At 38.2% G+C, this 72,089-nt stretch overlaps 1 protein-coding gene across 1 annotated transcript; it reads right to left on the bottom strand.

The window, feature by feature from the left end:
* Positions 1–1,810: 1,810 nt before the first annotated feature.
* ALKAL1 (ALK and LTK ligand 1) lies at positions 1,811–38,441 on the bottom strand. The gene is made up of 6 exons (XM_058832871.1): positions 38,270–38,441; positions 37,109–37,425; positions 11,453–11,506; positions 7,579–7,659; positions 5,293–5,369; positions 1,811–2,454 (listed from the first exon to the last, which is right to left on the bottom strand). The coding sequence occupies exons 2-5, from the start codon at positions 37,413–37,415 to the stop codon at positions 5,305–5,307; spliced, it is 507 nt and encodes a 168-aa protein (XP_058688854.1). The 5' UTR covers positions 37,416–37,425; positions 38,270–38,441; the 3' UTR covers positions 1,811–2,454; positions 5,293–5,304.
* Between the last annotated feature and the right edge of the window lie 33,648 nt (positions 38,442–72,089).

Below are 72,089 nucleotides of genomic sequence, written 5' to 3' on the forward strand. Positions count from 1 at the left end.
TAGAATCCCTGCATCTAAAAACTATGATGGACTACAGTGACAAAAAAATGTGCAGAGGGGTGGTTCAGAAAAGTTGGTTTAATTTCCAGCTATTTCGAGTATACTGCGCATCAGAAAGGGGTCAAGCAGAAAGAAGGGAGCCATGCCACTAATGTCTCAAAGAATAATTTGTTTCCAGAAAAAAATAATAAATCTAAGCTATTTGTTCTTCACGAAGAACTATGAGGTTTTATCCTTTTAATCTTTTCATGATTTTTGTTCCCTCATAAATATTTTAGCTTGTCACACTAATCTCTGCTTTGCATCTTTGTAACATCTGTGAATCTCCTCTAAGATAGGGACTTAATCACTTTTCTACTCAATAGAAAGAAGATTTCTTTATTTTTTCAAAGGCAAAGCTCTTGATTTAGCACATTAGATTTGAGCTCAAAAATTTTATTAAATAACCCAAAATAGGTCTTCTCACTGGAATTTAGATATCGCAAAAAGTAACTTCCAGAACTTTCAGAAAAAGAAACCACAAATACTTGAATTCTTGTCAGTCCCTTGAGGAAAGATAGGAGAAACTTTTTTTTTTTTTTTAGGCCAAGAAGCTAGCAAACCAGAGTGGAAATATCAATACGGGACTAAAGACAAATGCAAATGCTTTTCTTGGAGCCTGATTGCCTGTTCTGAGCCTTATCCTTTCTCCTCTGCTGAAGTGTTTTGGCCAATAATCCTTCTATGAAGTATGTTACTCACAGAGCTACAAAAATATCCTTCTAACCATTCAAACCACTGGGATTTTCAGTGTGAATATAGCTTTCAACATGGATTAGAGGGAGTCTTGAAAACTTTGCTCTTAGCAAAATAACATGATTGCAGAAAGTTTGAAAACCAATCCAGTTAATGACAAATACAAAGAGCACAGGAAAACCTTCTAGCTGGGACTACAGATGGGGTAAGTACTTCTGAAAGTTGTGGGTTGCACTGCTTAGAGCATCAGAGGACATTTCTCAGCTTTGGTGTGGTAATACACTGAACATATTGAAAAGGACAAAAGTCCCTTTGGACAACAAGGCAGCTCTTTGGTATTTGATGAGGAATCCCAGGGCAAAGTTTTTCTGCTATTCTGTAGAGGGAAAAGTGTTGGACATAGAAGCTAAGGCAACTCATGAAGCCTACAGTGAGGGAGAGGATAGACATAATGTTTTATCTGAAGGGATTAGCTTGAATGGTCAATTAATCTCAAAAATTGTGATTTGAGCATAGTAATCCATGTGTGTTGTCAATTATTCTGGGTCTGACCATAAAACCCTCACTGGGATACTAGGTTCTTTGTAAAGCAATCACGTGAGCTTGGAATAAAAGAGATGAGATAGCAAAAGATAACAAATGTGACCAATAGGATTTGATTTTAAATAAATAATATGTGGCAGTTGTGCCTTGGAGTCTTCTCAAATATTTAAGACTGATATATCACCAGCCAAATTCATTCATTATGCCCCTTGAATTTATGGTATTATACTTTAAAATATGTTTTGTCTTCTGTTAGACTTTTTTATTACCCCCTTTACATACTTGCAGATGTTTTCTGTTCACACTAGGTACATGTTGCATTTTTGTTTGCACTTTATTTAGCTGAAGAATAAATGGCTGAATAAAATTTACCCCATGAAAATCAAATGCTGTAAAATACTAAACCCAAAAGTTTGAAGTTCTTAGGGTAAGATTATTTCAAGTCCACCAGTAGATTAAATATATTTGTTAGTGTATTTATAAGTGTATTTATATTTAAATAACCCCTCCTGTAAAATAGGGTTTTTTTTATGTTCTTTATTCCACCAAAACTGCATTGCAGTTTTCCAGTCTTTATATTTACATTATTTGCAACTCTTTCCATAAGTGCCGGTACAAATGTAACTGATGAAAATCCAGAATAATCATACAAATGTTCCTGAAAGCAAGGTGCATTTCTGAGCAATTTTTTTTCTGATGCACAATAATATATATGTATATATTAACAAAGCTTCATAATATAAAATATCTTCCATGGCAAGTAAAACTTCCCCACTTACAGCTTATTCAGATTTCAGTTACACAGACTTCTGCATTTCAAGTTAGTGCAAATAATGAGAGTAAGAGCCTGAGCAGAACGATGTAAATACAACGGAACAAGAGAAACAGCAAAATTTTACCAACTCCCTGCATATGGTTATAATATTTAATCAGTATATCATTAGTATTCTCCATATACAATGTATTTAAATAATTGGCTTGTCTGAACTATAGGCAACAAATTTACAAAATAAAATAATGTTTCAAACAAACATGGAATGTCGGACAAATATATGAAAATAAAATGCATCTAGTAACAAAATGTTGTAAATCAAAAAGATAAAAGATGTCTTCTCCATTTTTGAAGATTTCAAGGCACTTTCTTGGCAAATCAGAATTCTCTCCTTGGTAGAAAGTCTGCAAGAGAAAAGGACATGCCATTTTATAACTAGTTTCAAACCAGAGAAGCAGACCGCTTAGTAAAATTCTGTTCATAAACCACATTTTCCTGCGGATTGCATAAATCATAAGATTAACTTCAAGTGCCAGTAGGTCTTGCCCTCCTGTGAACACTACTGAGTTTTGCCATGGCAAATCCTCAGCGTCAATGCCAAGAGGTTTAACACACAGTGGCCTGCGCTGATGCACCTTGCAGTAAGTGTCCCATGCACCTGGACACCTGCAGCTCTACATTCCGGGTTTTCATCAAATGCTTAACTTCCATTTTCAGGGATCTGACTCAGGAAATGAAAACAAACCCACCCAAACCTCTCAGAGCTGTGAGGACAGCGTGTGCCCGGTATCCCGGCCCCGGAGCTACCCCAGCGGCTGCCCGGGGCGTGGCGCCTCTCCATGGTGCTGAAACATCCCTCCAAGGTCTGAGCGACCAGATCCCACGCACGGATGATTGGCTTTCCCCAAGAAAAAGTTCCTTTCGAAGAGGAAAAGACCACATGTTCCCTGTATACCCGGATATTTACAGACGAGGAAGGAAAATATTTGCATAATAGCACTGCAGCTCTTTTTTAATGAGGAAAAGGCAGCCTATTCTAGTGCTGGCAGGAAAAGGCATAAAAATAGCTGTCAGCTCTTCGAGTGAGAGAGCCTCCTTCTTCAAGGCAACCAAGAATCTCCAAGACTCTGTCAGATGTTAAAGTGAAGGCAAATTTTCTTACAGGCAACAGGATCTATGGCCATATCCTATCTACATTAGTAGATCAGATCCCTTGTGTCAAAAGGTGTAGTAGGAAGCTACCAGAGAATCATGTTAGAAATGCAATGTTACTGAGGGATGAACGTATGTAACTCCTTTGTTGCACTCCCTATTAACAGGGAAGCGAGAGCGACTCCTGCCACTCTTCACCCCTCTCAAGAAAATGTTTCCATTCCAAGAATAAGTGGATATCAGTAAACATGAAGATCTGAGGATGTCTTATTTATAATGGAAATTATCCACTGTACTTAGTGGAGGAAAGGGGTGAGGGAGTGCAGAGACAGCTGGGAAGCACTCAGATCATGGCTCTACTTTTTCCTATAATGTTTTCACTATTTTTAACAAAGTAGAGAGAAAGCCAGCCTAGATACAACTTTAAGTGAGTGCAGTGCACACGAGCTGCTAGCAATGCTTACCATTTAAAACCTTCCTTCCCTATTTTTCATGTCTTTGAGTGTATTTTTGGCAGGCAAATTAAAACACCTGGCTTTGCAAATCATAGCAACTTTTGATCCCTTTGTGTTTTAAAGATGGAAATAGGATGAGATAGATGCTTCTGTACCATGGATATGTAGGCAGATCTTTGACTCATTCTCTTGGAAGAGAAAGAAAAAAAAAATTTGGAACACCAGAAATTTATCTGAAAGCCCTGATACATGAATCCAGAGGTATAAATGGATACACATAAAGGAAAAACAGAGACTAAAAAGGTAAAACTTCAGAAAATAAGAGAGTGGTGGGATGTTTGAGAAAGCTAAGATTTAAAAGAGAACACTAAGAAACAAACAGGAATTTAAGTGCCCCCTAAAAAAAATATATATTTTTTAACAGGGCATTCAAAAAAGGATTCCTGCCTTGAGTCATGAAAAGGATATACAGGCAAATTAATGAGATGCCTTGTCAGTCTCTGGTTCATTGTCCTTGGTATATTCAAAACCATCTGCAACACCTGGAAATTGAGAGGCCAAAGAGACTGAAACTAGTTAAGAAGAGAGGAAGAGAACAAAATTATGTCATTTCTTCTCAGAACTGAAATTTTGCCATATTCTTTAAAGCACAGCCACCAAAATGAATCCCACCTCCACTGAGAAATCAAATCAGCTAACACTGACTCATATCCTACTCTTCTTTTCTTATTCTTGATTAGTATGAATTGAAGTCTTGATGCAGGAAGAAGTGACATACAAAACTCCCCCAAGCTCCAAGCTTGCAGTATTTGTCAGGAGGAGGTGGTGAAAGGAAACCATCTTTAAAGAAATTTAAATAAATAAAATTCACTGATTTTATACATTTTAGTAGCTAATAATAACAACCAGAGAGTGTATTTTCAAATTAACCTTTGAAAGTATAATCACCTTATTAATATTCAAACAACAGGAGGAAACAACTCACTTGGAGTTGTTACCTTTATCATTGACAATGCTGTTTAATTAACACATCTGACATGCTATTCATAAACAAGAATAGACTGCTTTCTTCCCCAGACTGTTTAGTGAAACCTTTAACTTTCCACGTCTTTACGTTCCATTTCCTTCTATCACCATGAAGTAGTTATTAACTTTTTAGAAATTCTCAGAAGACAATATGGGAATGAAAAGGGGTCCCAGACATTAATGAAGTGACAGGTTATCTATGAAGATTGCATTGGCAGACCTGAAACCAAGACAATCTGTTTCTTCCATGGATTAATTGCAAAGTCCTCTGCAGAACGGCCTGAAATAAATGTGCTGATGATGTTTTGGGCATTTTTTTTTCACCAAGCAGACTCCTTGAAGTTTTGAACAATAAGAGGCCACCAAGTGCATTATTGTGGACTGCAGTACCATAAGTGACCTGCAGGAAATTACAGTGGGGCCTGTCAGAGGTATTTTTGATTCCATGTATTTCCAGGAGTAGTCAGTTCTGCAATGCCAAAGCTGCATGTTGATACATTCTGATAATACCACATTTTTGTATGCACACCTGATTATAAGGTACACTTGTGAAGTAAACCCCTAGACCATTCAACAAATAAGAAAATGAGTGGGGAAAGTTATACTTACATAGCAAACATCCTAGGACTGTGTACACAAAGGGCTCATTGCTAATCTCGTTAGCAATCTTGCACACCTTTTGTAATCTATAAAACAAAATTACCCACAGTAATAATGAATCGCTGTTGCCAGATACCCTCAAAAAACTGTATAAAATGAAAGGCAAAGTTTGTACTTGAATTTCAGATGCTCTACACAGTGAAACTGTTATCTGATGGAAATTCATGAACTTATGTATGCAAGATGCAATATTAGATTGTACCTTAGCATAATCAGTGCTCTAGAGGAAAAGTACAAGGCAGGAATTGAATTTCTACCAGGTAGTTTCCTACTGGAATGTGGAATACCAGGAATTTAATTCATTAATTGGGAGGATTTTCTAATTATCAGATTATAACAGAGCCAGAAGTCAGGCTGTTTCAAACATTTTATTGTTCCATTTAGTATCAATATTTATTTAGCTCCATATTTTTCATGTTTAAGTACCTCTCCTACTCATCAGACCAAAGATACTAACCTCCCTAACTTCCAATCCCTCTGTCATGTGTCCTTGGTTCAAATGACCACTTGGTTCAAGTGGACCCTGAGTCACTGTCATCCTTTCTGATATTTGCTAACAAGAAATACATAGGTGCTAATTTATTATCTTGCTTGATAAGTATTTTAATAAAACTATATATAAATTGTGCCAAACAGCAAGAACATGATTGCTATCTGGGTTTCAGTTCCTCAGAAAATATTTGTGCATGCCAGAAGGAGAGGAAATAACTCATCCTCAGACATTTTGTGATGACTAAGGTGTCCCTGAAAGAAAATACCAAACCCCTCTAAAGACACAGGGAAAAATCTTGGCTATGATCAGCTTGAGTGATGGATAAGGTGGAGACAAATTTGAAGATTTAGCTCTCCTTTTTAAAACAACATTTCAGGTGAATGTAACTCATTGTCTGCTTTGGGTTTGGTTGACACAAGGGGGAACAAAACTCTGCTATGGATTAAATCACCCTTTTTATTTTACATTTTCCTTTGATAGTTGAACGGAAAAATAAGTTCTTCACACAGTTCAAAAATCACAGTCTTGTTTTTAACTTTAAGAAATGCTATTTAATTAGAAGAAAAATTACATTACTGTGTTTCTTAAGAAATAAAGTGAAACACTCAGGCAATACCATAAAGAGTCTCCAAATAAAGGCATACAATATGCAACATGGTATTTTTGTTGTACAGCATGTAATAGAAATATGTACTGCCTACTCCTCAGTCCACTTAGGAAGCTGTATTTATATCTTTTGAAGACCAGACATGGATTCCTACTTCCAGCTTCTGAGAAGTGTAAAGGCAAAAGGAGATGAGGGCTGCTCTATCCCCTTTCAAACACTAAATCCTCTGAGGTGTCGAGGAGCTCAGAGCTATGGTGAGAGAGCATCTCAGCTGCTCACAAAACAGTGCTTCTAAGTGATGCAGTCAGAAAGTGCCATTGCTCTTTCACATTAAATCCTGGAAAGCTTCCTAAGCACCAAACTTTGTCCACAGTTTGTGCTTACACATCCCTAATGAAATTCACCTTTTCTAATTAAAATACACTATTTATTTTCCACTGACTTTAATTGAATTGTCCGTTGCACTAGAGAATGCTGAAGTAACTTCTATTTAAGGATTTTCCATTTTGGTTTGGGGTTTTTGTTTGCTTTTTTATCCATTTTATCCAAGAACACTTCTATTTTCCAATGTCTCTGACAAAATTATATTCAGGCTGTGTTAAAGCAAAGCTTCTGCAGTCTCAGAGAGGAAGGTTGTTAGATGAGAACTGAAAGGATCAATAACAGAATGATGAATGAAATTATTTTATGTTGTTTAATAATGGGCATATAACAGAACATTATACTCACAAGGTGAAATATACTAAACCCCAAAGATATAACCCTACTATTATGCATTAATAGAAGGTAAAGAATGGTTCAGATTTTATCTTGCACAAGTAAAGCTAAAGAGAGCAGGAAGTAGAAAATGGTTTAACATCTGCCCTCTGCATAAGCATGCCCTACTGATTTTTCTCAGTGTAGTTTTAATTTCATTTATTTCAATATCACTTTGAAGGAACTTCACGATTTTCATCTGACAGCAAGTGCATTAACAGAAAGTCTTAATATATTAAAAGACCTTGGGTATGTTTTGTAATGTTGTGCTAAAGAGCAACTGTTAAAGAAGGACCAGGACACCAAACACTCAAGAGGAAAAGTGTGTTGCTTTCAAACAAGTATCACAGCTATCATTAAAAGGTACTTTGCTACTTACAGGTTGGCGTTGAGCAGTCCCTTGTGTTGTGATACAGTCGATGAAAGTGCTTGCTACACTCTGAGGAAAATGTGACTGGCCCTGTTTAAAAGTAAGGAGGAGTTGACAACAAGTTCTCAGTGTCACTGCTCTGCAGCTTCAATGAATGACAACAACACATAGCATTAAGTTCATCTTTGCTTGGCTAAAACTGCATTTAGTCTTATATGATACCTTAAGCAACTATGATGCAACACAAGTATAATAATGCTGGTGGAATAACAGAAAGAGATTCTGTTTCTGTGCCTTTATGTTCACAATAGAAAAAAAAAGAAAAATGACATGTGAAAACAACAGGCTGATTTAGCCTTGAAATTCCAGTAATTCAAAATTAGCAGTAAAATTTCTTACATGGTGAAAAATAGAATGACAGTTGCAATAGAATTTAGTTTGTTCAATAGTTGTCTGTAGTCTAATGTAGAAGGAATAATGCACCTGGACTGAGGATACTATTTCTAGAGATAAATAAAAGCAACATTTTAAGTAAATATGAGTTTCTAACCCTTGGGAAGAAGAAGTACTTCCATGTACTAATGCTTTTGATTTGCACATAGATGGTTTATAAAATTCTTAATATACGGTGTGGGTGTTGAGGGAAAAAATGACAGCTGAATAACATCTAGGAACCTGATCTCCTGTTAAAATAATCCTAGTAAAAAAAGCATACAGATGTGCAAAATGCAGGATGTGTTTCATCTTTGGCAAGGAAAATCTCTGCATGTCCAGAGCACAGTGTGCTCTTCTCTCCTCTGGATATACAGTGCCATCTGTTTACATTAATATTTGATAAAAAAGGTATCCCTGCTCATGGCCAGGGGGCCAACCCTGATGATCTAGATGATCTTTAAGGTTCCTTACAACCCAAACCATTCTATTTTTCTATGAAAACCTGGCCCAGCTGTAGCAAGTTGCCAAAGACCCCTTCCAAAGTTGCTGATGGCCCAGGAAAGTATTACTGGTGCCATTCAAGTTGAAAAGGAGAGCAAAAATGTATTATTTGTACCACATAACCTGCTTAGCAAGACCATCACTGAAAGCTGGGGATGAGTATCCTCTGGTTTGGAAACATTGACATAAACTGACATTAAGTGAATAAGACTAAATTTAAATCTAAGCTTAGTACGAGGAAGAACCCTGAATAATAATAGCTTGTTTCAAGCAATGCTACAAAATGATCCACATGAAGTAGGATCATTGTTGGCCAACTTTCCTTTCAGAGAAGATAGGAAGCATTTCTAGGAAAAAATACTTGTTTTGTTACTTGAAAAATGGCTTATGAGCCTGGTAAAATATATCAAGCTAATTCTCTCTAGATAGTGAAGCCAAACTGCCATGAACTCCAGAGAAGATTCCTCTCTATGACAGTGAACATACTTGAAGGTTAGATATATTTTACAGTAGTACATGGATTTCAGTAGATTTTTTCAGGCATAAATAAGCTTTTCAACAAACTGGAAGAGCAGCCTTTGTGAGTCTGAACTGGAATATTGTTGCCATTTTTTTTATCTGAATAATTAGGTTCATGGAAAAGTATATAATTTGAAATTATCCGGCATATATGGAGACAACACTGGCTTTTGTCACAAAATAAATTGCATGTCCCTTCAGATAATATATGGTTTTCTAGCTCTCTTCCCTGTCATCAAAAATAGGCTGTTAATTTTATTTGTGCCTTACAAAACACTCTGTCAGCTGGCTTTCCAAGCTAAATTGATAGATTGCTTTATGACTCACAAGATTATTTATGATTTTTCCTATAGTCAAGGACTGTTACATATGGTTCTTATTTGGTTTTAAAATGTGTCTATTATTCCTGGCATATGAGAAGTGTGCAATAATTTTCTTAACCCTGAAACTGTAAAGATAATGTTGATTTCGGTCTATGGATTACAGGATCTAGTAAAGCTATGAAAAATAAAATAAAATAAAATACAAAATAAAATACTACTACAGGAAGAAAACTCCATCACTGAAGATCTTAAGATACATTGAAAAAAAGGAGGGAGGGAGGGAGGGAGGGAGGGAGGGAGGGAGGGAGGGAGGGAGGGAGGGAGGGAGGGAGGGAGGGAGGGAGGGAGGGAGGGAGGGAGGGAGGGAGGGAGGGAGGGAGGGAGGGAGGGAGGGAGGGAGGGAGAGAGGGAGAGAGGGAGAGAGGGAGAGAGGGAGAGAGGGAGAGAGGGAGAGAGGGAGAGAGGGAGAGAGGGAGAGGGGGAGAGAGGGAGAGAGGGAGAGAGGGAGGGAAAGGGAGGGAGGGAAAGGGAGGGAGAGAGAGAGAGAGAGAGAGAGAGAGAGAGAGAGAGAGAGAGAGAGTAGGTAGAAATTCTGAACCATCAAATAGACTTTCAGTATTTTGGAATGATCCTGCTTTCCTTATTCATTCCAGCTAATCTTACTCAAGTAATTTCAGCATTTTTGATGGCAACTACTCATGCAGAAAAGGACTATTATTTTAATGAATGGTTCCAGAGAGAGGCCTTCAAGTTGCTTTTTTTTTCTCTTTTTCTTTTTATGATTTACCACACTCGAAATACCTTCTGTAAAACTCATGGTTGTTTTTCCTTGGTTTTGAGTAATGAAATTCATTCTGTATTCATTACTTAGCTTCCCTACATTCTTATGTTGAGCTTTTTATGGTAGCTGAGGAGTTTCCAAAGCTAAAAATGAGAAGGAAATGGATTAAGTACTAACATAAACAAATCTTTCTTGTCTGTCCTTCCCAAGAGAGGAATATTCAGTATTGCTGTGTTACATAGCATAGCGTAGTTTGAAGCTCTATGTTAATTTCTCATATGGACTGAAAATGGTCAGGCTCACAGTTGCTCTTGTTTACTGCAGGGGTGAAGGGCCAGCTGGCTCTGGCACATTTCCTGTAGATTCCATTGGGTTGCAGCGAGCCGTTGGCAGACAGATCCTTAAAGTTGTACTTATCCCAAAGGTGTGGATACACTACCCCCATGCAAAAGAGACAACAAATGCCTTCCTTTCTTGTCAAGTACTGCTTGAAATTTCCAGCAAAGAGGAAATGCAGAATTATTTCCAATTCTCTTTTTCATGCTCTGATGGCCAGCTATTTCTCTAGCTTTTAGTTTCAATACTTCAAATAACCTTGAAAATCAGCAAGAGATTTGCAGTGTCATACTTTGAGACCTTTTCTGAGATACAGAAAGCTGGAACTGGAGAGCAAAGAATCAGTGCAAGCACCTTGTCATTGGCAACTCGTATTGCATGTATTCAGAGGGTACAATATTTTTCTCTGTAGTTACAATGCAGTCCCAAAGTGAAGTGAATTATACAACTGCACCTCAGTTTTCAAGTATTTGGCTGCAACCATCATAAACTTTCATATTTGAAATAGTAAGTTGTTTTTATTTTTCATTTACACTACTTTAATCCTTCCTTGTTCTATCTGTTTCCATTAATAAAATAAGTATACACACGTAGACATCATGAGACAGATGGAAAAAATCTTCTCTGATTTGCTGAAAACTTACTTGGTCACAAAGGTCTGTTTCTTAAAGATATGTTCAGGCCAATGAGAAGTTCTAAAATTAGTTAATGTGAAAATAAATATGGAAAGTACAATAGGAGGATAAAAGTTAAACAATGACTTTTAAATAATGTTTTTACTTACCACATTATGAAAGTTATTTTTGACCAGATAGTTCAGTTGATTATTCAATGAAAATAGAGTTCTTCAAAAATTTCTGGTTCTAAAATATGCACATTTAACTTCAGAAATGTTAATTTGGTGTTGAGCCTCAAAAATAATTAGTGGTGTGACATTTGTAGCTACTTAGAATATGTACATGTGGGAAAAGACAAGCAGCTGCCTTACCTGTAAAATGTTTTATGAACTTGTCTTTTAGACTGGAATCTCTTGGAAAAATTTCTGAGGAGAGAAGAAAAAAATTATATTTATGTCACCAAGGAATTAAAATAAAAGCTCTGAAAGCATAATATGTCAAGATGTTTGATGTACAGAGACTAAATAGCTTCCCAAATTAACTATAGAATTACTTTTTATAGTTGTGGGGGTGTGGGTATGTAAACAACATTGTGAAGTATTTCAGATAATTCCCAGATGAATACTAAATGGTCATCCTACAATGCACTATGATTTTCTGACACTAATTCAGACATCTTATGTCTGAGTGGGGCTGTAAGTATAGAAATATCACAAATAATATAAATACATGATCATACTTATAATTATGTAAATACCTGAAGAAACAATGTAAAATACTTAGATAACTACAAATTAAATATAATTTTTTTGGGTTTTGAAATAGCAAGTACGTAAAGGGAAAAGTCTCCTACAAATCACCTAAAATAGACATGGGCCGTGCACATTTTCATCGTGGTATTAGTAAAAAAATGGTCCTCCTCTCCTGTGAAAACTGCTGTGAATTTTAAAATATTCCCTTTCCATTTATGGCATCTTTTTCCCCAGAAAGTACAAGAGAGTACTCAGAACATATAAAATAATCACAAAGAGCAGAAAATGGAACAAAAAAGATAAAAGTTCTTATTGCTTTTTTTCCTCTTTTTTTTTTTTTTTTCAATGGCATGCTGCCTCTGGCTGACAGCATAAACTTTTGATGCAAGTAAATATCCTCAGAACTAGTACACCTCCCTCCAGTCTCATGAATTTTCCACTGAAAAAACTATTACAAAATTTTTGGGTACCTGTAGTTATTACTGGAGACAGTAAAAAGCTGCTGTTATGTCAAATTCAAAAAACCTTCCCTGGCAGTTCAGACAAGGAACATGACTAACTTGCACCATAAGGACCTGCAGTTAAATAGATTTATTCACTAAAAATATTTCCTTACATCTGAAGTAGTTTTAAATCTTTGTATTCCTCTACATTTTTTCATTTCCCAATCTGAAATCACATTTAGCTCAGAAGAGAGCTAGTTTCCTTTCATACTACAGGAAGATGTTGGTTATCTGCCAAGATAAATTCTTACCACTGGCTTTAGACTGTTTCTCAGAGGTCACATGGGTGTATTTTTAGGCTGGGATTTTAAGATAAAATGCCCAAGTCTTACTGCAACTCATCAAGGTTAGGAGACCTACTTTACTTAAGATTCCTTAAAAATGTCAGTTTTAACTAATTTATTTTCTTATTGCTGAAGAAATTTCACTCCTTCTATAATAAACTCAGAATTTCACTGATAAGGCATGTCAGGTAATTTAAAATTATAGAGAATGAAGAATATAAAAAGGCAAAGTAGGGAAACAATTGGTGTGAGCTTTGAATGAGATGCCTCAAGTAGACAAGTACTGATGAATAACCACAGCCTAGTGAAGGATAGGCTAGGAACTGACCGTTCTTGCTCGGACATATAACATTTAGATACAGACATTTGCAAAGTACATAGAATTTCCTACGGGAACAGTAACTGCTTTTTGCCCCATAAAATTTTCTATTTTCCCCATAAAATTCTTTAGGAAAAGTCTGTATACAGCCAAAAGCCCACCCCTTAATGCCCAGAAGGTGAAACAGGGAGGACAGATTGATGCTCTGTCAAGGAGCTGTGCATCGCAAGTACAAAATTGCAGCCGTAGCCGTGTTGGGAAGCCTGAGAAGGAGCACTGCAGAGTCTGCTTTCCACGAGTAACCCACATTCGGGGCAGGCTTCAGAGCGGCCCAGCCTCGGCTGCCCCGGCAGGGAAATCTGGGTCAGTCGTGTGTTGAAAAGCAGCCGAGCGGCGCTGCCTGCGTGCCGGCTGCTGTCCCTCCGGGCAGCAATCAGCTTTTCAACATGTGCCCGCCGCTCAGCTTCCTGCAAGCGCTCCTCTGCTTAATAGCCCAGTGCATTGGCTGGGTACAGCACAATCAGTGAGCCCCCAGCCCTGCACAAAAACAATCTGAGCTCATTTGTATAAGAATCACGGGCAGCGCAGGTTTCTGGAACCCTCCTGGCTCTAATGGCAGAGGCAACTCCCCCTGAACTCTGAATTGCCCAACACAAGAACAGTCATTTTCTCCCTTCTTCCAGCAGCATAGCCATGCCCTTCTTTCTGTCTGTACACAAATTCGAGTCTGACGTTTCAAAGGACTTAGCATTTCAATCAAACTAATGAACATTTTCTTTGAATAGAATATGTGTCACTGACTCCTGATCACACCGCCGCCAGAACCAGGATATCAAGTCCATACACACTTCTAGCAACCTCTTCTATAAAGCGGCAAAAAATCACCATGAAAATGTCCCTGAACTAGCTTTTCCTGGCTTCTAACAAATTCTTAGTTGCTCCAGTCATATTTCATGCATTATCTATCACCTATTAAGGTGTCCATTTTCACAATAAAGGCTCATATCCTCACAATGCAAGTTGAATTCCTTTGACATACTAATTCCACAAAAGAAAAGCAGAAGCCTTGATATAATAAGACAGGTTGGTAAAGTATTACTAAAATCAAAACATGTCAAAGTCACACTGGGAAAAACTGAGAAAGAAACAGGAAAATGAAAAACTGTTTTAATTGTGAAACCACATGAACGGGAAATATTGAGTGGAAGGAGCTTATTCAATCCATTCTTGCCCCAAGACCATATTACACAAACTATTAAAAAACAGCCAGTATATATCGTATGTTATATAGCAACATTGGTTTTAATCAGCTGGAGGAATATTTAGACTGTGGCATTCTCATGCCCAGGCTTACAAAGTGTGCACTGCTCAACACGGAGTACACCTGTGTTAAAAGGCACTTGCACTATTGATCCTGTGTTTGTTCTGGGCATAATCTCATAATCATAAAAAAAAACTTAGTTCAAGGATTTCTTATTTACATTAGGACCTCTATGTATATCCTAAGATATTTACTCATCTGGGGCAAAATATTTCCTGTCCTTCCACAGACAGCACTGGCCGTGGGCAACTATTAAATGGTGTTACCATGGATTTGTTGGCTTTTCTGCCTAAAATAGCAGGAATATTTATGGTAAACTCTAGGGACAAATTTAGAGGGTTTTCCAGCTCTGCTTCACAGAGAATGGTTAAGTTTATAAGTTGCAAAGTTGGTTCTAAACCAATCCATACTGTTAGTTTTATCAAGATGTGTCATTTTAGAGATCTCTTGGCTTTAGGCAAGAGGTGACTAGATCTGCCTGCGTTTTATCCCAGCTGGGATAAATGTGACGATGGGGAGAGCTAGCAAGGTCTGAGCTAGGAATCAATAATCAACAGCTGATCCAGCTCTCCTCTCTCAAATTTTGTTATAAACTTTCTGAAGTTGATTTAACCACTGTCGTAAAGCTAATTCCCTCAAAGATTAGTATTTCAGTTATTATTCTGTACCCAGCATCTGACAGGAATGTTTAATTTTTCACTAATGTGGGTGAAATTACAAAAAAAAGGCAGGAGATTAAATAAACCACATCCTGGTCTCAGGTTTGTCTTCAACTTGCAATTTAAGACATAGTTGCTCCACCTTCAATGGGTCTTTTCTGCCACCTTTCTGTGCCTTCAGTTTCTCTGTGTTTTGTCTGTTCAGGCTGCAAAGTTGTGACAGCAGGTGCTGATTTTACCCCGTGTTTGCAGTGTCTCCAGTATCATGTCACCATAATTGTGCCAGGAACATTCATGTCCTAATGGAGTATAAATAAAAAGAACTGTGATTGCAGCCCTGAAATAAGCCAACTCCACACAACAGTTTGTTGACTTGGAACATAAAACCTTGACATGCTCAGGCAGAAAAAAGTCAAGATCAAGCATTTGTTTATGTTCCCAACAGACAACTTTTGTATATTTTTAGTTTATTCAGAGAATTCATGTCAATCAGGCAGCAAAAGTATTCCACTGGTCAAGGCTGGGCCAATCATAAGTGGTGGTAACACCTTTGTGATGACATATTTAAGAAGAAAATAGAAAGAAGTTGTTGTGCAGATGTAACTGCAACCAGAGAAGAGCAGATTGAGAACATTGAGAGGAACAACTCTGCAGACACCCAAGTTCAGTGGAGGAGGAGGAGGAAGGGGAGGTGGTGCTCCATTGTGCTGGAGCTGAGGTTCCTCTGCAGCTGGTGGTGCAGACCATGGTGATGCAGATGTGCCCCTGCAGCCCATGAAAGTCCAGGGAGATGCAGAGATCCACCTGCAGCCCCTGGAGGAGCCCACACCAGAGCAGGTGGGTGCCTGAGGAAGAGGAAGCTGTGAGCCTGTGGGAGGCCTGTGATGGAGCAGGCTCCTGGCAGGGATCTGCAGGCCCATGGAGCAAGAAGCCCATGCTAAAGCAGGTTTCCTGGCAGGACTTGTTACCCCATGGGGACCCACAATGGAGCAGCCTGTCCTTGAAGGACTGCACCCCAGGAAAGAGTGGCCCACGTAGCAGGAGTTTGTGGAGGGCTGTTCCCTGCAGGATGGGCTCCGGTTGGAGAAGTTCATGAAGAATTGTCTCCCGTGGGAGGGATACCCTGCTGTAATAGCAGCAGAAACGACATTCAATGAAATGACCTAATATCCATTCTCTGTCTCCCTCTGCCACTGATGGGGAACAGGTAGATATGAGAAGTGAGGGGTGGGGGAAGGTGTTTTTAAGGTCTTATATTACTTCCCATTGTTCTGCTCTGATTTTGCAAGTAGTAAATACAATTAGTGTCTCTAATTCCAGCCTGTTATGCCCATAATGGTATTTGGTGACTGATCTCTCCTGGTCCTTAACTCATGAACCTTCATTATATTTTCTCTCCCCTGTCCAGTTGCAGAGGGTAGTGATAGAGTGGCACTGGGGGGTGTCTGCCATCCAGTCAGGGTCAACCCACTAAAATTGTGCATTTTCTTGTTTCTATCTGTGAAATGGCAGAAGAAAACTGTCAGCAGTAAGATGCAGCTGAATATTCTGTTATAAACCCAGATGCAGGCTTCCAAAACATTTTGGCATGAAAAGAGAATGTGAGTTTGGGGTTTTTGTTTTGTTTTGTTTTTTAGAAAAAACATTTCATGTCATGCAACTGCTTAGAACTCAGTATGTTTTGGCAGATTTTTAAATAAATGTAACATTTTAAAGGACAAGACTCTCCGAAGTTTCAATTTATACAAAAGTTATATTGGTTCACAGTATCCAAATAAATCTTGCAATGGTTGAAATATCATGCTCCCAAAAATGTCAGCAAAACTATGTCAAGTACTTACACAGGCAAGTCACATTCATTTGGGTGGAGCTTTTCTTAACTATAAATTCTTCACCTGGCCTAGAGATGGCAACTCTTGCCTACTGCAACAATACAAGGTGAAACACTACTAGCAGGATGTTTGCATACTTCCAACAATGTCAAGATGGTTTAGTTAGCACAGAAAATAAAATGTTTGGTGATAAAAGTGATAATAAAATCTATTAAATGTGAATTCATAAAGAATTTATAAGTTCCCAGAAGAATTGAAGCAACAGAGAAGAAATTTAACTGGAACAAGATAATAATACCCAAGTAAAGTGATCTGCTAGGAAGATGAGTTAATAGAATGACATTGAAATGTCAGGATGAAAGTATCTTCAGCATGATTGTCCCAAATATAAGTGAAATCCTAGAAAAACAGTGCTTAAATATATATATATATATATATATATATATATATATATATATATTTATAAACTGAATGTCCCAAAACATCCTTTCTCTCCATTTAATCTACATACATAACTATTCCTACAACTTTTAGAAATAGATGTACTCCCTCAGCTTAAAAAAAAAATAAAAAAAGTTTTGCTCAAAATAGAAAACAGTTCAAAGAGCAAAGATAAGGAATCCTAGTGGAGGAAAAATTGTTGATGTTCATTCGATAAGAGTGTGGTGTGGAGTAAAGCATAGCTGTTATACTTGGGAATCACAGAAAAAATACCCTGTGAATAAATGGAGCAAGAAATGTGTGCTTAGAGCTCTGGCCTGGGCATAACTGCTAGAGGTAGACAGAAACACGTGGTCACCACTGTGGGCAGCTGGCACAGGGAGTCGATCCCAGTCCCTGGCTGGGGCACTTTCCACACCAAGGTTTCACAGTGCTCAGGAGAGCAGCTCCTAGCACAGCCCTCAGCAGCAGATGATGCTAACCATGGCTGAATCAATTAGCCTATCCTTCTTCCTTCAGTACCCCAACCAATTAAAAGGTCTTAATTTCCTCCTTTCATTATTACACTTAGGCTGTGACCAGATTGCACAAAACTCTTACTTCTGGGTGCAGGGTCGGACAAAGTCCTTACCTGAAAAACTGAGGACTTCTAGAAGCTTTGGGTTCATTGGAAATGCTGTATTTTCTATGCTGCTATGCCATTGCTACCAGAAGGATATTAATTTTTGTTTTGTACACAATAGACATATCTGTATAGATTGAAATGTTTCTCTGGCTCCTCATGTGGTGTCTGAAACAGCAGAGAAACAGAGTATGCACTTTGTTGAAAATGTGTGACATTTTTATTCCCTACTAAGGGACCAGCAATTGATTCTGAGGTCCTTAAGAGTGCTCAGAATCCTTAGGATGAATTTGTGGTTGTGTTACGACTCAGTTCACAGACAAACAGATTTAAAGCTTTTCCTATTACAGTATCCCATATAGACAGGAAAACCCTTTGTGCAACAAGGAGCAACTCCTTCCATCATTAGAAATCATAAATCATAAAATATTTTATATTATTTGTGTTAGAAACAACTGCCATATGAGAAAATATCTACTTAAATGCTGTATTATAATTCTCTTAGACTACTCATTTGCAAATTCTACTGCATAAACTGCATTTCTGCTTTTGTTTTGTTCTTTTTCTTCCAGTTTTCTGCAGATGAAAGTTTTACAATAATTTCTAATTGTCTTAGTAATTTGTTTATTTACCCCCAACCCAACTCACATATGCTGCTTTCCTCTGCTAGATCTGAAATTCATTCCTTTAGACATGGGAAAATATCTATTTCTGTGTGCAGTACTGCGAGAAGTCACTGTGTTACTACTCCTGTTAAGTAACACACACAGCTCCCACTTACTGAATACTTTTGTTTTGAGACTTTGATGTGTACATACTGAACATAGATGGAAAATGAGTCAACGCTCCAGACAGACACATTCCTTTCTGGATGTAATATTGCTGTTTGAAATTCAAAACTCAACAGATTCCTCCAAGTGCTATGTAATGAAGACTACAATAACTTAGTAATTTTTTTTTTCATTTTCTGACACTTTCTACTCTGGCAAATGAAGAATTTTCTAGTATCTCAGTATTTTCTGGGGAAGAAAAAGCCCCAGATAAATCCCCAAATCAATACTGCTTGGATTCACAGAGGTAAGAGTGTCTGCTCAAGAGAAAATCCAGAATTAATATATCACTGCATGCCACTGCCATCTACTGAATGTAGAATATGCTGAAAGTATTCATGCATACCTTCCTGCTCTGAGAGCAGAGCTTACCAGGCTTCCCTGCCTAATGGGAGTCCTTTCAGTTCCCATAACACAAAGTATACTCCAGAGCTTAAGGGTTACACATAGAGTGCAATTAAGAATCCATAATTAATTACTTGGTCAATTTATCCTCTAAAAAAATAGACATAAACAGTATTCTAATCTCTTTGGACTTGCTGTTCATAAAATTTTTGCTCAGCATTACGACTTTATTTATACAGAAAATTGGAAGGCTCATTGGGATATATTATTTTACCTCATTAGTCAATTCCTAAAATGCTAGTTCTGCTAGTTTATGTCTAATAAATGCTTCCATTTTTAATTATTTGTCCAGGCTTGAAACAGTGCTTCTAAAGATACTTAAACCAATGACTTAACATTTACTTGCCTTGGTATTCATTCCAGTAATATTTTTCTGACATGAACACAATAATACCCTTTTTAAATGCAGATTAATTGATGTATCTTCAAATTCTCCCAACTTTAGTTATGAACACAATATCTGGTCTTAAATTTTAATTTAAAATTTAATTTAAATATCTGGTCTTAAAATTTTAAGATTTTATTCTGGAACATTCACCAGAAACTTGAGTAATGAAGTGGGCTGTGACATCAGGCAGTTTAGAGGAACAATGGAATGACCCCAAAGAGAAAGCCTACCAGTGTCTGCTTTCATAATGGTTGATGAAGTTTGCCACGCCAGCCACCGTTGTCAGGAGTATTACATTAAAAAAAAAATCAGTGTTATTATTAACTCTGCTAAAGTTGGGTGTAAAAGGAAACACTAGCTTCCAAAATCACAGTCTGGCATTTAGTCACGATTTCTATTTTTGTTCTCTCTTCGCTCTAAAGTCAACCATTCACTCTTATCCCAGAATGTCTATTCACTTATGTCCCATCTCTCTTACTCACCCTTGTAAATCTTATCTACATCAGCTGCTCCTTTAAAACCAGGGGAATTAATATCCACAGGGCATTCAGGAGCATAAATACAATCTATTTGGTTAAGTGAAATCAATTTGGTTCTACTGCAAATACTGGACATTTAAAAAAATGCACAAATTACTGTACAATTGGATTCCTAAAACTGATAAAAAAACCCAAAATAAATAAGGACACCTATAAATGGTGTGAAAATAAGCCCATTAAAAACATACAAAGAGTAAAGTATACATCTTTCCTAGTTCTGCAAGCCTAGTTTTTGTCTGTAGATCTATGTTTGTATGTCCTCATAAAATTTGTTTGTGGGATGACACCTGCACACTACAGATGTGAATAGATTTGAAGTATTTCAAATTTCTCTATATTTACCTTTTGCTTGGAATGGAATATTCATTATTTCTTTTAAGATTTCTAAAAATAGTTTTGAAATTTAATTTGAAGTGCTGCCTTTTTACAGTGACCAGAGGCAAATTCTACTCTCACTGATGGCCGTATACTCCCTCTCATTCATTAACACCTCATTCATGTAATTGCAAGAGAATTATGGAAGGCAGTTTTTACTCAAGTAGTTTTCAGCTTTATTGTTATTACAGAGACCCTCAGGTAGATATCAAGAAAACAAATGACAAATGTTGGACACAATTTCTGTTGGATTTATAGAATTTATTTGAGCAATGGGGCAGTAAATTTTAGGAACACTGTTATAAATAGCATGGAGGATTCTGTACATACTACTATATAAATAGTAACACAAAAGATGTGACTCTGATCTTTCTTCAAGAATAAAGGGGTACTTATTTATCTCTAATGCCTGATGAACAGGGAAGAGAAGTCTTACATTTGCTAGACACACTCCATTTATTTGAAAAAGGTTATGAACAAGATTCATGGATGTGCTTCCCAAAATAGCAGATAGCTGTATTCAATAAATCATTGGCTTCAGCCAAATGATTCTGAGTGGGAAACACCAATTTTAATTCAAAATAACTATTTCAGTTATGTTTTGTGTTCTATCATCCCCATTGGATCATGGCCTATGAACACCTAAGAGAGATAATTTCTCCTTAAATCCCTACTACTACTACCTCTCTCCTTGAGTCCTTCTGATTAAATCTTACATTTTACCTAAAGACAATGCAAGTTTGTAAACCACGCACCAAAATATGTTCTTAAACCTTGAGAAGAAGTACATTTATTTGCTGCGGTTTTGTCCCTAAATTTCCCATTCTTTGTTTACTGCAAATTATTAAATTGAGTCTGTTTCTGAATTAATTCAGTTTACTTACTACTACATACAAAGGAGCACATGGGATTAGAAATTAAATGTCTCAAGCTGCTTGCCACATTTCTGGCCAATCTCTAAGTAACCTCCTACTGATTCAGTGCTAATTTTTATTTAAAAACTGTCCATTATCCAAGCCCTTTTTGGATGTTTCAAACTGTAAAATATGAAAAGCAAATGAACTTTGGTGTATATCATGAGACAGATAACTTTTAAAGCAGTCCATTTTTTTTCAAGCTTTTCTTTCTGAAGCACCAGAGCCATAATTGTGCTGCTGTCTCAGAAGGCGTTATGTGCTCATTTCTATTCTAAATTTATATTCTAAATATGTGCTCATTTGTATTCTAAATTTTCTTCACTGCTGCAGTTTTTTCTCCATTCATCTGTGGTGGAAAATGAATGAAGTTTTTCTTTGAGAAAGCAAGACCTTCAGTCCTGTAATCCTTGTACCCCTCTATGAAACATCACCGGACATACTGAGAGCAGATTGTCCCATCCAGGGATGCTGTGCTACTGCAGCTGGCATCATGGCAGTCTTGCAAGCACAGTCCATCCCAAGCACAATGTGGGATGGACTGTGGGGAAACCTGCCTTCTTTCATGCAAGTGCAGGAAGGAGAAATGATACATAGTCCTCTGAGAAACTCTTGTTTTGTCCAGGTTTTCCTATGTGTCAGGTGAAATCAGTTTTTCAATAAAAACTTTCACAAAATCAGATCAGAAAGCAAACACATACTGATTTTACTTGACTTTGCTTTTTCATTTTATTACGCTGCTAATTGGAAAGAATATCGAAGTTCTTTCCTTTCTCAGCTTTCTCACTTGAGCTCCAAGGACCATCTTTGAGGTACTACAACTGTTCATGTAGTCTCAGCTTCCCACTCTCTGTGATCCATCCACATCACCATATCGATCTTTCGATAAAAAAGCACCTTTCTACTTATTTAAAAGCACCAAGGATGGAGCCTGGAAAATTCATGCAGATGTAAGAGAAAAAAAGTAGGAGAAACTGGCATAGTAGTATTTGGTGTTCATCTTGTATCTCTTGGAGCACTTTTAGCGGATACAAAACACTTTCCAACCTTTATTCACACCGAGGTCAATCTTTCAGAAGCTCTGAGGATAACTATATTAAAACAAGGCCCTTCAGCAGCCTCAGAAACAGAAAAGGTGGACTTACAGTCAGAAGAGGATGATACAGATCTGTTCACATCCGTGGTAAGGACCCAGACAGATACTTCCCCCACTCTTCCCTGTCCTTGCCCTACTCTTCCCAAGCCATTGCCCTTTGCCTTCTCCCCTCCCTTGCGGTCTGCTTGGCCTCCACACCTTGTCTGGACTCCGCTGATCTGCGAGTGGGAGCAGAGAGTGACAGGAATAGTTAGCAATCATTGCTATGAAGACAACTAACCGCATGAACAGTAATTCCAGGGAGGCCTTCCCACCTCAGCAGAGCAATGACTATTTACGGCCTGAAAGGGCTTGCCAGCCACCAGTTCAACATCCTCTTAAGGGCAAGAGATTATCCCTAGAGTTGGCTCCTCCAAGACTGGGCACTGAGCTGTGGGAAGGACACAGCCTGAAGCGGGAGGGAGCTAACTCATTCAAGCTACAGAAGAAACATTTAATCGTGTCTGAAGTGTCAGGATAGGTGGACTGGGAATGGGGAGGGTAGTTTCTCCTGTTGTGAACTATTCACGTTTTTCAGCACTGGGAATATTGTGTTCCTCCTCTTTCCCTTAAACTTTGATTTTTCTTTGATTAATTCACCATTTGTGAAGGAAACATAATTGCTCGCTAACTGCTTAGACACTGTGCTTTCATTTCTCAGAAAAAGAAATCACAGCTCAGTTCTGGTTAAAAGACTGCTGTAATGGTATTATCATCATGAAATTGAAGAATCTGAGCCCTAGCTGCAGTATGAATGCAGAAACCAGCACATAAGAGCTGCCCTGTCTAAATCAGAGTATCTCCCACAGCATCTTCCAAGTATGTCCAGAAATATGATACTAAATAATTTCTCTATGCTCTGTTCCTTTATAATGTATCAGTTACATGCTGTACCAAGTCATTCATCATCCAGACAGAATTTGTACAAATTTATGTCAGTCCATAAATTGGCTGTAGATGTTTCCAAATGTGGGGTTTTTTCCTGTCATATGTCTACCAGTATTTCACCTTGTCACTAGTTCTATGTGAAGGATCTTAGCCAGATAATGGAAATGTACATCAATTTCACGTGTGAAGCCTTCTCTCAAAACCATCCCATTCTTTCTGAATGTAAGATTGGCAGTCAGTTCCAGGTAATTTAATTTTGGTTGTAACTAAAAATTCCTTTCAAGTTTTCAGGTGCTACTGTCCTTCTTCTAATAATTTCCTAACTTCTGTAAAGTCTTCATGATTAAGCATGTTTTTTTTGTTTGAGGTTGTCTTTTTAATTTTTAACAGAGAATTTGAAAATACTAAAGGAAGCATTTATTAGCATAATGGTGAGAGTAAAAAAAAATTTCTCTTTTATTCATAAAAGTAACAAACATCTCTTAGATGTTCATTACAAGAAAAAAAAAAAAATCACTATGAAGTCATAAGTCTTTCAAAACTACAGTTTCCCAAGGGGATATTTACAAGTTAATGTCCTTGAGCTGGGGCACGGGTCTAATTCCAAGACTGGAAGAGCTGTAATGCAAGACTACAATAAAGGGTGGAAAATAAGTGTACATCTCAGTGCATCTCTTTGAGACTGGCAACTGTCAAAAACCACTGTCTGAATCAGGAGCTCCAATTGCCATGGTTGGTGACAGAATCCATTGTTTGAATGTCAAATTTTGGAATAAAAACCAAGAGCAACTAAGGAAATAGATTCTGCTTAGAGTCTTAGCTTACATTTACAGCAATAAACCACAAAGCATTGTGTAGAAGCAGCTCTCTGAATTCTCGGCTATTATTCTAGGAGCTGGTGTACTCTCAAATAACACATTTTTGAGGACTGAAAAATGCTGGAAGGAGAGTATGCCCTGATTCTGTTCTCCTTGATTTCAACAGGAGCAAAACCAGGTCCTCAATCTGTGTGTAATTCACATGATCTACTTAGCTAAACAATTAAGTCACAGCTTTGACATCTGATATTTATTTTAAGTTCTTTGAGCCAGATTCTCTTCTCTGAGCCAACTTTTTTTCTGTTCTGGTGGCACAGAGGCTATAACAACCATGGATTTTCCCAGCTGAATAGTCTACCAGCATTAATAAGTCTTTACCTGTTCGGCAAAAGCAGCTTTCATGTTATTTTCTCCCCTATTTCACTCTCTAAATCTTTGCCATACTCTCATGAAAAAGAGTAAATTACTAGGTGTGGGCTACATTCCTCATTTCCGTGTTTCAAGTATCCTTAGCGTGTATACTTGCCTCTTCAAATTAAACCTATATGGTTAATTTTAAATAATGCTTAGGCTATTGTACCTGAAGTAAAAGCACAGGCTGCTCTGGTGCTCCTTCTGTGGTATTTCAGAAGACATACAGCTGAGGTTGTTCCAAGGTGTGTTACCAATGTTACCTCAGAAGCTCTAAACCCATGTACTCTGGGTCACTCCTATCTGTGCAAGCCATGCTTAATAATTTATTCATAATGCAAGGTCATCCCTAAAGAGCCTTAAACCAAACATGCCAACTTCCTCGTCCCCATTTTCACTCTAAGAGAGCAGAGGTTGGGTGAAAGGATAATCTGAAAACAGGTTCAGCTGAAAACTGTGATATTCCACACAATCTGAATGGTGTTGGTCAACCCTTGCCTGAGTGGGGAACCTTATGGCTCCTCCTACATTATTGTAGGGGATACACGCAATGAGATGAACTTTAAGTGAGACGAGTTCAATGGAGATGAAAAAAGTCAGGATGAAGTTTAACACTGCACTTACTCGAGTCTCCTTAGACCAACAATGCAGTGTGGAACTGATCTGCTGGGACATGTGAATGTGCACAGAGGGACTGCCTCCTGTGTGTGCTGTGGGAAGTAATGGAACAATGCTAAGACCACCAATTATTCAAACTTCATCCGCACCTTTGAATGTGTTCAGGCTCTCAAGGAATTAGTCAAGGACCTGAGTCCAATCTCAAGATGTACTCACATTCTAATCCCTTATGCCTGGGCTCTTTTTTGATTAACTAAAATCCAGAGCTCTCCACAATGTATCAGTTATATACATATATATATATATATGTTATATACATATATGTATGCTGGTACATAGTGTAGGCCACAGTTCTTCCCCAGTGCCACACAGTGGCTTCAGTGTCACAAACAGATTTATTATAGACTCTGCCTTGGACGGCTGAAAAAATCATTGATTTCAGAGGCAACTGGAAACTGGTAGCAAACAGGTTTACCAAACAGAAAGAAAATAAAAGCAGTAAGTATGGAAAGTGTGGTTTCTAAGAAAAAACTAAAGGTCTCCTTAGGCATCTCTCTCATTTCTTTGTATCCCCTTTAGCTACCATATCGTTGTGTCCCACTTCTGGGGAGAACTCTATTCTAAGGTGTGAGTTCCAATGAACACTTAAAATGGTCACCAAACAGCCACCTACCACATTTCTCTTCCAAACACTATATAATGGTCCAACAAAGTAGGCTCAGAGCTTCATGTGCAGACTGCTGGCCAAGGAAATGAGTCAACTTGGGAGGTAAACAACATCAAAGAGAGCAACATTCAGAATGCAGCAGCCTCTTCTGATCCAATGCTTTTTAATCAGCCACTTTCCAATATCTCATTAAGACTTGAACAAAGAGATTGAAGCATTGGCTTCTTCTAGGGCTTCAGCCAAGTGTAATGAAATTATACCAGGATATATTTACGAGGTTGGATATCTTGAACTCAGCTGTAATTATGTTTATTAGTAATTCTTCAATAGCTGCTCAGAAAGCATATTTGTATTAGTTAATCCTTGCCTGTGGAGACCCTTATATTAGCTTGGCAAAAGAACATTAAGAAGGATGGATTTCTTTTTTTTCCTTCTCAGCAAATCCCTGTTTCCATCAGAAAATGCTGTGGGATCAAGAAATAAGCCAATTGTAGTGTATATGGTTACTTTTCAGCTATTACTATTAAAGATCACTTTAGAAAACAGTTAAAACTAGAAAGGATAAAGATCTAGATTAATATATTCTGATAAGTTTTCCTTTGAAATATAAAAAGTTATTTAACAACTATACTTTGCATTATGAGACTCTGCAACAGCACCACATACAGACAGATAAGCATTATGTGCATACTTTACCTTTTTTCTTTTTGCCTCTGCCAGAAATATGAACATGTAAAACACTAAAATACATACTTATTTTGAAAAGTAAAGAAAAAAATCTCAAAACTGTTACAGATCTGATGTATGAGTTTAAGCAAAAGATCCTTCTTTTTGAAAGAAAATTTAATAAACAGGATGGCATATCCCTCAAATAATTCAAATGAGAAAATTTAGGGTACTAGGAAACCCTTGCTATTTTGTATACTAATCTGTGAATATGAACTTCCCTCTTTCCAAGAGGAAAGATATATTACAGTACTAATTGTTCATTAAACTTACAAAAGGATAATTCACTGAAAATAATGAGACATATAGGAAAGACAGGTCAAACTATTCAAGGCATTATTTTCTGAAGCTATCTTTCCCTATTCATAATGGGTTTTTTCTATGACAGAAAAATCAGCTTCTTGGAATCACTAAACTATCAAGATATTTCAGATGATATTTCAGATGAATCCAGAGACTCCAAATTATGCCTGGAAAGTTATTGGAGGGCTCCTGACTGAAGGCAAAACCACTCTTAGAATAAGATACAGAGACTACATATCTGTAAGTATTAAGAGGAAATTCACTCTGTGCAGTTCTGCAGGACTCTATGCAAAGCACTCTGTTTTAGCTATCATGGCTGCAAATAAATGTAGATTCTGGAATATTTGCATAAATTAAACACAAGAACAGCTGCAATACATCAAAAGCAATATATGAACCAGTTGAATTGACTGAATGAAAACTGATGACATGTGCTTAACTGCATACAAGCCAAACTCAGCACTGACAAACATAGGCAAACTCTATTGGTGTGAAAGGAAATAGAATCGAGTTTGTCGGAGCTTAATTAGACCCTGCTCTTTTTTCCAAATATGAATAGGCTCCAGGTTGATTGCTGTGCAAATGGTGATGTTTAACTGTACTTTACATTTCCTGTGCTTATTTTAGAAATGTTTCTATTTCTTTCTGAATTAGAACAGATACAGAGCTATCACAAATGGATTAATAATACACCATTTCTCCATTAAAGATACTTTATTCTAAACTACTACTTTAACGATGTTCCCAGTCAGGTTAATATATGTCAAGTTTATACTCAGGCTAGGGTCATTTTGCCCTATCATAGTTACATAAGGAGACTGCTTATAAAGTATAACTAAGATCAAAATATTTTGAGTGTTACATATCAAATGTAGTGAGCTACTCAGAAATACTAATATTAGAGATTTTGTCTTCAAGGATAATAAACAGCTGTATATACATACAAATATATATTTCAGTGGGCCAAAAGGTACTGAACAGAAAGAGCTCACCTTAAATCAAAAAGCAGAAGACACTTTCCATATCTTGGAACTGAGCAACTTTAACATTTCCCTGTTTTTTTAACAATACTTTCACTGTTATAATATTTGGGCATTCTGAAATAGAGTGTAACTGCAAAGAAAGTGCTACTCATAATGCTTGAGAGGTTTTCTATTTATTCTAAGATAACACTTAACATATTTGTAATAATTAATCTCCAGATTTTCTCCTTCTCTCACTCCTTGTTCTGACAGGAAAGAAACAGCAATCCCAGCCAAAAGTAAAAATGGCTTTTCTGGAGGTGCTGCTCAGTTCTGGGACAGTGGACTTCAGTATAAATGTGTAGTTTGGATTTGTTTCAAGGGTTTTGAAAGCCCTGACTGCATCTTATATAAGTGATCCTCCATATTCCCATGAAGCTGAATCACACATCCACAAATGGAGTGACTCCATCATGTAGATAATATGGAGCCACCCTGTTCATGAGAAGGAGATCTGAAGGTAAGTTTGCTGTACCTTTGCCAGTCTTGTCCACACAAATTATTTATTTTGTAGTAATCTCTTTTCTGAAAGAATGAAAATTGCCTGATATCTGGAAAGGTGACTTGGTACTGAATAAAGGGGGAAATCTGTTTACATTATCTTCATATATAAACCTTGCATTTAATCATATAATAATGGGATGCCCAAATCGTGATACTTTGCTAATTTACTATTGACCAAGAGGTCCATTCAAACTTTAGTTGCATAGTATGAAATCCAAGTAATTAGCCTGCTCTAGATTGTCTTCTGACACAGAAGGTTTCCCTGAAGGCCACAAAAAATTCTCTTATTAGTATGTCTCAGCCATAACTCTTTGTTTATCATGCAAAAGACAAGTTCTGAAAATTTTTGTCCTAAATCTCCTAAATTGAAATTTCTGTGACAGCAGAGATGTCTCTTGTGTTAGGCTTGCTATGTCATTAACAGACAAAGAAGTAATTACTCCATCTTGATTAGAGTAGTAACATCACAGCTATCTCCTTATTTATTTTAATCCAGTGGGATTTAAGTGTTTTACTAATCCAGGATATACATCCACTGAGTATACATCCACTACTGCCACATATACTGAAAAGAATGCATTTTCTAACACTTCACTTCAAAGTCATCATAAACAGAACAGGTTAAGGAAGAAAAATTTTCTGACTGTTTACCAGTAGGGCTTTATTTTGCTTTTCACTTTTTTTTTTACAGGCTTGAGTAAAAAAGGAGGAAATAATTTTTGCAGCAAAGCCTTTATTAGATTTGTGCTATGTCACTCAGGGTGCTGTCTAAAATCTGCAAGGATCATGGCAACAATAGCTTTGCTGATGTAACTTTAAATGTTTTTCTTTAAGCTAAAGACACAGATTTCAAATCACATAATAAGATAATACATACTAAAATAAAATTGAAACAACTTTCTTGAATTGAGAAAGAAAAGCTTAATAGACTTTAAAAAACAACAAGAATAAACGTACAAAAAAAAAGAAAAGTTTAAATATTCTTAGCATTCAGAATTGTGCCTGTACTATGAGTGGTTTTTGCTTGGCTGCATACATTTTAACTGTGTGTTTAAAAACAAAGTATTAGGGTCAAAAAAGTTGCCACAATTTGTAAGTCCAAATAGTATTTTTTTCACTGATGTTAAAGCCTATATTAAACAACTTTTAAGCACTGTTTTGGTAAAACAGTGGAGCACTCAACATTAATGATTTTTTTTTGCACAAGCAGACATAATAAAATGTAGGATAATATCAAAATGGTCATTAATCAATCAAATACTTGGATCCTTCATGTGTTAAATCTTGTTTATAACCTAAAGAATTGTGCCCTCAGTATATAATCAATAGTCAATTAAATCCCTCACTAGAGCAACTGTTTTCCAATTGGCTGACATTAAAAACACAGAAAACTTGAGTAAATAGCCTGTAGGACTTAGACAAAAGTAGTAACCTCTAATTCACTAGTGACAAAATGAAGCAGTCATCCTTAAATTGAATAGAAAAGCCTAACCATCAACCAGCAAAACCAAACATAAGCAAACAACTGAGTTGTTTGTTGATTTTTCTTTCCAGTACAATGTCTTATGACATTGTAATGTCTTATGAATGCAAGTAATGAAAAAGAAGATATTTACCATGACTATTAAAATGTACTTACTGGGTATGTTTTAAAACAAGTCTTACAAATTATTAACAAAGGATAAGGTTCCATTTCAGTTTTTGGGTAGTTTTACTTCTGTGAATTGTACTAGATAAACCTCTGAAAATCTTAGTTTTTTAGAAAACAGGTGTTAATAAGGGGGGATATGTTACCCTTCCAAAAACTACTTTCAGGTCACTTGGAGAGATCTTCTTTAAGAATAAAATGATCCAAACACAGACATTGGCCTTAAGGGTACTTTAGGCATGGAACCAGTCACCCCTTTCTCTCTGCAGCCTTTCAGTGGCTCTTTTTGTAGATGGTGCATGTTTCTTGGGCATCTCATTGATTATGAAGTTTTGCTTATAGCTTTCCACAGTGACCACTTCTTTGCGATTATTTTTATGCTGTGTATTTTTATGCACTTTGGAAAATATAAGCCTTTATAAGTCACATAGGTAACTCTTAAATCACAACATTCTCATGCAAATTGCCCTCAAACCTTATTAATTAAAAGAGGATGTGCCTAGATGTATGGATGTATATATAATTCTCTTTTTATATCTTTCTCCCTCTATACATATTTATTTAAAAAGTGACATCATCCTCACACTTGAAGCAGTGTATTTTCAAGGCTAGAGTCTATCTATCAAAAAATAAATGTATTAAAAAGCCTTATACCTGTGCACTGCCATTCTCCCACCTCTTGGAGGCTTTTCCTGGCAGACTAACACCTGAAATAACAAACCACAAAAACACAGAGACCTTCCATTCTTTCTTGATAGAAAAATCGAATTGTGTGTAATAGAAAGAAAAAAAGCACACAAAATATATTCGCTCTTCAGTTCGCTCACAGGCTCAGGGCCAAGCTAGACTAATACAAAATCCTGATTACAGACAGTAATGCATGCAGATCTACTTTGAAACAAAACTTGTGTTTTCATTGCTATTCACTTTGCTGCATATTGGAGAAGTCCTGGTGTACTTCAGGCCCAGTCCTGGTGTCCTGCAGTGAAAATTCTGACATTCACTTTTTTGGGGCCAGAGCTGCGCACATTAGTAATTGAGTGTCTTGTCAGTGATATAGAAATATTAAATAGGACTAAAATAAAACCCAGAAGATATCCTAATATTCATCAAAGCAATAGCTCAACAGAAAAGCATTTCCATATGCTGACATCCCATCTTGCTCCTGGGACAGCACAGTGCACTCTGAAATGTTTGCTGCTCAGGGTACTGCGGTTCAGTGGGGCTTCTCCCTTTTTCTGCCAGGACAGCGCAACATAGCAGATATCCAGTGCCCTTCTCTGGGATTAATGGGGGAGAGAGCAAAACCCCTTGGTGACCACTTCATTTGAAGGTCTACTCTGGTACTTCGCTTTGTTTTAGGTCTCCATGTATGTGAAAATTACATTTTTTCTTTGCTCACTCCCTCATCAGCTCCCAGGGTCGGTCCATGGGTTTGATTCTCTTCACCCTCATATGGAAGACTGCTGTCTCATCCTAAATTTCACGTGCCTTTTGCTCAGTGGCCTGGCTGTACTGTCTGGCAGTTATGTTTGCCAAACACAGAGTTAAAAGTCTGTTAAAAGTCATATTGCACAGTGCACCTAAAAGCCCAAGCAGGCAGGGAAAGGAATGTAGCAGTGGTGTGACTGCAAAGCCGTCGTAACCGTGATTGAGCCAAGCACTGTGCAGAACTGAAGGAATATGCAATCTCTGCAGCCTTTGGGACTTCCTTTCATCAAATTAAATGAAAATCTATCCTGCCCACTTGTATTGTTTGGCTGGAACTGACACCTGACCATGGTACAAGCAGAGATAATGGTTATTTCCACTGAACCCTCTGGGTCTATTTATATTTCTGCCTCATAGTGTGGTGAGGTCCTCACAGCCCCTCTGATCCTGCCTCAGGAACCACTGGCCTGGGAAGCATATTGCCCTATGGAACCTTCACTCCTCCCAGCTCCCAGGCCAGCTACCCTGTCCCAAGGACACTGCCATATAGATGTTCATCTGACAGGAGTAGTATTTGATGATTCATTGTATTTGGTAATTTATGACAATGTATTTTCTTTTAACCACTAGATCGGGAATATACAAACTTAGAATTTATTTCCAGATCATGTACACCTCATTAAAAATAAAGAAAACCAAGCCCCTTGCCTGTTTGGAATATGGATTGTATTAATCATTCAAAAGCAGACTATGCTTGCCTGGTTTGGTTTCCAAAAACGAAGAAAAGCCTACCTACCAACTTGACTGTAAAAATAATTGATTCAAAAATGTCAGTTACAGAATCAGGAATGATTACTATCAATCAGAAGAATTTGTGTTTTTTAATGTAACTGTTATTATTCTTTTAAATCAATTTCATCCACTATTTTGCTAATTTCTAAGATAATGTGTTTTTGATAAATTTGATTTTGGAGAATGTAATTTTTTTTAACTCTCTTCCTCTAAATCAGCTGAATGCCCAGCAATCCTTATTGACAGGGGAAAAAAAAAATATATATATTATAATAACAGGAATAATAATCGGATGAGGCTTAAGTATTACAAAGAACTCTGTGTTATGTCATACCATGAATTTTAATTTCTTAGAGTTTACATTCCTCAGTGGTCTCCTTTCTTTACTCCGGATCTGTAATTACATTCACTGAAGTAGTTTAGTATTAGGCACAGCAGGTCTTGAAGAATTAGGGGCTCCCAGCTGTAATTATCACTACACTTACAGGAGATTTTTTAAGTGAGGAAAAATAACAAAACTTTTCTTATGCCTTACACAGGACAGATTTGATTTAACCATAAACTAAAATAAACCTCAAACATATCTTTCAAATCTAATTCATGATGAATAGTTAAAGTAACACTACGTCATAGGACAACTTACGGTTTTCTGCTGCTGATGTGTAGGAAATTTTGGCATAAAACTGAACTCATAAGTGCAGCCTCAAAGTTTAAATATTTTGAGGGCCAAATTCTCTTCTCTGATATGTTATTCTAATTCTGAAGTACATATGCTCAGGAGGCTAATTTGAACATACTCATAAACTCAGAGCAATATTTATCTTCATTCCTTCATGCTTGAAAAATGACTACTCGAAATGTTTTAACATGTCTTGTTAGTCTCCCAGGACAAAAGAGAAATTTAGAAAGCCCCCTAATGCTTGTAAGTCAAGATAGCTCCTTTGTCTACCACGGTGGGCAATATGTAAGGAAAGGATAATCCAAGCAGAGTTTTTTATTTCTCAAGATTTCTTTAAATCTAATTACATGGAAGCTATTCTGGTTTTGAGGAAAGTGTTTGAATAAATGTAACAAAGAAAATCTAAGAAGAATGACAAACTATTCTAGTTCCCCTGACGTGGCATCCAAAAATAACCTGAAGCTGAATCTTCTCTTTGTGAAAATACATGTTTTCTTCATTAAAAAAAAGCTGACCACAGTTATGCATCAGAAGCAGGGGATAGTTATAAAAAAGATTATCCATTGAAGAGCTTTCATCACTAAGCTTGAAAAACTTTAAGACACTTCTTAGTGAAAAAAAATCACACTCAAGCATAGAAACTTCGTGGAAATCAGGCAAGTAAAGGATGCTATGACAGAAATTTGAATCCCATTGGATATAATAACTCAAAGGAACAACTTGTATTTTTAGTGACATCCTACCAGGAATCTTAGAAAATATGAAATTTGTTTTTTGTTTAGTTAGAATTTCTTCTAAAGGTACAGTTCAGAAAAAGTGCTCACTCATTAATCAGGTCACCAAGAAAAACAAGGACAGATCTGTGTGAGATAAGACATTTGAACATGTAGGGATAAAAGAGATAAGAAGTTAAGACAGCTAAAGTGATGGTGAAACTGGTATTTCTATTGCATATATAAGCGTCCTGGGTCATACAAGAACCATGACACTAATTTTCTAATGGTTATGAAGCACATGACATGGAATATAACTCTGGTCATTAAGGGGCAAGAAAGACCTAAAGAGTCCTTTCCAGAGAGGTCACAGTATCTCACTGTCCCACACAGGTGGACAGGTTTGAGTGACCACTCTATTTTAGGCATGCCCCATTGCTCTGTGACAAAATCACATGAGGTAGAGCACAACTCCTATTCCCTATGACATAGCTCTGGCCCAGGACCTGTCTGTGAGCCACCTGCAAGCCACATCCAGATGGGGTATCACAGAACAAAACCACTCTTGCTTTCATATCCTCTTTATGCATCTAAACTGAGTGGTACATGTACAATGTCTGACAGGTAAGTGTTTCATTCTTCTTCTTCCTGCCTCATAAAAGAAACCCTGTGGGTGCTGTGCTTTTCCATTACAGCCTGAGCTAAATGAGCAGTACACCATCAATCTAAGGAGGAGGTCCTATCCTCTTTCAAACATCACCCCTGGGCATGTGTAGTTATATATATATATATATATTCACGCAGTGCTACTCCAGGTCAGCTTTCTCACTACATATAAATATATATAACTAACAGTTAACCAAGCCCCTAAATGAAATAAAAGAAAGGTGAGTGTGGAGGTGCAGCTCAGTGAGTGTCTAGACCAAAGCTGGAGAGAGTCCCAGGAGTGAGGGAATGAGAGGGGAGGAGAGGAAAGCACGTTTCTGTTTTCCTGCTATTCAATTCATTGATAATACAGAGAAGCATCCTCAGAAAAGAAAAAAAAGGAAAAGAGAAAACACACAGAAATTATTTGTCTTGCATTCTCTGTTCTATATACAGCACTATTCCTGATGCTTTTTGTTTCAGACAAAAGAAGTAATTAGCTGCTCAATTGTCTTTTAAATCAGACTCTTGGTTTGATTTTCAGCAGCTACAGACAATCAAAATACATAACTCCAGTTTCAAACGCTTGGCTGAGTACTCAACTGAATGCAACAACTTTCCTGTGTGAGGGGAAGATAAGCTGTTCTGTTCAGCTGATGATCAGGTACTACCAGCTGGAGCAAAAAGCTGCCATTAATGTGTTGGTGACAGGAGCTACAAAAAAAAGAGTTAATTACTTGTAAGAAAAGCCTTGTCACAGTCCTCTATCCAAAAAAACAAATACACACCATCATGACAGGTATTAATTTGTATCCTTGGTATTGGTAACAAAAAATGAGCTGGATATAAAAATGTGACTGTTATTTAAATTGTAGATCTGCTCTTTCTAGGCTAGAGAGACAGCTACCTTTGTGGCTGCCCCTAGCACACTGCACCTATGCCAGCGATGACTGGAGAATTTCCCTAAGGAAGTTCAGCTGTTCTTTCTTGTGCATAACACAGTTACTAAAAGTAACAACTAACAGAAAACACAATCTTACTGTGTAGAATACTGATGGATTTAAGAAAACTCCCCTTCAAAGTTATACAAATATTATGAAATATTTATGCTTTCTATCATTAAATAGAATTATTTAGTTAAGAGCAAACATCTCAAATGGGAGAGTCTGTTGTCCAAATCAGAATTTTTCCTCAAACAACCTGATAATAGTAATTATTGAAATAATTGAAAAGTATAAATCTGAGACAAATTCTCAGGTTTATATTACTCTTTCATTCTATTAAAAAGAAGAATGTAAGCCTACATGTACTCTGCCTTGAAAAGACCATTTTACTTTTTTACTTTACTGAGGTCGTGCCCACTGCACATAAAGAATTCAAGCCACAGTAAATAAACAATTATGACCAGCCATGCTGATAACCTGCAGCATTTTCTTCAGTCAGCACACAAATCCATGGCAATCTGGTTTGGGCTGGTTTCCCATAACTACCAGAGACTTTATGGTCTGAAAAAAAGCAAGAATATCTGGAAGCTCACTGGGACAATGCAACCCCTTACTGACATACAGTTCAAAACCTGGAGCAGATCAAACTGAGAAGCTTCCAAGGCCAGAGCACTGATCACTTTTTTGATTGATAAATTTTAGCCCAGTATCCTTAGAATGTGAAGCAATCTCCCTGCAGAAGTGCCAACCTACCAATCAGTTACGCACCTATTAACTTCTGAATTTGTCACCCAACTTCAAGGTTTTTTCCAAAACGGGGCTTAATTTAATTTAAAACAGACTACTGAACAGAAAAGAGTAAGTCTACCAGTGAGACTTGAGGAGGGCTGCATCTCAGCTTCACCCATTACCAGCCATCTGCCACAAGGGCGCTCTCCAGGGACACAAATCCCTAAGAAATGGAACTTCCTTGGGTTTCCTCAGTTTGGTCTCTCTCCAGCAAGGTCTGTGGCAGGCAACAAGAGAAAAACATTAGTGGGCTACAGCCAGGGACACTCACTAGATTCTCCTTTTTTGTGGCACTGCACTATCCTGACCTGCACAAACCCCTCAGGCAGCTGCACTCGAGGAGGAAATGTCTTTGCACGACTCTGCATCAAGCCTAGCAGTGTCAGTCTCCTGGCCAAGGACAGCGCGACTATCACCAGGCAGCTGTGCTTGGCCCTGAACTGTCCCTGCTGTCACTGCCAAGCCTGGCCCGTGCCAGTGCTGGAGATGGCTCCCTGCCCTAGTCTGAGCATCCTCCGAAAGGTGTAATAAGCCCCATACCCAGCTCGGTCTGGATCTTCTGCATCTGCCCTGCAAACCTAGAGAAGTGCATCACATGGGAGCCAGCAAAGTTGAAGAAGAAGTTTAAAGCAGTACATCCAGAGAGATGTCGCTCAGATTGGTCATTATCATCTTTGTGCAGACCATAGCAGCATTCCTAAGACTGGGGAGAAACGTGGTTCCCCCAGTGCTGCGCTGCAGTATAGGGAAGTTGGAAGGCTTGCTCTGAGGGGCTGTCGATCAATGCTGGCCGCAGCTGACCTCCCGGCCGAAGGTGCAGAAGCCCCAGTGACCCTCGGATACCCCCACAGCTCCAGCCGGGGAGCGGGGCTGGGCTGCGCTACCCTTAGCGGTGCTCGAAGTCAGCCAAGGCAGAGCCCCGGCCGCGGCAGCCCCGGGGCCATGGGAGGGCATCCCCCGACCCGCTTTCCGCTCGCCCGCTCCCTCCCCCAGCGGGATGCGCCGGCAAAGGAGCCGTCGGGCCCGGCTGCTGGAGAAGGCGGCAGGGACGGGATGCGGAGGGGGCTGCACCCCCGGGCCCCCTGCGCGGGGCAGCGCGGCGTCTCTTACCTCCGTGCCGGGCGGCGGCGAAGAGCCGCGGGGGCGGCGGGGCGGCGGCGGCGGCGGCTCGGGGGTCTGTCGGAGGGGCACTGCCGCCGCTGAACCGCCGGGAGATCACCCGCTCCCTCCGCGGCGGGCGGGGCGGCAGCGGGCGGCCGTCGTCGCCCAGGGCTTGGAGGAGGATGTCGAGGAGCGCCCCCCGCTCGGCTCCGGCGGCGGGCACGTCCCTGCCCTCGGCGCCCGGCGGCGGCGGGGCCGAGGCCAGCAGCAGGAGCACGATGGCGGGCAGCGCCTGCCGCTTCTTCGCCCCTCGCATCTCTGCGGCGCTGGGAGGAGGCAGAGAGCGAAGGCGGTCAGCGCCGGGCCCGGCCCGCACCCCACCCGCCCGCCCCCCATGCCGCGCCCGGGGGCACCCCCGCCTGCCGCTCCGCACGCCTGGGCCGGGCGCGGCCGGCGGAGGGACCGCGGAACGGGGACCCGACGGGCCACGGGCCCCGCTGGCCCCGCTGGCCCCGCCGGCCCCGCGCTCGCCCGGCTCCGCGGAGCCTGCGTTTAATAGACGCGGATTAGGGGAAGGTTATTAACCGCGCCGCACATATTGGCGGTGCAGGGTTTTGCAGGGGGTTCGCTCGGCTCCCTTTGCCCCTGGAGTCGGGTGCCTCCTGGCTCTGCCGGCGGAGCGGGGCGGCGGGGCAGCCCCCGCGATGGGCCAGCCTTGGCAGCGCCACACCGGGGGTTCGGGGAGAGAGCACGGACGGCAGTCGGATGGAGTTCAGTGAGGGGCGAGTTACATTGGAAGTGCCGCAAATCAGGGTGTGTAAAGGGCGAAAACAACACAGGCTGGGGCTTCGAGAGCAGTACTTAATTCCCTAAGTAAGCTATTCCAATTATAGAAAACGGGTAGGATTAAGAGGGAGGGAAATTCTGTTACTTACAAACTGTTTTCTAGCTGGCCTGCCTTGAAAATCCTCTTGGGCAAAGGAGTTAATCGGAGCCTCAAGGGAGCCGGCTTTCCCCGACGGCTCCGGGCTCTGCCAAAACTGCCGTACCGGGGTGCACGGCAAGCCCGGGGAGTCACCGGGGAACCAGCCGCGGTTCGCTGCCGGGGCAGCGGCACCCCCTCGTTCCACGGCGAGATCCCCTCCGGAGACCCGGCGGGCGGCCGCTTACCTTCAGGCGGAGGCGAATCGGGCTGGGTGCGTGCGGGCTGGGGAGCGAGGTCCTGTGCCGCCGTCGGAGAGCCCGTGTCCCCGCGGAGGATCCGCAGGGCGCGGAGTGGGGCGCTCGGTGCTGCGCCCGGAGATGGGGGATGCGCCCTTCAGGGCCATGCGCTTCTCTTATATAGTCCACACCGGCGTACTCATTTGAGTACTATCGACTTTAGGTGGGTGGCAGTCGATGGAGACACCTCTGGTAATCACTCTTGGGCTCAGAGAGGGTCTTTTCTGACAAACTTCCTCCTCCCCGTTTGTCCCCCGGTGGATGGCAACTGAAAGCTGCGTTTGAAGTGACTCTGATATATTTGCGAAATTAGATTTCCCTGAAGATTGGGGAATGCTTACTAATAAAGCTGCCGGCTCAAGAGATTAAAATGTGCTTTAACTTAGCGGGATTCCTTTGGGAGTACAACAAGGAAACTATTTAATTCCCCCCTTTTTTATTGAACCAAGAAGCCGTGAGCAAAGTCTGAAGTGTGTATAAATTTGGTTTTGTTTTGATGGCAAGGAAAGTGGTAGTCTGTCTTTAGCAGGTGAATTCACAAACTATGAAACTTATAAAAGTTTGCTTCTTCAAAGCAGCTTTTTAAATTTTTGACAATGAGACTAAATGAAAAGCTCACACAAAAGGTAGCAAATAAATTAGTGAATAAAATCTCAAGCTTAGGAGATCAGTTGTATGCAGGTGGTCTTGATAAATTAAAAAGCAATACACATTTTTCTAATTATACCAGAAAATATTTTATGTTGGTATTTTGCAAGTATAACTCTTTGTTATAAGTTATCACTTAGATATTTACTTTAAAAGAGCGGGACAAAAAGAAAAAAGATCTGAGATATCCTTTAAGATGTGAAAATGGGGAATTTAGATTTGAAGGAGATTTAAACTATTCTGAATCTGTCTGGCACACAACATTTCCCTACAAACTTTGTCTCTTTCCCCAAACTCCTTCATTCATGCCCTTCTCTTGCTGCTTCAGACAGCACACACTCTGGACTGTATCTCGCAGGGACTGCCATTGCTGGTGATGGGAACCAGCTTCTTCCCCACATCATCCTCTGCTTGGCCATCCTCACTCACCTTTGGGGGCGTGATCCCACAAAGATCAGAGATCAAACCATGTTTAACTAATAAAGTCTTGCAAAGGGTTTTATCACACAAAATTGGTTTAGAGGTCAGTGTACTGCACTAGATACACTGGTCTGACCTGTGGATTCCCAGGATAACTGAAGCAAGGTGCCATTCTCTTTCTTCCTATGGGATTTCCTGCTTTTGCATCTTTACTGGGTGCATATAAGGAGTTTACTTTTAGCAAGCTGATGGTTATGTTCATTAAAGAGGGAAAGGGGAGCAGTAATGAGCAGTAAAACAAAGCAGCATATTAATTAACCAGCTGCAAATAAATCCCAAATTTTCTCTCAGTTTGTTTATTTGTTTCTATTATCTTATTATTTTTTTTGCTCTCAGAGACATATATTGACACCACAGAACGGGACTGAATTTTTCTATGGAACCTCCCAAAGTATTGCCTTGACTCGAGCTCCTCTGCCCAACTTCACTACTAGTCATGGACTAGGTTTACATCTTCTAGCTCTGGGAGCAGGTCACACAGGACAGAAATCCATGTGGCTCTGTTAAACAGAATAATTTTGCTGCTCATAAAAACCTCAAAGTCTTTATTGGATGTCGGTTTGAGGCAGATAACAGAATACTCATAAGGACTAAAAGCAGTATTGCAAAAGACAAGCAAATAGACCCTCTTTTCTCACCCACATCCCCAGAGAAGATCTAGGGAGTCTGCAGACTGGCATAGTTGACTATACAATCTTCATGGACAACATCCTGGAGCTGCCAGTCTGGGAAATTTCTAACCCCTGCAGCAAAGATTCTCAAATATGTCACCCCCATGCAGTGGGCTCCCAAGATACAAATGCTGCTACAAATACTAAGGCCATTAAATTTTGTTCTTTAATTTACATGCTGATTATTTAGGTTTTTGAAGCTTTTTATTGGAACCCAACTAGGCCCTTTGCTGTTATGAGCCACCCAGTTTTACTCTTGTCCTTTAGCTCTACTGGAACTTGTTTCTCTCCTTCAGAAGAGCTGTATCCTTCTTTCCTTGGATGGATATTACACCCACCCAGAGTGCAAAGAACTGTTTTATAATTAGTTTTAGGTTAGACAAAATAAACAGGTAGATTGCTTAATTTCTTAGCCTTTTTATTTAATGTTGTCTTTTGGTATTTTCAAAAGAATAATCAAGAAGACAAGAAAACACGAGAGTCCCTGCAGAGCAGCTTGAGAGGCAGATCTATCAGCCCTTGAAGTTACTGCAAAGATTTTCATTCACTTCTGCAGGAGTTGGGACAAGCCTTAAAATGAAAAGAACCAATTAGAACCATAGCACATCTAAATCACAAGTTTTAAGTAGCTTTTTCAGATTCTTTCTGTGCTCAAGAACCTTAACGTCTTGTGTAAAAATAAACAAAAAGATTTGTTTTCTATTGTTGTGCAAAGCCTTGTCTCCATTTAAGTTGTTTTGATATTTGAATTCACCGGAGAGCAGCTGAAAGAAGGAAGACAAGACTGCATCCAGAGGATGATGTTTTACTAATCCCAGGCAATTCTGGCAGGATGAAACCCCATTCTCATTGACCCTTTTGTTTGTAGCTCTAATGTTTCTCCCCATCATTATAGGGAGAAAGAATCTCAGCATGAGATTTACATCAAAGAGACCATCTTAAGGCTTCACTCAGTATCTTATTTAGGAACAGAAAACCTGTTAGTAGTGAGCCTAAATAAGTCTGGTTATTTGCTTCCCTTAGCTAACGGATTTAAACAGCTACATCACATTATTTTTCCTGCAATATGTTCTTTATATTTTCTTGTCTGCCTTAGCCACAAGTATGTCCGATTGAAGTTGAAAGCAAACTAGTTACGTTGAAGTATCATAGGGCTGACAGGGACTCAGAGAGATGATCTAGTGCTTTCTCTTGTTCAAGGCAGAGACAACTGTACCTGTGTCATCAGGGCTCAGCCAAAAACTTTTAATTTCTCCCGTCAAGCTCAACACTTCATCACAAATCCATTAAATGAAAAATTGGCAAATGTGGGTTTAGAAGTGACATTTTACCTCGGGATTTACACTGAAATATAAAAATTATCTAAATGTATTCCCAAAGCACACACTCAAATAAAAGACAGGCTAAAGTGAAGATTTAAAATTTAGGTGTCTTGCTGTGTCTGCATAAATCTGTCAGCCAAAGATTTCCATTGCCACTCATCTAAATCAAGAAGAAAAACAGAGAAAACCTGTTTCTGTTGAAGTTCATAGGAATTTTCCTGTTGACTTTGCTGAGCAGGGATTTAATGCAGGGTTGTTATTAAAGGAGAGGTGAAGAAGTGAGAAATCACCTCCAAACTGTGAATGTATTAGCCAAGGCAGTAAATTATAGACGGCCGTTGTAATTCCTGATAAGTAACAGAGGATTCCAGCTCTTTTCAGATCACATCATTTCCTTAGAATCAGAGATTTTACACAGCCATATACATACATGCCTGTTGAGGCTCAGTGCAGAGGACTTGATCAGATGACTTTTTGAATGCTTTTTGCAGTCCTTTGTTTCTATGAATCTATAGAGTTTTTTGCAAGTGGCTTTTAAAGCACAGGTCATGCTGATGGACTGTCTGACGGGAAGGCCATACAGTTAAAGAAGCAAAACAGTGTTATTAAAAGAAACGTGAGAATCATTATGCTGTATTTATATCTTAAATGAAAACTTGGTGCATCTCATAACTTGATATTATTTTTTGAACTTTTTTGGTAGAAGTAGTACAGCAGAGAATTATGTGTTCTTAATTGAATTTTAGATAGCAGCTTCCAGAGGTTATTCCATACAACAAAGATCGTAATCTTTCCCATTAAAGAATAGCATATGAGTTTTATTATTACAAACATGTCTTAGCATTTTTAATTACAAAGCTGTAATGATCTTTACTGGCCTTATCATTAAGAAATTCTACAATGAAGTCATCACTTTTAAGGTTTGGGGTATATTTTGCACCAGCAGTTACAATATAATGAGTCATTTTTTAGGCCCTTTTTCTCCCTTGTGCTCTGGAAGACCAAGCTGGAAACATGAAGTTTCTGACATAGAGGTTCCAAACAATAACCTGAAAACTAACCTATGAGTTGTTCAGCAGGAAGCAAAGAGGAGGATCTAGGGAGAACACTGAGGAGCCAAGTTTGGTAGGACTGTGAAATTAGTCTTCTATTTTTCCTGAAACAGTTTCAGTAGTAAAGGTTTTGTTTCTGCACTGACTCACGGTCTGCAGCTGGGACTGTTCAGCTGAAGATGGCACATGGGATAAACTAATGAGTCTGAGTCTATAGATGTTATTTCAACAGAATCTAATCCAAATAGTTTTTCTCTTAGAGAACTTAATAGCAAGAAATTAACATGTCTTGCCTTTTAAATTGTTCCCTGGACAAAATCTTCTACAAGATTTTCAAAGCAAAATAGAAAGACTTGAAAACCTGGAAAGATTTTCCAGGACCTAAGAGTAGTGTGCTGAGGAAAACTGGTCTCAAGGGCTGAGAAAAAAACAGTGTGATCAAAGGACCTCTTGAACTGCTTTCAGTTCTTCACAAATTTTCTTCACATGGAAGGTATGAAGGCAATAATTTGTATTACCATGATTCTGAAGATTGATAGTTTAGCTTATTTTAGAAAATATGTAATAGTGGCTTGGTTTGTTGTCACCTTTTGATTTTGGCCATAATTACATTTAAGAAGGACAAAGCAGACCCTCCACCACAAGAATCCTGCTGCAGGCACCTGCTGTTATCTGACCCCAGAATACCAAAAATAGATATCAATTTGTCCCACTGGTTTGAGTATTTTTCTTTTGAACCCAGATCCTCAGCTCTGTCAGATGCACTGCAAAAGACAAAAGTTCTTTTTCTAAGGTAATGACAGCTTCTTGCACCTGTCATTATAGCAGCTAAAAGAATTTATTTGCAGATGCAGCAGGTTTAAATTAAATCTCTTTCCTGGCACAGAAGATATCTTCACCATATGCCCTTTGTGACAGCAGATTCATTACAGCAACTTACTGACAGCACCAAAAAGCTGACTGGTGACCAGAATAACTGTGCAGGTGACATGGCTTCCTTGAAGACATCCATCTGACCAACATGAGGATAATCACCCAAATGTTTCCTTTCAACACCAAAGACTGAGTGACATTTTCAGGGCTTGGCAACAAGGACAATGTCAAGACTTTACATTCAAATCATGGAGTCACTGATTCAGAAAAAAAAATGTTTCATTTCATCTTGCAAAGAGAGCCTTCATCAGGGGAACCTGAACCTAGGGAATTTTGTGGATGGAAAAGTTCAAGGGCAGCCTTCACTGCAGGTGGAGAATCACTCCAGGTGTGCTGTAGCAGAGTGCTCTGAGTTTAGAGCTCACTGACTTCCACTGCTGAAGTAATCAACTTTTAAAAAAGAAAAATAAAATTTGGATCTAAGTGTTGTGTCAGAGGAGGCTTGAAAAGTTTTAGAAAAAATTAACTGTAGGGACCACCCCAAGTGAGAAAGTCCTCCAGCTTAGGTTCTTGTTACTTCTAAAACAGAAGTTAAGACATTTGATACCATTCCCTGCAGCAAAGATATTTTCTGATTATCTATTACATTAAGGATAGATTTCCACAGTAGTCTCCTGTGAATCCTTGATGATTTCTTGTCTGATTTCTCATCAGACTGGCAGACTTTGCAGACCTGCTGCATATTGATGGTTTCAATGCAAAAGATTTCTAAGAAGCATTTGTCTTTCTGCAACTTGGCAGTTTAGAGAAGAACTTTGAAAGCTAACATGGTCTGAATTCAGTGAATTAACTGGTTCTCTGAGGAGAAATGTTAGTGGGGTAATGTTTATTTGAATAAAACACACATCAGTGTTGATTCGGAAAGAGATTTTCAGCAGGAATTGAGGTTTAGCCTGGCAAGAGGTAAAGAAAATTGGTCTCTGTTTTGCAGGCCAATATGGATGTTGAGACTGACAGGGCACAATCAGAACACAACCAAATGAAGAGAGTGAAGCTTTCTGATGGTGAACTCCTGCCTGAAAAAGAGATGGCCAGGAAATGCCACTGATGCCTAGAAAGAAGAATCTCAAATAATACTGTTTCTCACTGATGAGACTGCTGATTAAAGCTTGTACTTTAATCATCAATTCAGACCTCAGGAAAAATAACAAAAAACTGAAGAAAAATAAGGAATATGCTTTTAAATTTTGAAAAAATACTTTAGAGCAAAAGATTCAAGTTTATCAGTAAGAACTTTCAGCTTGGTTTAAAAATATCTACTTGGAAAACAAAAATCTGATGTTAGGAATCTCTTTAATATAGGAACATGAATTTGCAAAAGAGCATCATGGTCATTTGGCCCACAAACCTGAATCTGTAAAAGTGCAATAGAGACCTACTTCAAACAGGGTATAAGACATGCCCTCCATGTGCCCCTTCAGGTGACACAACATTAACAAATAGTCTAGAGCAAATTTAAAATACCTGTGACAGGCCAAAAGTAAATCTATAATGCCTGAGGGCACTTCAGGAAAAAAAAATCCAGAACAATGCCAGAGCCTTAAGGCCTTGAAGGAGTAGAGGATTTTTAAAATAAACCAACCTGAGGAAGCAGGTCATCCCCTTGCTATGAATGTCAGAATTCTTCTGCATATCTGACCTAGAGGAAAAATTTCATGATGACTCCAGCACTGGTGACTGACTTAAAGCTGAACCTGTGATTATGATACACTAGCCAAGAAGCTGAGAATTTTATAAATTACTAATGGATCTTTTTGACATATTGTCTCCAGCTGTGAAAGTCTCCAGTGACTCAAAGGGAAGGGAAAAATACCAACCTGTTCCTCCTCTCTGCCTCCTGAGAAAAACAAGGAGTCAAAGGGATGCCTAAGGAATGGTTCCTTTTTCATTAGGTGAGAACATGGGGTTAAAGCAGTGGAAATTAAATAGGTGAGCAGTGTTCCAATAATTTCTAAGTTCACTTGGACATAGTAAATGTTTTTAACAGACTACTTCTATGCCTGGCACTCTTCTGGTAGTAGGGGCAGTGGGACCAATGGCTTCATCTTCTCCCTCCCCATCCCCACCCCCCCGAGATTTCTTATTAAATTAAATAATGGTTCAAAGGAATATTTAGTTGATAGTAGATTTTCCTTATTTCTTGAGATGTTCATCCTTGGATAAAAGTTATTTTGTAAGAATCTCTGCCAATGGCAGAGAAAATTCACCCCATAATAAATTATGTAGAAATATCTTTAGACATTATAAATAAAAAAAAAAAAAAATAATAAACTGTTTAATTTGTTAGCATCAGGTTTGAAATACTTTTAAGGACCTTGCCATATCCCAGATCCCAACTAAAGCTTTTGATTATGGTAAGAGGAAATAATAAATTATACGTTATGTAATTTATATGTGGCTTTTTTTCTGATAAGTTTGAAAAGAACAAGCATTTAATTTTACTTCCTTTCTACTGTGTTGCAAGACTGGACTGTTGAAGAACTCTGGTCCAAAATCACACACAAAAATAAAATAACTAGATTTCCCTAGCCCTCTTCAATTTGTCCTTTTTAGTCCTCTTCTCTAACGTCCTTCCTGCCATGCTATTCCTAAATCTAAAAACATCACTTAACCTGTTCCTTCAGGTGCCTCAGTTTCTCCTTGGTATTAATTTTTTGATCCTGCCTTCCTCTTTTCAGCCATCCATCCCTGACACTTTTTTTTTTTTCTTTTCATTTAAAATGACACATGACACTACATCTGAAATATCAAATGTGTTCACTCATGTAGTTTTACATGTTCCTTGTATTTCCAAAAAACAGGAAGCTATTTACTGAGTTCTTTGTTACCAAGGAAAGGAAAAAGAAACCATATTAAACACTTGCAAAATTTCTGCTAAACATTAATTTTCGTCCTGATCTATGAAAACTTAATAAAGACGTTCAGTAACACTTTCAATGTTTTTTAATTATTTCATTTTAATAATAATTTTAATTTTGGTGGTAGTGATGTATTTATTTTTTTTTCCTCTGGGGTTCTTTTTCCAAACTGACTTGGACATTTTTAAAAGAATAAAGATTGACTGACAGAAAATCAAGCTGTGTTAATTACATGGTGTATTGTTGTTGGAGATTATTTTCAGTCTAGTTGAAACTAATATTAAAACTGGAAGAAGTTGTGCTGAGGTTGTACATTCCTTATTCTGAATTACTGCATCTTTTGTCACAAGTCCTGGCAGTGAGACCCCATGGGAACTAAGCTGTGCCTACCTAGTAGCTTCCACTGGATCCCGTTCTGCTCACTGCTGAAGGAGTTCCACAATTCAGGTGACACACTTTACATCAGTGTCATCTCTCTCTCAAAATGGGACCCCTTCTGATATGGAAAGGACCAAATGGAGCAGAAAATATAGAAAAAAAACCCAAAATATCTATCAATCCTTTACAATCATGGACAGGATTAATACGAGGCACACTATGATCATAGAGTCATAGAATAACCTGAGTTAGAAAAAAAAAAGAAGCTGAACTGGCTCAAGTAACCATTTTGAGATGAAATTAGTTCCTAATGGCTGGTTCCCCCACCAGGTCCATGTATAGCTCCCAATTCCTATTGGGAAGAATATCAAGAAGTGGATACTATGGAGATGTCAGTGAATTGCTGGTGGCAAAGGAGAGCAGAGGTGCCTCTTCCAGAAGCATTGCTGTCTTATGGTGTTCAGAAATTTGTGGGTCCAGATGAGACTGTGGTGCCCTCTGCACACCTCAACAATGTTTGAGTGCACTGGACATTTCAACCATTTTGACTATTGTATAACAGTTAAAGATATCCTTATATTTTTCCAAATACAAAAGACAAAGGCAGACAGAGCAATTAATTAGTGTATGGAGAACAAAAGGAACTAAAGACCTCTGTGAGGGATGTCATGCTCTTCTGTTCTCTTTCCCAGGTCAAGACAGAATTGACTTAGCAGGAAGTGGACTGGACTGCATTTACTACTGCTCCATCTCTCCTGTCTCATCTCCTGTTTTCCTTCCTCCACAACTCTCATTTCATTATCGTTGCAGGAATTTGAATATGCTGCTAAGCAGACTGCACCGGGCTCCTCCTGTGCTGCCTACTCACCTGGTAGGCAGCACCCAACAGGAAGCTTGGCAAAGATTGCATTTCTCAAGCCCTTTCTTTCCTACACTTCTAAATAAAAAATAAAAAATAAAAAAAACCACAACTATTAAATAGATTTTTATCTGCCAGATGTGATGTTCAGGCAGTTTATAAAACACTGTGAAAAAATGTGTCACTAAAGCTAGTGGATCTAAGATAAGCAGATCTCCTTGGCCCAGACAAAAATCCTTATGTTTTTGAGGAGAAAGACTAAGATATGTTGCAGGCAGTCAGTGCCACACTGACTGCCTGCAACATATGGGCCTTTACTAAATCTGATTTCAGTAGGTTTAACTTATTCGGATGCAGGCTCTAATAAATACTTGAAGAGCAATTTAGAGTAAAGGAACCCAACCCAAACCAAACCAAACCAAACCAAACCATTTTTGCTTTGTATGACAGTGTCAGCTCTGTAAGGCAGAAGAATAAATACTGCCAACAATACTGGAAAAGAAAGAAGAATATGGATGTCTCTGACAAATGGCTCCAGTGACACAGGCGAAGCACTCCCACTTGGTTATCTGAAACAGCTACCTATCTATAGTGAGTTCTGCAGGTACTTTAATCCCTAACCCAATTTTTCCTTCACTAGAAGATTTCTGAAATAACAAAACTATGAAGAACTAAACAAGGACTTCATCTTCCCATTAGGTGTCATTGCCTTATTCAGTTCTATTCACCTCACCTTTGTCTCCATAATCTCTTTTTATATTGTCAGGTTCACTGGCAGAGACCTCTTTTGCTTTCCATGGAGAGCTTCTTTTCTACTATTAACAATAATAACACTGAATGAGTCAAGGAGAGAATTTAACAAGGAAAGATAACAAGTTAGTGGAGGAGGTAGAAGATTTGAAAAGAATGTTGAGTGAGTGCAGTGAGGAGCAGTGATGCAGGGAGGAGGAAAGAGATGCAAGGCAGGGAAGGGTTAAAAGAGGATCAAAAGAAAGTCTGAGTCAATGCAGAGTAGGAGGAGGTGATTAAGAAGAAATGAAAAAGTTGAATGTGAAAAGGAAGGAAGACTTTTCTTACAGTGAAATCTGAAGGGCAAGGAGAAAGAAACGGAAAGACAGAATAGGCTGAATAGGCTGAAGGAATGAAGTTCTGCTCCACACCTTTTTTATAAAGTGAAGAAACTGAAGAAAATTAAGAAGGAATGAAGGAATTGGAATACATGAGGTAGACAAGAAGAAAAGAATAGTGGGCTGTGTTAGGAAAGGAAATTATGAAAAGCAAAAAACCATGTGTTTGACATATGAAGGGGAAGAAGCTAAAGTATTGGTTTAAATACTATATTTACTGTATTTTCTTGGAAAATGAAGGGGTCTTTTCACAGGGAGAGTTAAGTTGGTATTGAACATCTGAAAACAGAAGCTAAAAAACCCAAGCAAACAACTTTTTTGAACTGAGGGAGAGGTCTTTACAGGAGAAATTCTACTTCAAATATAATAATTTATGGAGAAAGACCATTGTCAAAAATGTCAAATACCTGAAACACGTACATACAAGTCAGATTCTTTTCATGCACTCTTCTTCAATATGGATTGTGTTAAATAGATTTTGGTTAGTATGTTAGTTGGATTTTATATCTTTTACTAGCTGAAAAAAATCCCAAAGCAAAACATTTTCTCTGGCATAGGGCATTATAGAGGAATTTGGTCTGCTACTGAGGTAAATGAAAGATGATGAACTTGGCATTGCTTCTGCATAACCAGGGGTAGTGTTCTTTAACTATCCTCTAGTCATGCAACAACCCTGAGCTTTTATAAATTGATTCTGGGAATTTTAAAAGAATAAATTTAAAAGAATTATAGCTTTCTGTGTCGAAAAGATGAAGACACCGGCTCATCAGGATTTCCCCCCATATTTTTCCCATTCTCCAAGATCATTCTTATCTTTCTGAAGTGCCCTGCTTGCTCATTTAATGAAATACCTGAGTGCCTTTCATTATTGTCAGCTTTCAGGACCTCTGTGGCTCTTTCTCAGTTTTTCTTGAGCCCTATTTGAATAGGGTTCTGACACACTGGCGTATCCCCATCACACATTAGTGCAGTCGCAGCTAAAGTGCACATTTGAGAAGAGCACTCCTGCATGCCACAGAAAATCACTTGTTTTACTGAGGAAAGTTACTTTTTGTCCCTGAAGGTTTGCTGGCCCATCAGAGAACATGGATTAAACAGCACATACAGCCCCTGCAGGAGTCTGTAAAAAAATGGACAGAAATAGTACAGGTTTCCTTATGCAAGGCTCCAGCCAGTTGGCAGCGGGGTGGGGAGCTTGCCTGCTCCCCATAATCCTGCACTTCCCTATTGGAGCAGCTGGCTCCTGGGGCAGCCAGCAAGCCAGCATGGCAGCTGGGCAGCAGAGCATCCAGGAAAGCAGTTGGATAGGTGGGAACCAAAGGAGCTTGGCAGCTAGCAAATCAAGAAAGGTATTAGAAGAATATCATTCCCATGAAAAGTGTCAGGTTTCTGAATTTTCATCCCGATCCAGGACAAAATACACACATGTGCACATATGTCTATGTATAAGCAAACAAACAAAAAAAGCCGTATATACATATGTCTTCATATATGTACACATATTTAAAAATGTTATTTTTTGTGAGAAATGAAGTCCTTATTCCAGTTGACCATAATGAATTTTTGCTGTTCGCTGCCATGAAATTTCTAAGGCAGCAACTAAAGGCCAAAATTAGGAAAGACAATTTCAGGGACCCCAGCTGATTATAAAAATGTCATGATGTTGTCACTGCACATTATTACAAAAATTGTGATCCAGAGCATGGGGTTAAATTGATAGAACAGAGCTTTTTTAGTCCTGCACTAAACAACCATCACTAAATATTTTTTTTTCAAACTTTATTAAGTATGAGGAAAATACGAACACAAGAGGAAATAAATGTAATTAATTTAAATAAATTTAAAAATACATATTTATGCGAAGTGAGACTTCTCTGTCAGCAATGTTTGCTCTTACACTTCTCCTGTTCTTATTTGTAAGAAAAAACATTCCTTGGTTCGGCAACATTGAGAAGAAAAAATAAAACACAAAACTGGGAGGATCATAAGCTCTTTCTAAGGACTTTCTGATTCTTGTTCTTTAAATCAAAGAGCAACTTAATGGAAATACTAAAAAGGCAAACAATAGCAAAGGTTGGAAATGCTGTAACGTGTACATCACTGCTTCAGACAGAGGAGCAAGCTCTCAATTCTGAAAAGCCACAATTACTGCATTTTAGAAACTGTTTTCCTCCCCTTGTAGAACATGGGGAAATTAGAACAAGAAGTGTAAAACATGCAGGAAACCACCTCATATGAAGATTTTTTGTCTTGGATATGCAAATCACTCCTTCCCCTAAGCCTTAAACAAGTACAGAAAAATGTTAAATTTTGTTTTATTTTAAAGAAAAAAATAATTTAATCTTATTTCATTGAATCATAGAATATGCTGTGTTGTAAGGTACCCACTAAGCTCCTCGAGTCCAACTCGTGGCCCTGTGCAGAACACCCCAAGAGTCACACCATGTGTCTGAGAGCATTGTCCATACACTCCTTGGACTCTGTCAGCCTTGGGGCTGTGACCACTCCCTGGGGAGACTGTTCCAGTATTCAACCTAAACATCCCCTGACACAACTTCAGGCCATTTCCTTGGGTCCTGTCACTGGTCACCACAGTGAAGACATTGTTTCCTGCCCCTCCTCTTCCTCTCAAGGAAGTTGTAGACTGCAATGAGGTTTCCCCTGCATTTCATCTTCTCCAGACTAAGAAGAATATGTGGCCTCAGCCTCTCCTGATAAGGTTTCCCCTTCAGACCCTTCACCATCCTTTTGGCCCTCCTTTCAAAGCTCTCTAATACCTTAATATCTTTCTTTATTGTGATGCCCAGAACTTCCCCCAGCACTCAAGGTGAGGCCACAGAGCAGAGCAGGACAATCCCCTCCTTTGCCCAGCTGGCCATGCTGTGCCTGATGCCCCCCAGGCCCTGCTTGGCTGTCCTGGCTGCCAGGGCACTGCTGGCTCATCTCCAACTTGCCAGTGACCAGGACCCCCAGGTCCCTTTCTGCAGTGCTGTTCTCCAGCCTCTCACTACCCAGCCTACACACATCCAGGTTTGCCCCATCCCAGGTGCAGAACCCAGCACATTCCTTGTTGAACTTCATATTGCTGGTGATTGCCCAGGCCTCTAATTTATCAAGGTCTCTCTACAGGGCCTCTGCCCTTGAAGGAGTTGTCAGCTCATCCCAATTTGCTGTTGATGGCAAATTTATTAGATGATGGCAAATTGAGAAGACTTTCTTCTTCAAGAGGAATAATTTCAAACTAAAGTTAGCAACAAAATATTTCTTTTATTCATAGTGAATTTTTCTTCCCTTCTGAAATACCTCAATAATTTAATACAGTGAATCTGCAACATAAATATATCTATTGATGCCAGCATGCTTTGATCCCCTTAATACTGGCAGGCCTCTGTTGCCTCCCACTCTCATTTTTGTTAACAGTAATTTAAGCAGAAATCCTTTCAAGATAAAAGGATTACAACTCTATGAAAATATTCTCTTACAGAATTCAAACAACCATTCATAAAGCTTGTCAGGCAGCTTTACTTGCCTTGTACTTCCATAGCACAAGACCCTGAAATCCTTGGTCTGTGCTGAGCAGTTTCCTCCTGCAAGCCAGCAGTCTTAAATTTCATTGTGGTACAAATAGACAAAGTTTTCTTTACTGCTCTAAGCACCTGAAAAACATTAAGCTTAAATGAATGAGTAATGCAATTTTAGGCTATTTGAATATTTGAATCACCATTCTGCTTTTACAAAGAATATTAGTTCTCATCTTATTCGGTGAATCTGCAGCGATTGTTTAGAAAAAATGATGTCAGCTGAAGTAAATCAAATTCCAGCCTATAATGGGAACACAAATACAGATGAAATTTTGGGCTTCTGAAAAAATACATCTGTTAATTTTCAAAAGGAACAACCTTCAATGTGTTTAGGAAGGTCTATATGCCATTGATTACAAACTGGAAAAAAATTTTTTTCTTCCAAATTTGTTTTGACTAATTCTCTAATCTATAGTCAGAATAATGTCACTGAAGTATAAATTTACATACAGCAGAAAAACTTATTATTGTGTTAGTTGTAACACAATTGCAGTTATGGTATCACTCATGGTAAATGTATATTATATCTTTCAAACAAAAATACCTCCAACTTCGAATAGTTAGTCATCTTGAGCCATTGAGGATGTGTCTAAAATTAGTTTTGAATTATTTATATGTAGGTATGAAAATCGTTTAAACACTGAACATTCAAAATAAAGGTGTTGAAAAACATTACTTAATGCATTTTTACATTTATTACTTCTGTACAATTAGTACCCTTAAATATTCAGATATCAAAGATAAATGTTTAAGATATCAATAAGGGTTTTATCACTTACTTTGTTTTGCTTGTGATTGATTTCATAGATGCTGGTAGTTCTCCTTTACATGTTTAAATTGGTAGAACTCCCATGCAACAAGGGTTTTCCTTTCTTTTCTCTAAAGACCAGTGTGATAATAATAAACAAAAATGTGACAATAGGTGCATTTCTTTTAGAAGATCTTGTGGTGATTCTTCTCACAAGGATTGTACCACGAGCTAAGAACTAAATGTGGTGATCAGTGCCTTCTTTGAGAAGATCTCATGGTGTTTCTTCTCACAAGATTTGTGTCATGAGCACAAATTTTTCCCCTGAGGAAACCAAGTTATCTCATACTTGGAAATTTCAATTTTTTAATCCCCTGGAGATATCCTAGCCAGGTGCTTGTTGGAAACAGGAGCACAATCTCATGTGAACCGTATAAATGGAGATTTGGGTTGTAAGAGACCAAAACATCCAACTAAGACAAAGAAAACTAGCATAAGAAGTGCACATTTCATGTGGAGTGATACTCTCATTTAAAAAACAAAAAACAAACGAAAAAAAAACAAACCCAAAAACCAACAAAATCTTTAACATCAGCACATTCAATTTCAGGTCAATGGTGTAATTTCTAGTGCATTTTCTCAGTGGGAAAGTAATGTTAGCTTATTTGTTGCCAATAGATGGCAGTGATCACTCAGTTTCCTTCAGGAATAACAATTGTGTAACAAATCAAGTGTTGGGAGATGGATATGCATTCAGGCAAATCCTTCTATAAATCCTGAAGTTATTACTATTGGGCGTTTAATCAGAGCGCTTCTATATTTCCATGTGTTCCAATATCAGGTAGTCCTTGGATTAAGGAAATCTCTTTTGAAGCTTCCTTTCGATTTCATGGCCTTTTGTCAGGCTGGACTGGAGTGAAGCCCTCCCAGTACACTGCTCATCCCTCCTCAGGAGGCAACTCAGCAGGCAGTAGCCACGCTCATTGCAAAGGTACAGTCAAAGGCAGACTTGGTGGACGGGAAGCTTTGGGGGATGAGAATGGTGAATTGTTGGTGTCACTGTCATGCAAAGGATCTCCTCATCTGATCTATGAGATAGATTCAAAATTTCTCCTTCCACTCACTTCCTGTAAGCAAAACACGAACCAGCTGGGATTGCTGTGCCATCAGCATGAAAGCAACAGAAGAGAAAAGCAAATCCTCACCCAGTCACTGGTGGGGTTTTTTCAGATCCAGATGGTATCTACTGGGCTTGAGTCCTCTGTAGCTCTCAGCAGTATGGATGTACTTTCTTGAGTGACTCAGAGCGTGCAAACACTCACTCCTTCACAAAGATCAGCCAGCCTCTTGAAGGGTCTGAGTATGCAAATGAAATGTGAAAAAAATGAAATATGCAACACATTCAAAATTTTCTCTTTCAGCATTTGCGCAGCTTGCCAAGATTCAAGGTGACTTCAGTTCAAATCTTATCTCTGTCAGATGTATCTTCTCCCAATATATTTCAGTTCATATCAAAATACCTCATAGCTTTGGTAAAAGAGTTAACTATTTTCTTTGTTTTAACTACTTCCATGACCACCCTCAGTTGTTTCTATTCTGCTGTCTTAGGGGAAAGTGAACCCTTCCCAAACATTCCTTGAGTTTTCAGGAGCCTTTGAATTGACTAATCACCACAGATCCATTAAAGGATTTAAACATTTTGCTTCTTTAAATACCTAAGCCAAATCTCTAGATCCTCAAAATACCACTCCTATCTGTCACCTAATCATGGTTCCATCTGTAGTCTGAAGGCACTTCTATATTTCTAGAGTCTTCATAAATTTGATGATCAGCCAGACATTGTCACTGTACCAGAGCTCCAGCAAAACTAGCAAATTAAGAGCTTCTCTTTTTGAGCTGAATGAGGCAACTCTCAGAAGAGTATTTGCACACACACACCAGCAAAAGGAGAAGCGACAATGGCATATTTTTGCTTATTAATACTGTGGTTAAAAATTTACTTGGAATGAAGAAAATCAAAGCTAGCTCCCTTTCCTACTTGAAAATAAAAAGCTTTGAAATTTGACAGCTGCCCCAATCTGTACAGCTGCAAATTCACAGGAAATCACAGGAGGTGAGCACACTTCTCCTCCTTTCTAAAAATTTCCCAAGCCATTGACTCATTTTATCCTTTCAAAACCCCTTTTCTCTTTCCCACCACCATTTAGACTGCATTAACGTTTTCCTAACTACAGGACAAGCGTCATGGATATGAACATCATAAAAGGAAATGCCTATTTTCCAATCTTGAGATAAATATCTGACTTCCTAGAGGAACTAGTGATGGCTGACAATCCATGTCAGAGACTTAAAGACAAAAGTGATGTGTCCCTAAGTACTTCAAGTACTAACTTGAATTTCTGCTTCATTTCTATTACAACTGACTGAATTTGGATCCAGGACATAGTCCCTAGTCACAAAGGTCTCCTCTACTCAAAGAACGAGGTTCTCCAGGTCCCATCTGAAGTACTGATTAACATGAACCAGTAAATATGTGAGGAGAACTATTTAGTAATTTTGGTGTCTTAGGATGGGAACATATTGAGGGTTTAAGACAGATCATGGTAGGGATGACCAGGCATTTCTCACCTGCTAAGCTTCTAATGCATTATTGCAAACACATGGATGGTAATTTTCCCTATGTGGCTCAGTAATGAATCAGCTGATATTGTGTAGTTTTCATTTAGATCTGAAATATCATCAAAACCAAGCTATTTTGATATTTGCACTCATATACCCATCTGGAAGCCAAAGATATTATAGTAAGCACAGTATTCCTGGTCCATTTTGTTGAAAGGCTTGAATGTTCCTCCTTCCCCTAGTTAAGGGTATGTATCCCTAAATAAGATAACTTTGAAAGGAAGACTGAACAAACCTTCAGAAAAACCCATCAGTCAAAGGTCATTGACTTCACAAAGAAATGTGTCTTAAAACATGCACAGATATGTACACAATTTAAACAGTTCTGAATAAATTTTTAAGACACAGAATCATCTCAATTTTTTCTTTCTTTGCACAGTACATTCAGAAGAAGACTATCTTTACAATGACTGTTTGGATCAACCATTGTAGAAAACATCTCATTACAACCATTTGAACTGCTATTTTTACTACTGAAAAGTTTATATTATTCCTCTAAAATAAGTATATATTTGTTTTGCCTATGTGGCAGAAAATATATTTTCGAACCTGGTTGCTTCCATCCTTACCTTGAAAGACGAAACACTAGTATTTAAATATTAGATTCCCATTTAAAAAGAAAAACCCTGGTTTTATTTGATGTACAAAGAGAAGAGGGTAACGCAAATATGTTTAATCTGTTATCAAATCCCTGCCTCTTGCCTCTGGTGCAGCCTCTACTCTGTACTCTGTATTGATCTCTTAATCTAAACCTTGAAAGAGTTCATTGTATTTACCGGTAAAGGAGAGAACAAACCCATTAAGATTATTTGAAAACATTGGGACAGAAATATCAAGAAGAATTCTGAACACTTATATGTGAGGAGATAGAAAGCATTGGGTGCAATCTAAACATAAGATGCAAGGAAGAAGGAGGAAACTGCAGCCAGACATAGTGAACAAAGCCACAAATATTGCCAGAAGCAGCAGGAAAAAAGAGGAGGGACAAAACTGCAGTGGAAGAGGTGTTAGCATCCTTACATGGATATGAAGACTGCTGGAGAGCAGTCTGGAATTCAAAGTGAATGAACAGACTTAAAAGACAAACCAGATAATTTGGCGCAATGGTAATAAAAATGATGGGAGCTAATGAAATCATCTATGCAAGTTTTCTTTTTCTTGGGAAAAAAAAATTAACTTCAATTTTTCACCTCTAGCCTCTCTCCTGAGAGTCACCCCAAGATTATCAAAGTGCCAGAGATGGTGAAGACAGCAATTTTAGCAGTTTAGTCATGATATTATACATTAGGACCACAAGTGAATACTTCAGTTGAGGAGGTCAGAGAACAACAGACAAGCAATGCAAAAGGTCAAGGTCATCTTCTAAAAGCTTTAGTTCTAGCAATGTTAGGAAATGTGCAGGCAGCTTTGGCTGACTCTAGATCCTGTTATAACAAAGAATGTAGCATAATTTCCTTCCATTAAATTTATGAAATATTTTTTATTAATATAAAATTAATTAAATATAACTCAATTGCCTTCTGTTACATTTATGCTCATATAAATGGCACATGCTAAAATACAGCAAAATTTCTATGTTATTCATAGGTTCTCCCCATCTCAGTGAAACTAAGAGCAACACAATTTTATTCTTTCACTCACTACAAACCAAATAATGAAATTCAAAACAGTTTAGATGTGGAAGTACAAGGAACAGAATTGAGTAACTTCAAAAGAGACCTCCCTTACTTTGCTTTGAAGTAGAAAGAGATGTAATCTGATACTACTTCCCATGTAAACCAATCTAGTCTGGGTATGCTCAGGAACACTAATAATTACCATGGTACAAAGAGCTCATGAAAGACAAAAGGAAAATAGCGAATAATTGTATTTTCAGGATGCCTCCAACATGACAGGCTCAGCTGAATTGGGCAGAATTTGAAGCCAAAACACAGAACTTGCACCCAATGTCCTTTTTAACATCCCATTCCTTTATTGCACCTGTTTCATAGTTGGTACCAATAATATTCAATATCATTCCCTTTCCAATAGTATTCAAATGGAGAAGAGAATGGAAAAGAAGGTATAGAATCTGAAACCGAAGACAATGAGTGGAATTTTCTCTGCCCTTCTGCCTTAGCTTTCAAAACTAATTAGCCAGGAAATTTTTAAAATGAGTGTACATATATTGCCCGATTTCTCTTAATATATAAATCTGTGTTTAATTTCTCATTAGACCTCTTTTCTGCTTTGAGTCTAAAGAATCAGCCAGAATCATAGATAGATCATAGTTTTGACATGTGTTTCACTAGATCTTATTCCAGTGTAAAATTTTAACTTTGTTGTGGCCCAGACTTTCACAGCTGACTCAGTGCATGACATCCATAAATAATATAATTTATGACACACAACTTAGACCCACCAAGAAAAGATACCAGGAAGTTTTCTCAGTTCAGAATGTCTTTTTATCATGTGAGCCTTGATTAGTGTCAACAATTTTTCTTTGACCTTTTTAGAAAGAAGTTCAGACTTCTCACTTCTAAACTCCAGCTACAGATTGCCCTGATGATAACTTGAGTCTCCAGACTGTGCCAGAAGAGTTGCCAGAACAGCAGCACTTCTGTTTATTTATGAATTCCATCGGTTTCTCATTCACCTCTGAATAATTCCAGAGTCATTACTACATGCTTTAAATCTGCCTGAGTTTTTTTGTTTCAGAAACCTAAGAATCAACCTCATTTTTCCTTCTGTTACAGTAGCTCTGAAACTTGAATGCTTATGGTTTTACTGACTTCAAGATCAGAGTGTCAGATTTGTTGCTGTAATCGAAGATAGATCCGAATGGAAAAGAAGTCATTAAGAGTCTGAAAAGACACTTTTAAAATTTTGAGTTCTTGGAAAAGAAGGAAAATATTATTATATATTTAATTCTATATTGAGATCTATCACAAGCCAATTTCATAATGCACTTAATTTATTAGAATCAATCCATTCATCATAAAGATTAGTAAACCAAGATCGGTAGTTGAGTGCAGGAGTCAAAGAATCTGTTGCTCTAACCATACAGCTCTTGATTCAGTGAGACATGCACAGAGAGAACAGAACAACAGCTCAGCAATATATATATATATATGATCTATATTTGGGTGAGGAACAACCTCCTATTTAATGAGGTCCCATGAATGACATACAGGCTTTTAAAAGAGAAAATCAACCCAGGGTAGTTAGCCACTGACAGATATGTATTTTGGCCCTTGGTTGGTATCTCTTTAGAAAAGCAAATCATCCCTTGGGTTTCAGAGCTCCTCTGTCCATCCCTGTTTTACAGCAGAGATTGTATTTGATTTGGATATATCAGTATAAGTATATGAAATACTTAATTGAAACATTAGTTGAGCTAATATATAAGAGTTCTTGTCTTTTACCAAATGTACCAGGATGGGCAGGAAGGCAAAGTGATACAACTGAGACCGATGCTATTACAGTTTCACCAGTCAGGATCATTCCCAGGTCACACAAAGAAGTTCCAGTGGATGCTCATCCTGTTAACTGTAGGTGTTTTAGCTCCTTCAGTAGCTTTTTAAAGATTCCTTCCCCCTTGTGTGTTCTAATCACTGACATAGCTAGAATAAAGTTTACAGAAGACTTGGGGCTAGGTTTAAATCTACTCATTTCAAAGGAATGGCTATGATAAAATAAAATATTTTACTTATTTTATTTGCCATAAAACAACAAATACATTTGAATATTTCACCCACAATTTGTAACTGTCATATAGGATCTGTCCTGGAATAGTTATCTTGCTGATAACACAGAGTTGTTCAGTCATGACAGGTACATAATACCTTTGTCTCCTGGTATCTGGCTAACTTGCTATGGGTCTAATTAGAAAAATCTCATTTGTGAACTGCAAACATGTCTTATTAACCCATTAATATTAAAACACAACACAATCTCTTCATAAACAAGAATTAAATCTTAGAAGAATAAACACATTCTCAGGCATATAAACAGAGGCTAAAATCTCGAAGTATTTTCAATTAAAACACCATGCATGGTTTTAACCTACGAAGTTTAGTAACGGTAAATGCAATAAAGATCAAAGTACTAAAGCAAAATTATCCTCTGGGAAAAATAATTACAAGCTCTAAATAAATTTTGAAAATATTAGATCTAGAGTTGACCAAGTTATTGAGAGTATGAGCTATTTATTGGAATTCTAAAAAAAGCAGTCAAAACAGTAATATTACAGCTGCAGACCTTAGGGATATACAACTGGATGACAAAAAAAAAAAAAAAAAGGTTTACATGGCTAACATACCAACATTCACTTGAGAATCCAAATGCCCTAAATAGGAATCTGGGAGAAAAAGTAATTCCCTAGTAGGTAATACGTCTATTGCCTTCGAGACAAAACATCCCTGATCCACTTCCTTCTGAGCTCTGATCAAGTCTGATCAAGAGGATGGTCAAGTCAGATGATCTTCATTTCAGAAAAGAGATGCTAAGAAAATAAGTTTCACAACTAGCCCATTCCGTCTGACTCACTTCTCTTGCCACTTTTCTTTCGAAAGGAAACTGTGACAGATCTTCTCCACAGTCACCCATCATAGTTGATAGAAACATAAATTCAAGATCAGGAAAGGCTTTACAAACACATAACCACCTGTTGCCTTTACTGTGAGGTACAGAGGCAGCACAAGCAGCAGGTACCTAAAGAAACAGATTCATTCACCTCATAAGGGAAGGGATCTGCAGTAACATCCAAGGGAAAATGGGATTGGTGCCAATTGAACTTCAGACTGGGTTGGCAGAATGAACTTTCTTGTAAACTTCTTAGTTTTCAATTTCACCAGAACTTTTAACGTAGCTCTAGTTTAAATTTGACACATTTATTGGAGTCCACCACAGTTAATGTAAGCCCCAGAAGTGGATATGGAACAAGGCACTGATGGATTATACAAGGAAAGAAAACTGGGTGTGAAATATTTTTGCACAAATTTAGTCTCTCAAAATTATACCAACATCACTACACTCAGTGAAATGTGCTTAAAATCACCCATTTTCTTTAATTTTGTTTTACTTCCATTGCTGGTTTAAATATGTCTTAAAAGAATCCTCCTAGTTTGGCATTATGTTTATTAATAGAGAATCATAGAACTGTAAGAGTTGGAAGGTATCTCTAAGATAATTGGGTTCAACCTTTAACTTAGCACCACCACGCTCATCACTAAAACAGGTTCCCAAGCCCCATATCCACAAGCCTTTTAAATACAGCCAGATAGAAGGCATTTTTTCACTGTTCTGCATTTATTGAGGCTAGGATTAATCAACACATGTAAGGAGTGCTTAAACATGAAGAAGTCTCAACAAATTTCTTTGAGGGTCTCCTGGGAATACAGTGCTGGTCCATTCAGCAACAGGGACAATAGCCTGCTTCATTCAGGTAAAAACTACACAGCAAACTCCCGTGTTTTACCCAAGGCTGACAGGGAGTGAGCACCTGACTGCTTTTGTGTGGTTTTGAACTGTCACTCAGGCACTCTGTGAGCCATTTCTTTTCTCTGCAAAATGGGGTAAAATTGCCGGAGTAGCAGCCTGAGATCCTCAGCAGAGAGACCCTGTGTAAGCGCAGTCGCGCCACTCTCGGCTGAGCGGTAACTGCTGAGAGCCAGAAGCACCAGCTGAGTTCTCAGAGCCTGATGCCTGCAGGGATGATGCTGTGTGCGCAGGAATTGTGTCAGTGTCTCCTCTGGAGGTAGCCTGCAGCTAGTAAATGCTTCCTCTTCCATTAGCACGGATTAAAGCAGAGGGAGCTTATGCCTTGCAGGCACAATAGAGAAATGGCACTGCCTTCCTTGTCATCCTTCCATTACAGGCCATAATGCTGCTCTCCACTTGCCTTATGGGCTGATGGTCTAGCACTGGCACCATGGGAAGCATACTCCCCACTCCCCTCTTTCAGAAGGGTGCTGCTCTTTCTACAAGCAGTTCTTGAGGTCCTTCTTCTTCTAGGAAAGTGATTATCACATAACATCTAGTCTCTCAGCCTTCTCCAAAACACAGCACTGGTGTTTCTGACAGTCTATTCTGAAGAGCCTAAAGTGCTGGGAGACTCTCCCATCTCCAAAAGAAAACTTCTTCAATGCTGTAATAAAGATTTACTCTATATAATTTATTGTCACTTATTATAGTTTAAACCTGTTATTACTAATCCCAAGTAAGACAGGATGAGTGCTTACTCTTCCACATCTACCTTTAACATAACTGAAGACTATTATCAAATCTTCCTCAAATGTTCTCTCCCCTTAACACCCATCTTTATGGAGGACAAGTGACTGTGATTGTTATTTTTTTTCTGACATGATAAGAATCCAGGAGAAGCTTTCTGCTTTTTTTATTGTTCAGGGATTTTTTTCTGCAAGAAAATTCTCATGACCATTGCTGCAGGCTTGGCTCTGGTTATGGCTGGTAAAATAACAGTCTTCACCATCTCCCAGAACATACAAATATTTTAGATTTTAACAGCAAAAGTTACTGTCTAGAAATATTAAATCATATCACTAAGAATTACCTAACCCTTGAACCAGGTTTTAAACTGTGATTCACTGAAGACATCAATCAATGATAGAAATAAGCGTTTTTCCAGGAAGGCAGAAACCCCTTAATAGAAGACTAAGGCAAATAAAAAAAGATCTGTCTCTTAAATCATAGTCCACCTTACAGAAAAGCCAAGAATCTATAACATTGCTGCATTACTGAAATTGCCTATTAGAGTCTTTTGAGAATTTCCCTTAAGACTTTTGAACCATTACGACTGAGAAAAGAACAGGAATTAAAGTGCTCTTGATTTTCATCTTGCGTTATTTAACTTGAAAGCAAATATAGAGCAAGGCAGAGAATTCAGCTGGAGGCATCATGTTTGGAAGATGTATTTATTTGAAATATTCTGACACAAGCAGTTAGAAAAGAAAGGGAATTTAATGCAAAAATATCAGCATTTTCACAGATCTGAGGCTCTTGCTGGTGGTGCTTTGCCTTAGCTTAGCAAATCTGACTAGCTTCACAAAGAGCCTTACTGAGAGGGTTCCTCCAAAAATTAGTTTTCTCAAATCCCCTTTTTTCTGCTTCCCTCTTCTGTCCAAACTGTATTAGATGTTAATCTGAAGCACGACTTTCATTACATGTCCATCTATAAACAGTGTACTTGAGTAGCAAACAGATATGAAGAAAAAGATCATTACTTAGAGGCCAAATCATTATTCTGCTTCATTGTGACTTGTCAAAATGAAATAAAAGCACAGTGTTTTCTCTAGAAAGGTCCAAATGATGTCACCACCTGATATTTTCCCATAGAAATTCTAACTCCCTGTTCATGAAAGCCATAATAAAATGAAGGATTGCCATCACAGTGTAGATTATATACTACCCATGAAAGATTGATTTTCTCACTTTTATTTACTAAATACTCAGAAGTCCACTGAGAAAGGTGACATGATCACAATAATAAATTTTATGGCTCTATTGTTATGGTTTTCTGTCTAGAAATTGTAAATCACTTTTAAAATAGAAGCTTAGCATAGAAGAAAAGGCAGTTCCCATTGGTACCTCTCTGTGATCTTACAGATTATGAAATAGACTGATAGAATAAATGTGTAATCTGTCTAGAAAAGGCATTTTGTAGCATGGTATTAATTTCTTCTGAAGAAACTGTAAGAAAGGCTAAAACTCCTTAATTCCTCAGTGAACTTCTTAAAGCCACTCAAGAAAAAGTACTGGGCAGGCACAAGAAAGATGCAAATTCCCTCCTCACCATCTTACACCCCTTATGAAGCAGCCCAAACTTTTTTAAAAGAACATGGCGATCCACTGGCTTTTTTTGGTTTTTTTTTCTTTTTAATTTTCCTCTTATTAATCAGCTAAGAATTGGAAATGTGTTTTTTCTTACAACTTTATTTATATCTCAGAGTATTAACAGGGAAAAGTTGGAAAGAGACTACTAGAATAATAAGAGAGAGTGCTGAACAAGACAAGTTTTTTTGCTTCTAGTCTAACCTTGCCAAAACCCAATACCAATACCTAAAACCAAGCTTTTCATGAATGGCTTTGTAAAGGTGGACAACAAAAGCTATGTTTAGGTCCCTGGAATCAAGAAAATTATTCAAAAAATCTGGAAAGACAAAAAGAATTGAAGTCAGTATTTACATAAGCAAGTTTACAAATTTGGGGTTTTACATATTTTGTCTTATGGTCAGAAAAAACTCCAATAATGCACAAACCAAATTTTTGTTAAAATGAATGATGCATCTTCAGTCACTAGAAGTTTTGAAACTTCTTCTAATCCTCAGTATTCAGCAAATAATACCCAACACATAAAAAATAAGGATAATACTTGCAATTTTTTTTTAATTAATAAGGCACCAACTATAAGAGGGAGAAAGAGGTATGGCAGGCATTTTACAGATACCTATAATGTGTAGTCCCCATTCTAAAAAGGCCCACACGCTTCATTCATCTAATACAAATATATACAACATGTAATTCTCAAATATAATTTTCCTCCTCCAAAAAGTGAAACCATTTTAATTCACATAAATAAAAAACCACCAGTGAAAGAATGAAGGTGTATATAAACTCAGATCCAGAAATCAGCATATATCTTCATAATATATACTAGTTTTGAAAGCCGACTCTGATATACCAACAATTTCTGCCCAAGCGTAGGCTCATGAGGACTTTTTTAAAAGAACACTTCTTTTTGAGCAACAAGGTTCCCTTTTCTGTGTGGCAGGTTCTATTTTTTGTTTAATTCAATCACAGTTTAATTCAATCACAAAGATTCATTCATCAGTACTAAATATTATAACTCCAGTGGCTGTGTGAGCTGTTAACATGACAGCCATCAGTTTTTAAAGCCATCATCAAAAATTTAATTGCGTAACATAGGGACAGGAGCTGGTTGCAGGTGTAGCTCTCTCACTTGATGACTCATGTTATTGACTCATTTTAATGATTTTAATGACTCATTGTGATGATTTCAGCAACATAAATTCAGTTTGTTTTGTCAGCAACATACAGATATCAGTGACACACTCCAGAAAGAACAACACAAGCAGCTGAAATTAAATAGAAAAAATAGAAACTTTTTTCCTTGAGTATTGGCATTGATGTCAACCACATAAACCCAGTGTTGTTTACAACACCCCTAACTTGCTTGTGGCGTTCTTCCCAGAAGAAAACGTCTGTTCACTTGTTGAAGGGTGTTTCTGTTGTCCTTGATTGATGAGGGCAATGCTCTGAAAGGATTAGGCCACCACTGGTCAGCCACTGTGACTCTAAGCATGCAATTAATTTCAAGGCATTTGCTACAGCTGACATGTTCATATCTGTACATGTTTGTTCACTTGAATACACTCATTGTCCTCTCCCTTTGTGTGAGAGTGATAGGGCAAAGTGGAAGAAGAAATCCCCACCCATCTCCTCCCTTCTCCCCATGAAAGCTCCCAGACTTACCCCTGTTTTTCTTGAACTGCTTGAGTCTGCAGCACCCTAAGGGGTCAGTGGAACCCAAACCAGTCTGTATCACCATTTCCTAATGGAGCTGACACCAGTTTTCTATGGGTTACTGGGAGCCTGGGCAGGAGAACACCGAATTCATTCCCTGGGTCCTGGTGCTCACAGACATCCCCAGTAATGGGAGTGTCAGAGAAGAGGTGATTTTCATACCTAAGAGAAAGAGAAATTTTCCCTAAATCACAAATGGGTTACCAGGAAACTTGGCTATCTACACATAGATTTAGCCATTTCAACCTAAGAAGTTTAAAAATTGACAGAAAAGTCATGAACCTAATTACAACCATGAATTTCTTAGCTCAGCAGCAAACAAGAACTGGGTGCAAAGTGCCCTGAACTAACCCATAGGCCAGTCCTCTCTTAAATTTTCAGTACCCAAATTCTCTATTAGGCTCACCTTTAAATTCACCATTGAATAAGTAGTCTAACATGTAAAGTATCCTCAGATGTGTACCATGCCAGAGATTAACTGCCATCCACTTCACTAAAATCACAAAAAAGTGATACTTTTCTGATTACAAGCCTCATCTATTTTTTTTTATCGTTATAATATGCAAAATGTTGATCATAACAAAGTAGCATTTTGTTTCCAGTGCTGATAAATAAAACTGAGATCTTCCAAATACATCAGGTTTTTTGACAGCTTTTAACAGTCCCAGAGTACCTATGTTGTTAAGGTAAAATACTCACATTTTTCAAATTCTTATTTTGAAAAAAATCAACCAAATTTTATTATGAGTGATACAGCTACATTTTTATTTGTTTCTTTTTATTTTTTTTTTTTTAATCTCAGATGAGAAAATATTTAACAGAAGAGCAAACTTCCTGATTACTCAGCTGAATATTCAGGTACTGACTCTTTGGTCTGATCTCAATTCACATGGAACCTCTTTACACAGCAATTTTACCCAGATCTGTGGATAACATGTCTGAAGATAAATGCTCTCATTCTTTCTGTGGTAAACACCTTTATATGAACAGGAAGAAAAATTCCTCAGAGCTCATCACATTGCAAATTCCCCTGCAAAACACTGCGTTTTAAAGAAAGTTATGGCAAAATAGTTCAAAATTTGCAATGTTTTCACTGTTGAAACCATATCACTTTGATTTAAAAGTAATCCTTATTCTGATAAGAAGCTACTGAAAATAAATGTAACAAAACACACGTGAAAGTGAGTGGAAAAGGCATTTTTTTCTGGGCCTGAATCTCATAAAACATCATGGAATCTTCAGACTTGTAATTTATAGAAATTCTAGTTATTTCTCATGCCTAGGTCAAATAAATTATCTTTTGCTTCTCTCCTTTACCTTCCTCTGTTTCCAGATCAGATGAATGATACTAAATGCTTCCTTTCATCAAGCTAATAAACCAAGTGGTCTAGTCCTGTTACAGAAAGTGTCCCAGAAGCTCCTTCTGGTGCCACTGAGAGTGACAGCACAAAGACATTCTCCAAAATAAAGTGCACAGTCAGTCACAGCTAGAAGTCCAATCAGCTTCTGTTCAACTGGGCCCACTTTTCTCCTCTTCAGTACAGGGCTCCAGATCAACAGAAACTTTTCTAAGAAGAGAAGATAGTACCCTATTCTATTCCAGTTTTTGCAACAATAAAAGTAAAATAAACCATCATCATTTGTTCTTTCTGATCTGGTGCCATGATTGGTCTTACAGACAGAGGGTTACTCACAGCTTCGTTTGGGTTTTGTTTCTCTAATGGACATTTTTTCCTACAAGACAAGTTTTCTGAAGAACTTATCATTCCCAGAAACTCACTTTGTTTACTTTTACCACAGTATGGGTATAGGGTAAAAAGCAGATAAAAGATATCTAAACTTTAGAGTTTTACTTTACCTTGAAAGAGCAATCCGTGTCAGTGAGCATCCAAACCACTATCCCTAATCAACTTTAACAATCATGTCCTTTGAAATTAAAGAATTCTTTTTGTTTTGCAATGCTGTTAGTTGAGTTAGTGTGAAAAAGACCAGTCCAGCAGCAAATGAATTCAGGAGGGAAGCACTTGCTCACCTACAAAAATAAAAGCAGGAGCAACTCAGAGCTGCCTGGTGAGTTGACAGCTACCCATTCTGGTCTAAGACAACACATGGGGGACAGGGAATCAGCACAATTGAATTTAGAGGAGAGAAAACATGCTTAGGAACCCTAAACTTTCTCTACCTCATCTGTCAAATGGAACCATAAAGTCTTTAAACTCAGACACATTGATGTGCATTAGTGCCAGCAAACTACTCCAGCTTTCAAAGCACAAAATGCCCTGAAAATTTATAGTGCTGGTGCCTGCGCTGGAGCTACTCATGCTCTCTACAATCACCAAATGCTTCAGCCCAATAGAGGCCTTCAGGAACAAGGCAGTAGTATAAATTTTAGAACTTCTTTGAGATGAAGTTTGAACTTAAAGAAAAAAAACACTTTAAAGTGGTGTCATCAGGTTGAGTTTTGAAAAAGACTTTTGGAAATGGCATAATGAGTTTTAAACGAGCATATGAGGACATATGTATATTGACAGAGTTAATCAAGTCCATATTTGTAATGGCCAAAAACCATAAAGGTGGTGGGGAAATTTGGTGATCAGTTAATTTTTCAAGTGATAAGGCAGAATAGTGACATAATTTTTGGCACAGAGGATGGGCTGTCTGGGAGGAAATGGAACCCTTGAATCCTTTGAGGCCAAGCACTGACTGCATTACACAGGGCATGAGCCACACTCTAAAGATCATCTGGAGGAAGTCTGCCAAACTCTTCCATGTTATACCTGCTCCCTAAATAGACAGCAGCTTCCAGAATTCAGAAGTTCCTTTTTGTTATTTTTCCAGCAGGACTAATGTATGCTTTTACATTGGAAAAATGGAAGAATTTGGAGCAGGGCAGGCTGTTCACTCTTTCCAGAAGAGATTGGGTTGCCTTCAAAAAACTGAAGTTCAGACATTTAGCTATATCTCAGCTTACCCACAATAGCAAAGAAAATAAAAAAATGGGTCACCAGTCTATAAACCATTTCCTGTGGAATTTAGAGCTATCAGGGCAAGTAATAATTGCCATCTTTGTAATTAAGGCAGAATGTAACCTCCAAATATCTCTGATTTGTATATTAAATACCTCAGCTGGTAAACTTTTGCAGTCTCTTATTTCCAAACTCACACTTTCCAACATACCCTCCCATCCACAACATGACAAAAAGTTAAAAGTATGATGAATAAAGTCCAATTTCTTGATGAAGAGGCCAAACCAGAAGTTTCACCAAATATTTTTTGCTTCTGAAGGAATATTTGAATATTGAATACAATATGGTAGTTTTAAAACTAGAGTACACTAAATCTATACTGTAAATAGATACTGTAAATAGATTTCTGTAGTACCAAACCAAATAACACTAAGGACTGCAATAAAGAATCCTCCTGTTAATTTTTATGTGGAAAGTGAAATTTTTTTCCTATTCTGAAAAATGCTGTGTTTTATATATTTCTCTTCATGTAATATTTTAAATATCTGCAAAGAAACACAAATTTAAGAACATCCTGTGTTAAATCATTAAATGCCTCCCATATGAAAAGATACACTTATTATCTACATGTCAATTTAGTCAGTTCAGAAATTAATTTAAAGTGTGTAATTGCTTCAGTTAACAGTCAGGGAACTCAGAAGCTTGTGCCAACTAAGACCATGGCAGGAAATTACCTAGTTCATTTTGATTTATAAGACACATAAAAGAATTTAAATATTGAAGGATTGCCTAGGAAAGGATGTCTTTTCAATGAAGTGCAAGAACACAATGCTCAGCAGGAATCACTCCTACTAAACCTCCTTTAATCATTCACAATTTACTATTTTTTCTCCAAATTATAAGTTTATGTTTGAATGTTTTTATAACTTGTACATAAAGCCAACCAATATTTTGAAGAATCTTGCTCCTCCCAATTTAATTGTAGCAATTTCTGTTAAAATTGTCAATGAATACTTGAATTTTCTTAGAGGAGTTAAAGGTGGTTAGAAGAGGGATGATTTCTACACCACCAAAATATGCATTGAAACTAGAAAAGTGATTTTTATCCAATTCAGAATATGCAGCTGAGTTTTAACCTAATCTGCCTGTTTCTATTACAGTTGAAAAACACTTCAAAGTTTAGAACTGATAGAGGTTTAATTTTTACTTTTGTATAAAATCTTAAAGTCACCACTTAAGGTGAGCAACAAGCCCCCAATCTTCTGAAACACCACTTGCAATGCCCAGAAGGTAATAGTTTAGTTTTCTACTCCTTGTTTCACCAGACTGTTCATAAACCTTAAGGCTTGAGCACTGGATCTAAACTGTTTACTAGAATTAGATTTAGAACTGTGTTTAGGATTAGAATTATGTTTTAGGGCTATAACAGCCCCACAGAAGTTGCAGTATCACAGCAAGTAAACAGGCAACCAGCTAAAGAAGGATATTAAACACTTAATGAGACAGGCTGTATTTCAGATCTCACACAATTACAGTAACTTCCATATGTGTTGTTTTTTTAAAAAAAAAAAGTTGGGCTCACTCAGCAGGAATGTTTTGCTCTGTGTTAAAACCTGGAGGTGACTTAGAAAAGACAGAGCTTGGTTTTTTCAAGTTACCACAAAATTTAGGTTTATAATACAGGCAACACAGTATAAAAATGTGAGTATTCTTACAGATATAGCTAAGTCCTTGAGATTTTAATAGTCTCTGGCCCATATTGAGTTCTCAATTTATTTTATTTGCATAAACTGGTCCATAATCTAAATAGAAATACACACATATACCTAAGCTAGAAAAGCCAATTCAAATATCTTTTTCTCGTGGGCCCCTTGTGGTCCAGAATTAAATCAGTAGAACCTGCAGAGAAACCAGGAGGTCACAAACACAGACCCAGTTCCTAACAGGGCTGCTAATGTTTTAGTCATTGCTTGTGTGACTGTCTGTCCTGAGAGATTTATGGAAAATGGTCACGTGCAATGGGAACTTCAGGGAATTCTCAGGTGATGTCTGAGAACTTTGACTTAGACTGGTTTCACTGGATAGACATAAACTCAGCCCATCTCATTGCTGCCTGGAGCCTTACAGAATGTTTTAGCTGCCCCTTAAGTAAAAGCAAGACATTTGATAAGCATATGGGTGCAGTAATTTTCACACTCAGAACCATCTGAAAAATGCTGTGAGAGCAATAGATCAGAGAAAATCACACAACACTCTATTTTACTTTACAGTTTTAAAAATTTCTCCTTTTTTGCTCTATTTTTTAAAAAGGATACTCAGGAGAGGAAAAAATTTTCCTCTTTAAAATGTTTGGTACTGAATTGCTTCCAGATAAAGCATGGCACCTCACTGGGTACCTAGAAAAATTAAATACTTTAGGTAGGCAGTTTTCACCTCTATTATTTACAGGTGCTTTCACACTTTGAAATCACTGTTGGATCCTGAACTGTCAGGTGAGCAGTTGCTTCTGTACCCACAGCACCACTACAACACAAGTGAGAAGATGATTAATGTACAGTTGCAACCACAGGTTTGGAGGGTATTTTGGGGAAGGGGGTTGGTGGGTTGGTTTGGTTTCATTTAATTTACTCTATACAGGATCACAAGCACTTATCTGATGAAACACTTGTAAAAAAAACAGCAGAGCAAATATAATTCTTAAATGATTATATGTGAAATAATTAAACTCATGCACAGCTCCACTTTGTCAAACTAAGAAACTAGGAGAGACCATAAGGTCCTTAGCTCAGGTGCTTTTCCCCAGTTAGTTCTCATGATGGCCAGTAACAAAAAAGAGAAAGAATTTCAGTATGAACACTGTCTGAGCCAAATTTCCAGCTCCCCAAAGAGCAGTTGTATTGCCATATCTTACTGCAGTAAGTAACACAGTTTTACTACGCTTTATGAAAAGAAACATACTTGCTTTTGCTTTACATTTGCTGCCTACAAATTGCATTTGGTTGCCCCACTTTTTGTATCAAGAAACCCGGTGAATAACTGTTGCCTGTTTGTAGCTCTGTGGCAGCTTTAGAGGCAGGTTTCTGCTAGGCTCAGGTGCATCACAGCATCCCAAGATTGGCCAGTAAGGTCACCCAGCTGGCTGGTAAGAGTGGCTGGCAAAGCAAGGAGCATTGCAATTACCCTCATGTGACAGGCCTGGCAAGCACTTCGGGCACAGCACATGGGCAGCTGAGAATAGCATTCTCCTACTATGAAAGAGTAAAGAAATTATTCAAGCAACTGTACATGGTCTAAAAACCAACTTCAGATATCCCAGGCGCCCACGTGTGATTCTTTGAAAGAGCCTGAAACATTGCCACAAACAAAAACGGCCCCTTAGCTGCAACTATTATACAAAAAATAGGCAAGAGAGGTTTGACTCTGGTTGGAAGTTGTTTCAGTTAACTGCTGTTTGTATTTAAGTGCAGATAACACAAACCCTTTCATGCAATTTAGCATAGATAGGCTCAACAGACCAAAATGCAAGAGCTGCCTGAAAAACCACTGCTCTTCAGGACGAGGAAGCCATTTACCATTTCCTAAATTGAATGCTTCCAAATCAGCAAAAGGCAATCACCTCCTCTCAACACCATACTTTATAATTTTGTCAATAAAGTTTATGCAGTACTTTTATAATACTTTTTTTTTTTTTCTGTAGCTGGTGATCTGTAGTTTTCTAACACTATCTTGATATTATAAAACACTGCACTGTTTGTAGTCTTTATTTACGCTTGAAACAACAGGGGATAAATTTTTTGCTACAAAATTGGAAACAATTATAGGAGGATGAAAGTAAATTATATGAAAATTTACTTCAGCGTCACATTTTATAATAGTTTTTTTCCCAGACATTTCATCCCAGATTCAGTGCCTGCAAAATTTTCT

Source organism: Poecile atricapillus, chromosome 2 (assembly GCF_030490865.1).
Source record: "Poecile atricapillus isolate bPoeAtr1 chromosome 2, bPoeAtr1.hap1, whole genome shotgun sequence".
Lineage (NCBI taxonomy): Eukaryota > Metazoa > Chordata > Aves > Passeriformes > Paridae > Poecile > Poecile atricapillus.

Coding starts and splice junctions, on each gene's coding strand:
- ALKAL1 (XM_058832871.1), bottom strand. CDS start 37,415: ATGCGAGGGGCGAAGAAGCGGCAGGCGCTGCCCGCCATCGTGCTCCTG. Junction 11,507..37,108: donor CGCCGCCGCCCGGCACGGAG/GTAAGAGACGCC, acceptor TTCTCTCCTCAG/AAATTTTTCCAAGAGATTCC. Junction 5,370..7,578: donor GGACTGCTCAACGCCAACCT/GTAAGTAGCAAA, acceptor TTTGTTTTATAG/ATTACAAAAGGTGTGCAAGA.